General features: G+C 51.9%; 3 protein-coding genes across 5 annotated transcripts; 2 read left to right on the plus strand and 1 right to left on the minus strand.

The window, feature by feature from the left end:
• The first annotated feature begins 10,074 nt into the window (after positions 1 to 10,074).
• Positions 10,075 to 18,697, plus strand: LOC123290291 (cytochrome P450 11B1, mitochondrial-like). Of its 2 annotated transcripts, XM_070481753.1 has the most exons (9): positions 10,079 to 10,363; positions 10,756 to 10,911; positions 12,442 to 12,641; positions 12,772 to 12,975; positions 13,241 to 13,395; positions 14,992 to 15,158; positions 15,589 to 15,667; positions 15,763 to 15,960; positions 16,185 to 18,697. In XM_070481753.1, the coding sequence occupies exons 1-9, from the start codon at positions 10,125 to 10,127 to the stop codon at positions 16,296 to 16,298; spliced, it is 1,512 nt and encodes a 503-aa protein (XP_070337854.1). In that variant the 5' UTR covers positions 10,079 to 10,124; the 3' UTR covers positions 16,299 to 18,697. The 2 variants fall into 2 exon arrangements, with proteins under 2 accessions (XP_070337855.1, XP_070337854.1); XM_070481754.1 differs by lacking the exon at positions 12,772 to 12,975 and having other exon boundaries at positions 10,075 to 10,363.
• A 20,481-nt stretch (positions 18,698 to 39,178) lies between these two features.
• On the plus strand, positions 39,179 to 49,942 carry LOC106827555 (glycosyl-phosphatidylinositol-anchored molecule-like protein). Its single transcript, XM_070480950.1, has 3 exons — positions 39,179 to 39,449; positions 40,083 to 40,190; positions 49,572 to 49,942. The coding sequence occupies exons 1-3, from the start codon at positions 39,377 to 39,379 to the stop codon at positions 49,859 to 49,861; spliced, it is 471 nt and encodes a 156-aa protein (XP_070337051.1). The 5' UTR covers positions 39,179 to 39,376; the 3' UTR covers positions 49,862 to 49,942.
• Positions 49,943 to 59,558: 9,616 nt separating this feature from the next.
• Positions 59,559 to 67,393, minus strand: LOC106827552 (cytochrome P450 11B1, mitochondrial-like). Of its 2 annotated transcripts, XM_070481755.1 has the most exons (9): positions 66,953 to 67,393; positions 66,405 to 66,560; positions 64,676 to 64,875; positions 64,342 to 64,545; positions 63,922 to 64,076; positions 62,159 to 62,325; positions 61,650 to 61,728; positions 61,357 to 61,554; positions 59,559 to 61,132 (listed from the first exon to the last, which is right to left on the minus strand). In XM_070481755.1, exons 1-9 carry the CDS (start codon positions 67,189 to 67,191, stop codon positions 61,019 to 61,021), a joined length of 1,512 nt encoding a protein of 503 aa, XP_070337856.1. In that variant the 5' UTR covers positions 67,192 to 67,393; the 3' UTR covers positions 59,559 to 61,018. The 2 variants fall into 2 exon arrangements, with proteins under 2 accessions (XP_070337856.1, XP_070337857.1); XM_070481756.1 differs by lacking the exon at positions 64,342 to 64,545 and having other exon boundaries at positions 66,953 to 67,375.
• Positions 67,394 to 69,384: the final 1,991 nt, after the last annotated feature.

The raw sequence follows: 69,384 nt of genomic DNA on the forward strand, positions 1-69,384 counted from the left end.
AGAGAAAAATTGGGGGAGAAATTAAGACATTCCCTGATAACCAAAAGTTGAGTGAGTTCGTGCACCCTAGACCTTCTCTGCAAGAAATGCTCAAGGGAGTCCTGCAGGGTGTGATGAAAGGACACTAGACAGTCACTCAAAGCAGTGTGGAGAAATAAAGGTCTCAGTATAGGTAAATACACAGGAATTTATAAAAACAGGAATTACTGTAACAACGCTTTGTGACAGTACTTTTAACTTTAAACTGTACCTTAATTTTGTTTTCTACATGATTTAAGAGACTAATACATTAAAAGCTAATGCTACCGTAACTTTGGTTTTTAACTCCAAATCTTGTTTTCTATATAATTTAGGAAACTAATGCATTTGAAAGAATTATTAGTTTATGTTTGGGGGCACACAGTTTATAAAGATGTAAATTTTTTATATCAACAGCCAAAAGGGATGGGGATGGAGCTACAAAGGAGCATAGTTTTGTGTGTCACTGAGGTTAAGATGGTAGACATTTAAATTCGAGTGTCACAACTTTAGGATGTTAAAGATAATCCCTACAGTTACCACAAAGAAAATAGCTATAGAATAGACACAAAAGGAAGTGAGAAAGAAATGTAAACAGTTCACTACAAAAAATCACCTAAACACAAAAGAAGTCAGGGATGCAGGAAAGGATGGACAAATAGTACAAGGACAGCAGTAAGTCTCTCCTTATCAGTAATTACTTCAAATGTAAATGGATTAAACTCTCCAATTGAAAGACAGATTCGCAGAATGGAGAAAATACATGACACAGCTCCATGCTGTCTACAAGAGACTCACTTGGGATCCAAAGACATAAATAGGTTGAAAGTGAAAGGATGGAAAATGATATTCCATGCAAATAGTAACCACAAGAGAGCAGGGGTGGCTATACTAACACCACAAAAAATAGACTTTAAGTCAAAAAAAGTTTACAAGAGACAAAGAAAAACATTATATATTAACAAAAATTTCCAATACAGCAGAAAGATATAACAATTATAAACATTTATGCACATAATGACAGACCATCAAAATATATGAAGCAAAAACAGGCAGTATTGAAGAAAGAGATAGACAGTTCTAGAATAATAGTTGGAGACTCCAATACTCCTTGCACAATGAAGAACAGAAAAATCAGACAGAAGTAAGAAAATAGGTGACAACAAACCAACAAGATCTAATAGACATATCCCAAACGCTCCACCCAACGACAGGCTACACAATATTCTCTAGTGCACATGGGACATTTTCCAGGGTCTACCATATGGTAGGCCATTAATTAAGACTCAATAGACTTTAAAAAATAAGTAACACAGGGGCTGGCCTCGTGGCCAAGTGGTTGAGTTCGTGCACTCCACTTCGGCGGCCCGGGGTTTTGCCAGTTTGGATCCTGTGCGCGGACACGGCACCTCTCATCAGGCCATGCTGAGGTGGCATCCCACACAGAACAACCAGAAGGACCTACAACAAGAATATACAACTATGTGCTGGGGGACTTTGGGGAGAAGATGAGGAAAATAAAAATAAATAAATAAATAAATAAATAGAGATTGGTGACAGATCATAGCCCAGGTGCCAATCTTTTAAAAAAAAATAACAAACATAGATATCAGATGAAGTATCTTCTCTGACCAGAACAGGAGGAAGTTAGAAATCCAGAACAGAAGTAAAACTGGAAAATCCACAAAACTGTGGAAATTAAACGCAGCACTTTTAAACAACCAATGGATCAAATAAGAAATCACAAGGGATATTAGAAAATGTTAGGAAATTAATGAAAATAAGAACACAATATACCAAAACTTATGGGACTCAGTGAGAACAATGCTAGGGGGAAATTCATAGCTATAAATGCTTACAATAAAGCAAGGAAGATCTCACACCAACTACCTAACGCTATTACACAAGGAACTCAAAACAAAGAACACGTGAAACCCAAAGCTAGCAGAAGGAAGGATGAGAGTAGATCACAGCAAACAGAGATGAGAAAACAAATAGAGACGCTCAATGAAAGCAAAAATTGGTTCTTCGAAAAGATCAATAAAATTGACAAAAAGACAAAACTTGAGCTAGATCAACTAAGAAAAAAAGAGAAGTCTCAAACTGCTAAAATCAGAAATGAAAGTGAGGACATTGCACTGATTCTACAGAAATAAAAATGATTATCAGCGAGCACTATGAAAACAGTACACCAAAAAATTGGGTAACCTAGTTGAAATGGACAAATTCCTAGGAAAAAGGAAGTCATGAAGAGATAGAAAATATGAATACATCTATAACTAGTAAGGGGATTGAATTAGTAATCAAAAATTTCCCAACAAAGGAAAGTCCCGGACCCAGCAGCTTCGCTGGTTATTCTACCGAACATTTAAAGAACAACTAGCACCACTCCTTCTCAAACTTTTCCAGAATACAGAATAGGAAGGAACACTTCCTACCTCATTCTACGGGGCCAGCAAAACCCCGGTAACAAAGCCAGACAGGCAGTACAAGAAAACTACAGACTAATATCCCAGACGAAAATTGATACAAAAATATTCCACAAAATACTAGCAAACAGAATTCAGCAGCATAGTAAAAGGATAACACACCATAACCAAGTGGGATTTACTCCTGGGATGCAAAGAAGGATCAAAATATGAAAACTGATCAATGTAATATGCCACATCAACAAAATGAAGAATAAAAACCACACGATCATATCAATTGATGCAGAACGTCATTTGATAAAACACCCTTTCATGGTAAAAACACTCAACAAAATAAGTGGAGAAGGAAAATGCCTCAACATAATAAAGGCCATATATGAAAAACCCACAGCAAGCGTTACATTCAATGGTAAAAGACTGGAAGCTTTTCCTCTAAGATCAGGAACAGGGCGATGATGCCTACTGTCACCACTTCGACTCAATGTACTCCTGGAAGTTCTGGCCCGAGCAATTAGGCAAGAAAGAGAATAAAAGCCAGTAAATTGGAAAGGAAGAAGTAAAATGATCTCTCTCTGCAGATGATATGACCTCATATGTAGAAAACCCTAAAGATTCCGCAAAAAAGATGTTAAGACAAGTGAATTCCACAAATAAGCAGGATACAAAGTCAATACACAAAAATCAGTTGCCTTCTATACACAAACAAAGAACAATCTGAAAAGGAAATAACAAAAACGTTTCCATTTACAATAGCATCAAAGAATAAAATACTTAGGAGTTAGCTTAGCCAAGGACGTAAGAGACTTGTACGCTGAAAATTACAAGTCACTGCTGAAAGGAACTTAAAGAGACACCTAAATGGAGACACATTCAGTGTTCATGGCTGAAAGATCTAATATTGTTAAAATGTCAGTATTACCCAAAGTGACCTACAGAGCCAACAAAATCACTATCAAAATCCTAATGAGGTTTTTTGCAGAAATAGAAAACCCATCCGAAAACCCATATGGAATCTCAAGGGACCCCAAATGGCCAAAACAATCTTGAAAAAGAAGAAGGAAGCTAGAAGACTCATACTTCCTCATTTCAAAACCTACTACAAAGCTACAGTAATCAAAACAGTGTGGTACTGACATAGAGACACACGTATAGAGCCATGGATAGAATAGAGACCCTTGCATATATGCTCAAATGATTTTTGACAAGGGTGCCAAGACCATTCCATGGGGAAAGGACAGTCTTTTCAATAAATGATGCTGGGAAGATTGGATATCTACATGAAAAAGAATGAAGTTGGACCCCTAACTCACACAATGTACAAAAATTAACTCAAAATGGACCAAAGACCTAAATGTAAGCCCTAAAACAATAAAACTCTTTGAAGAAACATGGGAAGGTTTCACGACATTGGACTTGGCAATGCTTTCTTGGATATGACACCGAAGGTGCAGGGAACAAAAGAAAAAATAGACAAATTGGATTTCACAAAAACTTTAAAATTTTGTGTATCAAAAGACACCATCCACTGAATAAAAAGGCAACCCACAGAGTGAGTAAAAATATTTTCAAGTCATACATCTGAAAGGTATTAATATCCAGACTATGTAGAATACTCTTAAAACTCAACAACAACAAAAAACAAATAACCTAATTAAAAAATGAGCCAACGGTGCCGGCCCCGTAGCCGAGTGGCTAAGTTCGCGTGCTCTGCTTCGATGGCCCAGGGTTTCCCAGTTCGGATCCTGGGTGTGGACCTAGCACTGCTCATCAAGCCATGCTGAGGTAGCATCCCACATGTCACAACTAGAAGGACCCACAACTAAAAATGTACAACTATGTACCAGGGGGTGTTCGGGAGGAGGGGGAAAAATAAAATCTTAAAAAAAAAGAGAGAGAGAGAACATTTAAAATAAAAGAAAAATTGAGCAAAGGATTGGAATAGACATTTTTGCCAAAGAAGATATACAAATGGCTAATACGCACATGAAAAGATGCTCAACATCACTGATCATTAGGGAAATGCAAATCCAAAATAAAACAAGATGCCACCCCACATCAGTTAGTACGGCTACCATCAGAAAAACAGAAAACAACAAGCTTTAGTGATGACTTGGCAAAATTGGACATGTGTGTACTGTTGGCGGGAATGTAAAACGGTATAGCCACTGTGGAAAAAGTATGGTGATTCCTCAGAAAAGTTAAAAACAGAATTACCATATGACCCAGCAATTCCACTTCTGAGTGTATACACACAAAAGAATTGAAAGCAGAATCTCAAAGAGACATTGGTACACCCATGTTCACAGCAGCGTTATTCACAGTAGCCAAAATGTGGAAACAATGCCAAGTGTCCATCAGTGGACGAATGGACAAGCACAATGTGGAATATACATACAATGGAATATTATCCAGCTTTAAAAAGGAAGGAAATTCTGCAATATGCTATAACATGGATGAACCTTGAGGACACTAGACTAATTAAAATAAGACAATCACAAGAAACCAAATACTGTATGAGTCCACATATATGCCTTAGAGTAGTCAAAATCATTGATACAGAAAGCGGAATGGAGGTTGCCAGGGACTGAGGGCAAGGGAGAGTGGGGAGTTATTGTTGAATGGGGACAGAATTTCAGTCTATGATGAAAACAGATGCGGGGTTGGGTGGTTGGGATGGATCCACAACAAGCTGGCTGTGTGATGCCATTGAACTGTATCCTTAGAAGTGGTCAAGATGGTAAATTTTATCTTGTGTATTTTACTACAACAAAAAACAAGAAAAAATGGGTAACGAGGTAAACTGAAAATAGAAGATAAAGTATAAATAATCATTATACATGAGCTATCACAATATACGTAAACAGAATGAACGTGACAGTTAAAAGACAAAGACTGCGAGACTGCATAAAACAACAAGATAGGGCAATATGGTGTTTAAGGGAGTAACATCTGAAATACAAGTTACGGAAAGGTTGAAAGTCACAGGATTGAAAAGTCGATCTCAGCAAGTATTACCCAAAAGGACACAGACGCATCCATGGTGGGAGATGCACTAGTGTCTTCAGCGGACCAGATGAGGGCCCCCCAGGACAGAGAGCCAGCATGGGTCGACCTGCTCAGTAGGCTCCCTAGAGGGATGGAGGGACCAGAGCAGCTGTAGGTGGAGAGGGACACTCCGCATGAGTCTCCAGGCTTCCAGAAGCTTCTCAATTGACCACTTGGGCTAGAGATGCATGAGGGGAGGTCAGGGCACTGCAAGAGAGATCTCCACTCTAGAAGCACCCACCAGAGGAAGTGTCCGGCCTAACCACCTGCCTGGTATAGAGAGCTGAGTTCAGTCTAGGATGGCAAGATTCAGCAACCTCTCCTACCCTCTTACACTCCATCCATCTCAAACTGGCTAGCAAGCTGGATGGCATAAGGAGAAAAATAAGAGGTGGCAAGACACACACACACACACACACAGCCCTCCTGCCCACTGCTGGCTGCAGCCTGATGGAGACCCAATTGCAGTGAGCTTTGCAGTTTTAAATGTGGAGGACAACAGCTAGAACGTGAGCAGAATGACTGAAACACAGAGCCACACGGGCAGGAGGTGATCCTGGAGATGAAACGGGGAGTGCAAAGGCACAGAGGTGTAGGGATGCTCATGGTTCCTAGGAAGGCACCTGTGCTCTCCAGGGCATCAAAGAAGCCAGTGAGGAGGGGGCGCAGGGCCTGCGTGGCAGTTGGTCTCTGCACACGAGGGCTGTTTGTGGTCAGGGTGAAATGCACGCATTTGTTCATCCAAGAAACACTGACTGAGTCTTCACCCGAGTCAGCCGTGGGACCCATGAGGCCAGGCCAAGTGCTTGGTCCAGCGGGCAAGACAACGGTAGAAGGCTAGCATGCTGCACTTGGGACCCCCTTTCTTCCCTGAGAGAAAGTTTGCCCGCAGGAACTGCACAGGAGGTCTGACTCGATGCAAAAGCTGCAGAATAGCTTCTGGTGCGCTCTCTGGTTTACAGTGTGCTGGCTTGTTTCCTGAGGTTTATTACAACGCAGCACGAGCTCTATGAGGGCAAAGACTGTCAGCCTGTTCTTCTGCTGGAGCCCGGCTGCAGCTCCCCGGCTGGAAGAGCTGTAGGGACCTTCCTTGTCTTCACAGCGCTAGACCAGGTGGCCAGGGTCCCGCCCTCTGCGGGGCTACAGCTCACAGGTGGGGAGAGGCCACTGTACACGTGGCCTGTCAGCAGACTGGTGGGTCCTGGCTGCCGGAGCAGGCCCGCTGCGAAGGCACCTGTGCACCACCGGCTCAGGGCTTCAGGCCTGGAATTCCAGGGCCTTTTCCCAGACCTGATCTTTGACGTGGAATGAACACTGCACCCAACCTCCCCCCCCCGCCCCCGCGCCCTCTGCCTTTCTCAAGCCTGTGACCCTCAAGTTGACCAGTTTATTTAGTGCAGAGACTTAGTCCTCAGCTGTGCTGGAAACTCTACACAAAGTGTGTCAAGATACCGTGAACTTTGAGCGTTGTCCTTTTTCATTCAAGGTTCTCCTGCTAACGAGTCCTTCTGTTGTTGGTGATCCCTCTCGTCGTGTGTCCTGTAATAATCCCTTCCAGAGCTGTCAGAGGTGCCATGGTGCGCATGCCATAGAGCGCAGTGCCTTCCCTCATGCACGTTACACGGCTGTTCATTCTTATTACGATAAGTATGTGACTGAAAGGGGAACACTCGTCTCCATCACTCTTAAAATTCGCTTGCCCGAGGGGCTGGCCCCGTGGCCGAGTGGTTAAGTCTGTGCGCTCCGCTGCAGGCGGCCCAGTGTTTCGTTGGTTCATATCCTGGGCACGGACATGGCACTGCTCATCAAACCACGCTGAGGCAGCATCCCACATGCTACAACTAGAAGAACCCACAACGAAGAATATACAACTATGTACTGGGGGGCTTTGGGGAGAAAAAGGAAAAAATAAAATCTTAAAAAAAAAAAAAATCGCTTGCGGGAATGTACCACGTTCTAAAACCCTTCTTCCCAACAGGGCATTTCGGTGGCCTTTTCCCCATTTTTCTTTGTCTATTTCTCTTGCACACAGACTGTTATTAACAGCATGGACCTGGCAGTGGAAATTGCTGGATCCTATGGTATCCAGTACTCCAAGAAGAGGGGCCACCTGTTTCTTCAAGTCCCCACCCCTTGAGGGTCCTGGGGGCTGGGCTCAAGAGGCGCAGCTGCAGTTGACCTAACTGCCTCCAGGGGGCGACGAAGAGCTCAGACTTCTGGGCCAGAGGCTCCTGGAGCCCTGCCACGGGCCAGCGGTGGGTGCTGGTCTGGGCTGGGTTTGGGGTGGCGTCCCACAGCCCTAGCCTAGGGGAAGGAGTCTGAGGACCTTCTTGGGGGTTCAGGCTCAGTCCCTGGAGTTGGGGACAGGGAAGGACCAGGGATGAAGGGTGGAGAAGCTGGGACCCAGCTCCCAGGGGAGGAAGAAGGTCCTGCTCTGGGCAGGAAGGGGGGCTGAGCTGGATGTGCTCCAGTGGCCCACACATCTCAGCGTTTTGGCAGAGAAGGGGGAGGGGGCACAGTGTGCCCCTAGGCTGATGGCCCCTCTTCCTGACAGTGGACCTTAGGAATGTCCACCATATTCATGGATGCCTTGCCCTGTGATGCCTGTGACCTGTGTACTTCTCTATAGGACACTGGCACACCCTCAGCAGGACAAGAGGGTGTCAGGGCTGGGCATTTCCCTCTCAGGCCCTCTCTGTGCTCTCGGGATGGGTGAGCCCTGGCCCCCAGCTCCACGTTAGAGGAGACATCCCAGCTCGGCCTCGGCACAGGATCTCCTCCGCAGGAGGAAGATTCCAGGGAGGGCCTGCCAGACCGCTGGGGCAGACAGGGCAGTGCAGGGCTGACACGGGGAGCAGGCGCTCTCAGAAACCTCATGTCCTCGTCGATGGTGACGCTTTGCAGGAGGCTCTTCCCGGACCTGCTCCTTGGGTTCAGGGCTTGGGGTCTGGGAGGCACCAGGAGTTCAGTGCAAGTACAGGGGCATTTGGTGCCGGCACCTCGTGTTGCAGCCGTCTCTGCAGTTCCTCTGGGCAGGAGAGGCTGGCATTGGGCTGACCCATGTCCCCAGCTTCCTTGTGGCAGGCCATGTGGGGACATGGGAAGCTGGCACATGGCAACAGCCCCGAAAGCCCGAGAACAGACCAGGGGAGGCCGAGAGGGTGTGGGGCGGAGGCACACAGGCAGGGACGGGCAATAGGAGGAGTGTCCAGCATGGCCGTGGCTGATGACCTCCACACCAAGGGCAGGCAGTCACTCCAGCCTGCGTCTCTGTCCAAGGACAGCTCTTACACCGTTTGGGGCTGAGGCACATCATACATGTCAGATGCTTGCTGAAGGGGCCTTGGCAGTTCTGACTCACTGCCCCAGCTGAATATCGTCCAAGGAAGGCTCAGGAGGGGGGAATGGATTCAATTCAAGGAAAAATTAAAAATGCCACTCAGATCTTGCCCCTCCTCCTCAAACCCACACACACTCTCCATCTGCCTCCCCAGCCTGAGCTATGGCTCCCCAGTGTGCCCTCCCGAAATCAGAGTCAGGGCTTGTGGACACAGCTGAAGAGGGCTGAGGACCGAGCGCTCGGGGGCCCTCTGATGCACCAGAGACCTTGGGAGGTGACGGAACCCCCGCGGGTCAGTCTCCTCATCTGAAAATGGGAACAATGACAGTGACATCCACCTCATGGGCATGCCGACAGGATTTAGTGAGATGACACGAGATCCCAAACCATGGATCTACCTTCCGGGGGTCGGCTCCACTGTGTGCCTGCTGGAAAGAATGCCTGGGAGAGCGGGTAGCGCACGTCCACACCCCCACTCACAACCTTGCTCCTCCCGCCATCTGCCTGAGCTCGGAGTCTGTACCTCTGAGACAAGCCTTAGGATGAGGAAGGAGTGTGTGTGGCCAGAGCACAGGGCCCCGGGGGCAAGCACGGACCAAGGCAAGTGGCACCTGTCGTCTCTGCCTGAGGAGTGGCCTGCAGCCAGCCCTCAGCGACCCTTGTCTCCTGGGTGTTCACTTCTCCTTAGCTGGAAGTGCAAGCCCCGATAGACTCGGCCCCGGGCACATCAGTGCCCCCCCAGTTGTGTCTCTGGATCCCCTAACTGCTCTCACGGGACTGAAAGCCCTCACTGGGAGGGACCCTTGCTGGCTCATGTCTCCACTCCCTGCACCCAACACAAGGCCTGGGGACTAGCAGATAAAATGCATGTGGATTAATGAAATTAGCACAAACCCCTCCCAACTCCTCCCTGTCCTGGGCCATGTAGGAAGGAGACGAAACTACCCAAGGTCCCCTCTCATCTCTTGATAAGATAAGGGACCATCCATCTTGCTCCTTCCCCCACTGGGGAGTGGGGAGAGCCCTCTTGCCCCACCCACCCCCACTCAGCCCCCATCCAGACCCTGCGCCTGCGCTGATATCCACCCCCAGAAGGCCTTGCGAAATTGCCCCACTAGGTGCCCATCCATCTCTTTCTGCCTCTTCCCATTGGAGGCCTCCAGCCCTGACCCCTGCCCAGGTCTCCTGGCCGGGTCCAGGGCTGACTTCTTCCATGACGTGATCAAGTCGGCCAGTCCAGCCTTCAGGCGAGATAAAAGGATTGAGCTGAAAGGAGGGTCAGGAGCTCAGGGATGGCGTTCAGGGCGAAGGCAGACGTGCGTCTGGCAGGGTCCTGGCTGTCCCTGCGCTGGGCACACTCACTGGGCTCCAGAGCCACTCCCGCCCCGAAGGCGATGCTGCCCTTCGAAGCCATACCCGAGTGTCCGGGAAACAGGTGGATGAGGGTGCTGCAGATCTGGAGGGAGCAGGGCTCCGAGAACCTTCACCTGGAGATACATCAGACCTTCCAGGAGCTGGGGCCGATTTTCAGGTACGGCCCTCCCTGCCTGCGCGCTGAGAACACGCCAAGCCTCTGTCCCTACCGACTGTGAGTGCTTGCTGGGCGCCCTGAGCTGCTGCATCCCCGCCAGGCCCCTGTGCTCTGCATCCTCAGGAGGGCCGGCGGGGTGGGAAGGGGGCAGCTCTGCTGGTGGAGACAGTGGCTCTTGGTGAGGACGCAGCACTCCACGGCTCGCCGCTGAGTGCACAGAACGCAGACACTAGAGTGGGAGAGGCTTCAGTGAGACAGCGAGAGGACCGCCTGTTCTGAGCCCCAGTCCAGGAGAACGGGGAGGTCGGCAGGAGACAGTCTGGATTGCTTCTGCCCAGCGGGCCCAGGGAAGGACACGGCCCCACAGCAGGGCTTTGCGCTTTGTCCCACAGGTACCACATGGGAGGGACACAAACGGTGTTTGTGATGCTGCCCGAGGATGTGAAGAGGCTGCAGCAGGTGGAGAGCCACCACCCAAGGCGGGCGACTGTGGGGCCCTGGCTGGCCTACCGACAGCATTGTGGGCACAAATATGGTCTGTTCTTGCTGTGAGAGCCAGTTGGGATGGGAGGTGGGCATCCTGGGTGCAGAGACAAGGGAGACAGGGAGGACCCCAAAGCAAGCCTGCCCTGGGGCCTATCTGGGCGAGTGGAGAGAGGGGGACGGCCCCCGATGCATGAGTGCCCATCCCATGGGGGCATCGTGCCCTGGGGTTGGGGAGGCAGAGCAGCCACATAGGTGGGCCCCTCTCTGCAGAGTGAGAGGACTAAGGCCGGCAGCCACCATGGGGGAGCGCCCCCTCCACGCAGGCCCCAGGGGTCTTGGGGTTGAGGCAGAGTTTGCTCAGGAGGGGAGAGCCCTGGGGATGGGGAGACAGTGGACAGCAGGTTGATGGCGCCTTTGCCCAGAGGCTGAGCTCAGGGTAGGAGCCTGGGCGAGCACCGGCGTGCACATCTGCGGTGTCTGCTCGTGTGGACCTCTGTGCTTGCCTAAGAATGCGTGCCGTGTGTGCACGTGTGCTCCTGTGTGTGGATGGTGCTACATGTGTGTGAATGGACATGTGGTTGCCCATGTTGACTTTCTTGTGTTTGTACTCGTGTGTGCCTGTGTATGTGTTCGTGCCACTGCCTGTGTTGGTCATGTGTCTCCTGTGCTTGCACGTGTGTTTGTGTGTGCCTGCGTGCATGTGTGTATGTGAGTCTGCGTGTGCATGCATGTTTCGGGTGTCTGAGTAAGTGTACTGTGCACTGTGCGTGTGAGAATTGTGTGTCTGCGTTCAAGTGTGTTTTCCTGTGTGTCCTCTGTGTTAGCATAGATGCGTGTGCACACCTGTGTGCATCTTGCTGTGTGCACGTGCTTGCGCTTGTGTGTCATATGTGCATGTGTGTGCACGTGCTCGTTCTCAATACCTACAGGCAGCTGCTGCAGAAAAGCAGGCATTTGCGCTTCACCCCGGCTGAGAATGCACATCCCTCCGTCGCTCATGAGGACATCCCTGGAGCCCCTCATGTGCTCTGGGCTCTGTTTTGAGCACATTAAGGAGACGCACAATTTGGTTCCTGCCGTAGAGGAGCTGGAGCCCGTAGAGGGAGAGGAGGAGGGGCGACCGGCCAGAGGCCACATTCTCAGGAACGGGGAGGGTGGGGAGAGGAAGGTCGCGAAGGGCCTCTCCCTCTCTGGGGCATGGAGTGAGCAAGGTGGGCAAAGCTGGAGAGCAGGGCCGGCCTCCTTCCTCGGAGAAAAGGCCTCCACACCCAGGGAGGGCCGGGATGGGGCGTGTGTGGGCCGGGCACGGGCTTGCAAGTTTGCACGAGCAGACTCAGTGGCCACACAGCACGTCCTGCCAGGAGCTCTGGGCCCAGCCCCAGTGCAGACTTGAGCACCCTGGGCACAGCACTCTCAACCTCGCTGGAAGAAAGGGTTGCAGCTGGGGCCCAAAGGCAGCAGCCTGCCCCCGAGGGCCAGCAGCAGCTCCCGGCCTCGCTCGTTTCCCTTTGGGGATAAGGAAGATGGGGTTCTGGGGCTGGGGGTCAGCTGCTGACTCAGGCTGCCCTGAAGCTCTGCTCTTGGCTCAACAGAAACGGGCCCGAATGGCGCTATGACCGATTGCGGCTGAACCCAGACGTGCTGTCACCACAGGCTGTCGAGAAGTACATCCCCATGGTGGATGGGGTGGCAAGGGACTTCTCAAAGGCCCTGAAATCGAAGGTGCTGCAGAATGCCCGGGGGAGTCTGACCCTGGATGCCCGGCCCAGCATCTTCCACTACACCATAGAAGGTGTGGGGCACAAGGGGCGGTGCGGGTTCGGGGACGCTGGAGGAGGCCAGGAACTGGGGCGGGAGGGCCGGTGCGAGGCAGCTGTGAGGCCCCGGCTGCCTTAGGCTCAGCACTGGCATCCTCCCTGCAGCCAGCAACTTAGCCCTTTTTGGAGAGCGGCTGGGCCTCCTTGGCCACAGCCCGAGCCCTGCCAGCCTGCACTTTATCCGTGCTCTGGAGACCATGTTCAAATCCACCGTCCAGCTCATGTTCATGCCCAGGAGCCTGTCACGCTGGACAAGCACCAAGGCGTGGAAGGAGCACTTTGAGGCCTGGGACTACATCTTCCAGTATGGTGAGGCCCAGGGGCCGGCCAGTGCTGCGTGGTGGGGACACGAGGCTCCCCAACTTCCACTTACCACAGTCCAGGAGAACTGAGGCCACGTAAGGGGCTTGTGGCTTTTGTGTCCCCAAGAGAGCTGGCAGTGATCTGTGGGCTGATCCCTAGAACCCGGCACAGGAGCAGGGAGACTTGGGGGTGCTGAGGGCTGGCGGGTCGGAGGACAGCATGAAGTGCCTCCCAGCACCTGGCCCAGGGCCTCCGTCTCTGTGCCCCACAGCCAACAATTCCATCCAGAAAATCTATCAGGAGCTGGCCCTCGGCCACCCGCGACACTACAGTGGCATCGTGGCGGAGCTGCTGCTGCGTGCAGACATGAGCCTGGATGCCATCCGGGCCAATTCTATTGACCTCACTGCCGGGAGCATGGACACGGTCAGGACAGCAACCAGCCCTGCCCAGAGAACAGGGGGCCCTCCTAACCCCAGGCAGCACCCTCCCATGCCATCTGTCTCCTGCATATTCCCCCTCCAAACTCCGCCCTCCCACCCCAGTCACTGTGCCTCCAGACTGCTGACCTTGACCTCAGCTTCTGAACTGATGGAAGGCTGGAGGGGAGGGAACACAGGAGCCCACCCTGGAAGGGACGGAGTTTGCAGTTAGTTACGTGGGAAACTGAGCTCCAGGCAGAGTGCAGAGTGGACAGAGCCTGGGGACGTGCAGCCACACAGACCCCAGTGGGACAGTCTGGGTCCTGGGAAGAGGAGGAAGGGCAGAGAGGCAGCTGGAGGGCTGCACAGGGGACCCTTCCCAGTGACAGGTGACATCTGGCTGTCACTAAAGATCCTTGGAGGGGACAAGCTGATGACAGCACAGGCCTCCAGCTCCTGGAGGAGAGGACAGATGGCAACCCAGCACGGTGGGCAGGGCGAGCCCCAGGGTGTGGAGTGTAGCCGAAGCTTCGCGGTTCAGACCCAGCCTTCATCTGCCAGCATCTTGGAGGGCCTGCTCTGGCCCCAGCCCCGGGATTCCGAGCAGGGCACAGACTCGCAGTGAGAAACTCCCTGAGCAGAGGCTGAGACGCAGCCACCGCAAGAGAGCCCAGGGGAGGGCATGTCTCAGGGGCAGCTCTGGGAAAGCTCCCGGGAGGAGGGGGCCTTTCAGCTGAGTGTGGAAGAACCACCGAGAAGTCGGACAGGCCATGAAGAGGAGGAGGTGAGGGCAGTGCTGCAGGGCCTCCAACAGCCGACAGCGAGCGACGGAGGGAGGCTGAGTGGAGGACACAGGGCAACTGGGCAGATGAGGCAGCGAGGGTCAGGGCCCCATCAGGAAGGGTCTCGGGCACCAGGCCCATCTCCAAGGCTGGAGGAAGGCAGTGGGAGAGCATCTTGGTCAGAGCTGCTCCCTAAGTGTCCCTGTGTGCCACCAGGTAGAGCAGGGCCTGAAGCTCAGGGGCAGCGGGAGGCCACTGCTGCATGTCAGGCGAGGCCAGGGGCACACTGCCCGGGGGACTGGCATTCAGGAGATATTCAGCCCGCAGATCTCGGGCTGGCCTGGTGGGCGCCTCTCCCAACACATGGAAATGAGCCAGGAGGAAGAACTGGTTGGGGTTCCGGGGTGGCCAGTTCGTGCTATGACCATGACGGCTGGGCTGGCCTGCCTGTGGATGCCCAGAGGAGATCACCTATGGAGAGCAGATGGACCTGGACTCCTGAACCCTTTCCCTGAAATAAATGGCAAAAATGAGCCCCTCCCATCCCGCAGAAGAGTGAGAACCAGGCCCTGAGGAGGCCTGGGTCCTCACTGAGATGGGACTCCTTTCCTGAGCGAGTCAGGGAAAGGAGATGAGGTGGGTGTTAGGATCTCGAGGTCTCACATCCCCAGGCTCTGTCCTGCTCTGGGCATGCACATCACAGTGGGTCTGAGACGACCGTGCCCCCAGGGGAAGGCCGTCTTCCTGGGTTGGGTGGCCTGGGTCTGAGGTGCATGGCCTTTGCCGAGGTCTGAGCCCTGCACCTGCTGCTCCTGCAGACGGCCTACCCCTTACTAATGACCCTCTTTGAGCTGGCTCGGAACCCCAAAGTGCAGCAGGCCCTTCGCCAGGAGAGCCTGGTGGCCGAGGCCAGGATCTCTGAAAATCCCCGGAGGGCGACCACGGAGCTGCCCCTGCTGCGCGCGGCCCTCAAGGAGACCTTGAGGTAGGTGTGGCAGACGCTGGCTGCCCCCACTGCGGTGGCTCCGTCTGGAGAGCAGCCTCACTGGGGCTTGCAGAGAGGGATCCCGGGGCTGATAAGCAGCCTTGCCCAAGGCCCCATCCCCCAGCACCTCCTCTTCCTCTCCCTAAGGGGACGGGCGCTTCGTCCTCTGGGATCCCACTTCAGTGTCCTGGGTGCCATCCTCAGCGGTGTCCTCCCCGGCCCAGGGCTGCTCAGGCTGGGGGAGCTTTGGCTGATCTCAGGAGGTGCACGGAGGCAGCTCCTCATGATCTGGACCTCTTGGTGCCAGAAGCCACCTGTGAGGGCGGAGGGGGGCGCTCCCTGGCCGGTGTGTCCTGGCTAGGAAGGCTGCGGAAGGGCAGCGACGGGCCCCGTCACAGCTGAGGACCCTGTCGGGCGCCCCTATCCACAGGCTGTACCCGGTGGGTGTCTTCTTGGAGCGAGAGGTGAGCTCGGATCTGGTGCTGCAGAACTACCACATCCCGGCTGGGGTGAGTGAGGCCCCACAGCCCCTCCAGCAGCCACCAAGCCCACGTGACCTTCGCCCAGCGGGCCGCTCACCCTGCCCCTCCTCCCCTGCCTGCAGACAACAGTCAAGGTGCTGCTCTACTCCCTGGGTCGAAACCCTGCCGTGTTCGTGAGGCCCGAGCGCTATCATCCCCAGCGCTGGCTAGACAACAGGGCCTCCAGCACCAGGTTCCCCTACCTGGCCTTTGGCTTTGGCCTGCGCCAGTGCCTGGGGCGGCGCCTGGCGGAGGTGGAGATGCTGCTTCTGCTGCACCACGTGAGCGGGCCTGGGAGGGGCAGGCCGGGACTGGAGGCGGTCGGACTGGGCGTGGCCTGTAGGTGGGTGGGGCGGGAGGCCGAGGCTGTTGGGCGGCCTGGCTGGAGACCGGGGGCTTCTCCTTTAGGTGTGCCCACGTAGCGGGGCCCTGGAAGGCGGGGGAAGCCGGGCCAGGACCGTGGGGCTGATCCGCTGGTCTCGGGGAATCCGCGCCTCTGTCCTAGGTGCTGAAAAACTTCGTGGTGGAGACGCTAACGCAAGAGGATGTGAAGATGATCTACCGGTTCATATTGATGCCCTCCACACTCCCCCTCCTTACCTTCCGGGCCATCAACTAGTCACGTCTCTACTGTTGGGTCGGCCACGCCACCAGCCCCCCTCTCCCTGACCCCAGGCTACCCTTGTTTTTTCCCATGGGCCCTGCTTATGGTGTCACACACTGTCCAGCCAGCACTTTGCACAAGTGGAACAGCCCGGGCTCTCCGAGGGTCCAGGCTTGCCAGGCTATGCATCAAGGCCAGGGCAGAGCTAGGGATGAATCTTGGTTGCAGGTGCTAGCTGTGTGCCCAGTCCCACCAGCACCTTCTCCAGCAGGGGGCACCCTCTGAGGGCCTTTGGCTCACTGTCGCCCCAGCACTATCTCCAGGCTCTTCATATGTCCCTACAAGAGGCCTCAGATCCTGGCCCTTGTCTTCTGCTCCAGTGTCATATTCTTCTTCTACTTGTCTGCAAGCTCCCATGCTACATCTGTGTGGGTTCAGAGTCATTAAAAGGGTACTCAGCATCCCTGAGTCCAGGTCAAGTATCCCTTGCTGCAGCCTACCTTCCCAGTCAGCTCAAGTCAATGCACTGAGCACTGTGAAATTCTTTCTCTTGGAATGGAATCTGCAGAGTAGAGTGAAAAGGCCCTTGTAATCACTTGTCCTGACACATCTCCATTTTCAAGACAAGAAACTCTCTAGAGGGAATTGTGACCCCACAACCAACTAGTTCAGCCAGGTACCCCAGATCTCATCTCCTATGATCCAGATATTGTTCAGAAATCACCGTTTACTGTGGGCCTTGGGCATCTCCTGAGGATGTGGGAGAAGTTTGGGGGGAGAGGCTTGGATGTACCCTGGAAAGGTATCTTGGCAAGAGGATAATCATTATTGGGTCAGCAATTTTGACAGATGACTTTTGTTCATGCATCCCTCCAGTCAATGTACAAACACATGCCATATTCTGGGGCCTGAGATTGGCACTGGGAGAAACCAGTTAGCAAAGCCAATAGGCTTCCAGTGCTCATGTACTCCTAATTCAGTCAGGAAAGTAGATGCCTTGATCACTAGTCACTCTATGGTGGACCAACACAGGGAGAGGGGAAGTGCCCCCAGTTAAGAGCACACCTCACTAACCCTTCTTTATCCCAAATCTTTTTTTTTTTTAAGGTTGGCACCTGAGCTAACAACTGTGGCCAATCCTTTTTTTTTTTTTCTGCTTTATCTCCCCAAATCCCCCCTTGTACATAGTTGAATATCTTAGTTGCAGGTCCTTCTGGTTGTGGCATGTGGGATGCCACCTCAGCCTGGCCTGATGAGCAGTGCTATGTCCATGCCCCAGATCCGAACCAGCGAAACCCTGGGCTGCCGCAGCGGAGCGCACCAACTTAACCACTCAGCCACAGGGCCAGCCCCTCCCAAATCATTTTTACTGGACCTGTGTCACAGCAACCAGATAATGGTGGCTGCTGATGATTAGAGATTTTGTTTCCCATGTCTAGGGAAATCCAGAGGTAGGCAGGCCAATGGTGGTCAGTAGTTCCATGATGTTGTTGGGGTCTCAGCCTAGTGACTTTGTGGTTACAGATTGCTGCTCCACTTTGGGAAAGGGGTGCTGCATCAGACAGGAACACAGGAATTGGCCAGAGTGCTCTCAATCAAGAGTTGCCCCAGAGTACCCATCTGGGTTCATTGCTCATAACTGGGTCACATGAATCCTAAATGAGGCTAAGAAATCTCTTTAAAACTCATTATTTGTAAATTATTAGAGATTCACAGAAAATTGCAAGTAAGTGTATAAGTAGGTCCTCCACATCCTTCACAAGCTTCCCCCAAAGTTAACATCTTGTGAGTCTGTAGTACATTACTGAAACCAGGAATTTGATGTTGGTACAACCTAGTGATCTTGTTCAGATTTTACCAGTTATTTGTGTGTGTGTATGTGGATAAGTCTATAAAATTTTATTACACATATGTGTTTGCATAACCACCAACACAGTCAAGGTTCAAAACTGTTCCATCCACACAGATCTCCTTCATTCTACCACTTTACATTCATTCGAGCCACCTTAGCCCTCATCCCTATCTCAGGCACAAGTAGTCTGTTCTCCATCTCTATAACTATGTTATTTCACAACATGAGGAGAATCTTCAATAATATACGGATGGAATCACATGTATATTATGTGAATGGAATCATATGTATACATCATTTTGAGTTTTTCTTTTTTCACCATAATTTCCTTGAGGTTAATTCCCTTTATTGTGTGAATCAATAGTCCCTTCCCTTATTGCCAAGCAGTGTTACATGGTATGATTGCCACAGTTTGCATAACCATTCACCCGTTGTTGGACATTAGGTCATTTCTAGTTGGGGGAATTATCAAATAAAATTGCTGTGAACATTCTGGAATAAGTTTCTTGAAAATTAGTTTTCATTTGTAGGGGAATAAATGCCCAAGAATGCAATTCCTGGATCATATGGCAAGTCCAATTTTTTTTTTAAAAAAAGCTGCCAAGCTACTTTCCAGAAGGGCTGTGCTATTTTCTATTCCACGGTGTATGAAGGATCCAGGAGTGTTCCAGTTTTTCTGTGTCCTCACTAGTGTTTAGTGTTTTATTTATTATTATTTTTTAATTGCCATTTCAACAGAGGCATAGTGATATCTTACTGCGGTTTTAACATACATTTCCCTCATGACTAATGATGATGAACTTCTTTGAATGTGCGAATTTGCCATATGTCCACTCTCTTCATTAAAGTGTTAGACAAATGAGTTTGTCCATTTATAATTGGATTTTATTTTTAATGCTGTGTTCTGAGAATTTTTGTGTTTGTAGATGCATATCCTTTGCTAGATACCTCATTTGCAAATCTTTTCTTCCAGTGTGTAGTGTGTCTTTTCATCCTCTTAGAAGTTTTTCATAGACTAAAAGTTTTAATTTTTATAATATCCAATATACCCGTTTTTCCTTTGATGGATCATGCTTTTGGTGTCATGTACATGACGTCTTTGCCTAGTCTTATATCCAAAGATTTTCTCTTATTTTTTTCCAAAAAAATTATAGCTTTATGATTAACCTTTAATTTCAGGATCCATTTGGAGTGACTTTTTATATTAGACATGAGGTTCACATTGTGGTGCATCTTTTTACTAATGAAACTCCAATTGTTCCAACATCTTTTATTGAATTGCTCTTGCAATTTTGAAAAAAGTTAATTGGGCTATTTGTGTGGGTTTATTTCTGAGTTCTGTATTCTTCTCCATTGATTTATGTGTCTGTCACCAAAACCACACCGTTTGGATCGCTGTGATTACAGAGTAGGCCTTAACCCAGGAAAGAGTGGCTCTCCCTCTCCACTGCTTCTCACATTGTACTGGCTCTTCTGGGGCCTTTACATTTCCACCTAAATTTTAGAGTGAACTTGTCTAAGTCTAAAAAATTTGCTTTGATTTTGATAAGAATTCATTAAATCTATAAATCATTTCTAAGAGAATTGACATTTTTACTGTATTGAGATTTCCAATCCATGAACAGAGTATATATCTCCAAATATTTAGATCTTCTTTGATTTATGTCATCAGAATTTTGCAATCTCCCTAACACACATCCAGAAACATTGCCTGTAAATGGCCCTAAGAGTGGGATTTCTAGAAAGGGCCAGCAATTGAGAGTGGAACAGCCAGGACCCAGCCATCCAGGGGAGCAGACAGGGTCTACTTTGGAAAGAAGCATAGTACAGCCTTGCTCACAAGAGCCCACATGTGGGAGTGGATATTAAGGTAGTGTGATCACGGTGGAAGAAAATTGTTAGATTTTATTTTTTGATATGGGCCCATTAAGCAGAGAGATTCTGGATTCAATGTTGTAGCTTGAGAATTAGAAATGGGCTCTAACAGTTTGTTTGTGGGTTGACTGGAACATGGATCAGAAGGTGGCCTACAATGAACGAGGCTGAAACACCAGAAGTGCCTTGGTATACTGTAGGGAAATGTATCCAAAGGCTTAAGGAGATTGAACTGTTAGAGAGGTTGTACTGTATCCTGTGAGACCTGAACCAATCCATGGAGATCAGTCACCCTTAGAGGTCTATAAGACACACCTTTCACCATGATTGTGAGAAACAAATGTGTGAAGGGAGTGCCAGTATCCTAGAAGAGCTCTGTGTTTGCTCTTCTCTGTAGGCCAGAGATTACAGTGAGAACTGCTGTCACTGAACTGGAATCCTGAGATACAGGGGGAGTAACTGGATCCTGGGATGGCAGGGACCTAGCGATGGCACTTAATCACCAAAGGCAAGGTAAGCATGACTACCATAATGGACGGCAGAGTCAAAGAATAAGTGGAGACTGACGTACAAAGATCTACGGTATTGGCTATTTGATCGTGGTGTTCGCAGGAGAAAAATAGATACAAAGTCTACTAAATTCTTAGTTAATTAGTATAAGCAGAAGAGTTCTAAATAATGTGAGTTGAAGTTTAATTTGAATTATAAATATAGAGAGTCATGGTTTCTGAATCAATTCCCAGACTTTAGCCAGTTTACAGACCTGGAACCCCTTGAACGAAGGTGACGCCAGTCCCCTTTGAGGTAGGAGCCCACTACATGTCAAAAATTTGTGCTGTTAATCTTTCTGCCAGCATTCCTGAAAGGGATCCATGGCCTTTGATCAGGGTGACTGTGCACTGGGGAAAGGAACTATCTAGACTTTTTCGGTGTTGTTGGACACAGGCTCTGAACTGATGCTAATCTCGGGAGACCTAAAACATCACTGGTGGTCCAGTCAGAGTAGGAGTTTATGAAGATCAGGAGATCAACAGGGTTTTAGCTCAGGTTCATCTCACAGAGGGCCCAGTCAATTCCTGAGCCCCATCTGTCCCACCCCCCATGGTTATTTCTCAAGTTCCAGAATGCATTTTTAGAATAGACATACTCAGCTCTTGGCAGAATTCCTACAATGGTTCCATGACCTGTGAGGACTATTATTGAAGGAAAGGCCAAGTGGAAGCCACTAGATCTGCCTCTACCTAGGAAAATAGTAAACCCAAGGCAATACTGCATACCTGGATGAATTGCAGTGAGAAGTACCACCATCAAAGACTTGAAGGATGCGGGAGTGGCGTCTCTATTCAACTCACATATTTGGCATTGCAAAGACAGGTGGATCTTGGAGAATAACAGTGGATTATCCTAAGCTTAACCAGGTGGTGACCCAAATTGCAGCTGCTGTACCAGATGTAGTGTCATTGCTTGAGCACATTACTATGCCCCCTGGAACCTAGTATGCAAGTATTGATCTGGCAAATGCTTTTGTCACAAGTTCTGTTAGCAAAGGCCACCAGAGTAGTTTGCTATCAGCTGACAAGGACAGCAATACACTTTCACTGTCCTACCCAATATGATGACTAGTTTTATGTGTCAACTTGGCTAGGCCATAGCTCCCAGTTATTCAATCAGACATAATCTATATGTTGCTGTGAAGGTATTTTGTAGATGTGGTTGGCTTCTATCAGTAATTGATTTTTAAAGTAGATTAAGATTACCCTCAATAATGTGGGTGGGCTTCATCCAGTTAGTTGAAAGGTCATAAGAGCAAAGGTGAGGTTTCCTGGAGAAGAAGAAATTCTGTCTCAAGATTGCAGTATCATCTCCTGCCTAAGAGCTGCCAATCTGCTCATGTGCCCTGAAGATTTTGGACTTGCCAGCCCCCACAATCATGTGACCTAATTCCTTGAAAAATATGTATATATATAATAAACAGATACATGATATATATGTATATATGTGTGTATATATTATATCTGTATATTATATATAGAGAGAGAGAAATAGAGACAGACAGAGAGAGATCCTACTTGTCCTACTGGTTTTCTTTCTCTGAGAGATACGTCTGGGTATAGAGAAAGTCTTTTTAACAAATAGAAGGAAAGCTTGATAAATTTGACAAAATAGAACAGTTTTCTACATTGAAAAAATATCATAAACAAATCAAGAGACAAATGATAAACCAGTAGAAAATATTTGCAACATACATCACTAGAGTGTTAATGTCCTTAATATATAAATAATTCCAAATATTGAGGGAAAACATAAAAACTTGATAATATGGTAAAATGAATATGGTAAAATATAGTAAAACTGAAAATATTATAAAGTGGTAAAAATTAATGAGCAGACGACTCAAACACACGCACACAAGAACACATACGAAAATGGCCCTTAGCTGTTCTCCTCTGTGGTGGTCTTGCTCACGACCCATAATTCCAGTCTAACCAAAAGAAAACATCAGACAAACCCAAATAGAGGGGCAAGCTGTTAAACATGTCAAGGTCATGAAGAAAGAGGGAAGAAGAGAAATGGCCACAAATCAAAGACTAAGGAGGCACGTTGACAAAATGCAACATGGTGTCATGGACCAGATCCTGGAGCAAAAAAAAAAATGTACATCAGAGGAAACTCTGGTGAAATACAAATATAGGATGTGGTTTAGTTTATATTGCTATGCCAATGTTGATTTCCTAGTTTTGATAAATGCACCATGATTATGCAAAATATTAATATTAGGGGAAGCTGGGAGGAGAGGATACAGGTACTCTTCACTCTCTCAAAACTCTTGGATCGGGGCCAGCCAGGTGGCACAGCGGTTAAGTGTGCACATTCCGCTTTGGTGGCCTGAGGTTCATTGGTTTGGATCCCGGGTGCATACATGGCACCACTTGGCAAAAACCATGCTGTGGTAGGTGTCCCATGTATAAAGTAGAGGAAGATGGGCATGCATGTTAGCTCAGGGCCAGTCTTCCTCAGCAAAAAGAGGAGGATTGGCAGCAGTGAGCTCAGGGTTAATCTTCCTCAAAGAAAAACCTCTTGGGTAACTCTAGAATTATCTCAAAATAAATATGAAAATATGTATGCACAAGGCTATTCATTATAGCATTGCTAAACATTGGAAACAACTTGAATGTTCATACACAGGAGAGTGGTTGAATAATGTATGGTACATCTTCACAATAGACAAATGTGCAGCTGTGAAAAGAAGGCAGAAAACTTCTGTGACCATCATCAGAGGGATTTCCAGGACACGTTGTCAAGAGGAAAAGCAGAATGCAAAGTGTATCTATACAGCATTACCTTTTGTGTAAGAAAGAAGGAGGAAGGAAGAAACAAAGACACGTGGGAGGATAAGCCAGAGATTCCTAAGACTGGTTACCTATTGGTGTGACTGTAGGTGGGAAGGAGAGAGGGAGCATGGTGATGCCTGACACTTCCCTGACTATATCTTGGTGTAAGGTCCTATAGTGGAGGAAGACAATGCCTCTACCTTCTAGGTCATTCTGGCTAGTCTAAGAATTAAATAGACATGAGACACAATAATAGGAGAAAATCAAAGTTTAGTAATGTGTACACATGGGAGAAACTCAGGAAAGGTAAGTAACTCAGCCTGAATGGCCAAAGCTTCCACCTGAAATACCATCTTCAGCTAAAGACAAAGGTGGATATTGGGGGTAGTGGTTTGGGACTTCAAAAGGGAGGAAGGTGGGGCTGACCCCATGGCCTAGTGGTTAAGTCCAGCATGCTCTACTTCAGTGATCTGTGTTCACGGGTTTGGGTCCCAGGTGAGGAACTACACTGTTCATCAGCCATGCTGTGGTGGCAACCCACATACAAAACAGAGGAAGACTGGCACAGGTATTAGCTCAGTGAATCTTCCTTAGCAAAAATAAATAAATAAAGGGCGGGGGGGGGGGGTAGGAAGGTAATTCACATGGAGATGGAAATGCAAATGTCTGTTAAACGTGCATTTGCTGGGACGTGTGTAGTGTGTAGACAATGTTATCTTACGGCATTAGCTCCTTCCTGGAAGAGGCCTTCTATCTTAAATTCTTTTAAGCAGTTGGGGGAAGGTGAAAGTGTCTTTTAAAGACAAGTCTTGGCAAGGATGTGGAGAAAAGGGAACCCTTGTTCACTGTTGGTGGGAATGTAATTGGTACAGTCACTATAGAAAACAGCATGAAGTTTCCTCAAAAAATTAAAAATAGAACTACCACATGATCCAGCAATTCCACTTCTTGGATCTGAAGGATCTGAGGGAAATGTGGACACACTAAGAACCACTTGCAAGTCATGCTTCTGGCATCTTCTGCTTTAGCTTTCCTATTCTAGTCAATACCCCTCATCCCCCATTTGTCAAGGTGCATGTACGAGCAGGAAATACCTCAACGGACACCGTTCAAGCACTTTTCATAAGTTGCTTTTGAGGTCAGGAGTGACCAAGTAAATAAGGAGGAGCATCTGGGGGTGCAGGGACCTCCTGCTCCACGTGGAGGCAGCCCCAGGATGTGGCTGATTCAACTGCGCTCTGCCTGCCGGAGAGCAGGGAGGATGACTGTCTATGATGAAGGCGTGAGCATGGCAAAGGCTTCATGTTGGAAAAGGCCTAGTGCCCCAGTCCCTGCCCAGAGAGGCTCCCAGCCCAGAAGGGGAGGTGTGTGCAGGCGGGAAGAGTAGCGATAAATTAATGACATGCAGTAGGATATATCGGAGTATATGAGAAAGCCATTTGGTTTGAAATTTGGCTTGACCTTGTTTTTCCAAAAGGGCCTGATGTGGCCTGTTGAGTATGCGTTGTACAACTGTTTTAAACATTTACAATATCCCAAAGACAAGTACGATGCCCTTAAAGATAGAGATGTAACTTCTCCCCATATCAGCATTTATTTAAGGATAAGTATCTGTTCCTGGAAACTAAGGATTAACTACTGACTTGTTGTGCTCGCCTTATGACAACTGACCTGCTGACCACCAACCCACTTTGCCAGCTAACCATCTCGTGACAGTAAAAGAAGAGATATTTCTGTCGTATGCAATGTATGCTCTTTGTTCCAAGATGGTACATAACCACGCGGTACACCCCACTTCTTTGGTGCCCTTCCTTCCTTGGGGAAGGCCCCAGGCTATTGTCCTCAAACCTGGCTCATAATAAACTCACCCAAATTTTGATTTGTAGATTATGGATGTTTGCATTGACAGTAGCCAGAGAGTCGCTGCTGGTGAATGCTGGGAGGCCAGAAGCCCCACAAAAGGAGCTGTGCCCTTGCTGGTGTGCAGGGACAGTTTGACCTGCAACTCTTACTCTCATTGCATCCCTGGCTGGTATCAGCAAAAAGGCACGGAGGTACAGAAAACTCAGATAAATATACCAACAGAGCTTCCTTGCAGATCTTTTTATTGTGTATTTCTATTTTTATTTATTTGGATATTTGAAACATCATGGGCTTTTATACACCCAACCGTGTTTGGTATGTTTTATTGTAGACTCAGCACCAAAAAAATATTGACGTAAATAGTGGACAAAATGCATGTTACATGCTCTCATATATGTACATTCTGCTGCACTCTTGAGGGTAATTCCCCTGGATAGAGGATTCTAGGCTGCTACGTTTTTTCTTTCAACACTTTAAACACCTTACTACTCTCTCTTTGCTAACACGGTTTCTGATGTGAAGTCAACCGTAATTCTTATTCTTGTTCTGTACACAACTTGTATTGTTTTTCTCTGGGTTCCCTCAAGATTTTCTCTTTGTCTTTGATTTTTTGCAATTTGAACATCCTGGGTGTGGGTAATTTTTGTTTGTGTGTGTGTGTTTCAGTGTTTATCTTCCTTGGCGTTCTCTGAGCTTCCTGACTCTGTGGTGTGTTGTCTGTCACTAATTTTAGAAAGTTCTTAACCATGATTATTTCAAGTATTTCTTCTGCACCATTCTCTCCTTCTCCTTTTGGCATTTCAAATACTTGTGTGTTACATCTTTTAAAACTGTCCCACAGTCCTTGGATAATCTGTTCTGTTATCTCATCTTCTTTCATCTTGGCATTTCAGTTGGGGAAATTACTACTGACATGTCTTCCAGCTCACTGATTCTTTCCTTGGCCGTGTCAAGTCTGTTGTTGAGCCCATCAAAAGCATTTCTCATGTCTGGCACAGCAATTGTTATTTATAGCATTTCCTTTTGATTCTTAGAGTTTCCATCTCTATGCTCACATGTCTGTTCTTGCATGTTGTCTACTTTTTCCATTAGAACTTTTAGCATACTAATCATAGTTATTTCAAATTCCCTATCAGATGATTCTGATGTCTTTGTTGTATATGTCTGGTCCTCGTGCTTGTGTTTCCTCTTCAAACTGTTTTTATTGGCTTTTGGCATGTCCTGTAATTTTTCATTGAAACTGTACGTATTGTGTAAGTTAATAGGAACTGATGCACAGGTCTTCAGTGTGAAGATTTATGTTGTGTGGACAAGGACTTGGCTCAGTTTAACGTTTGCTGTGGTTCTAGGTGTCAGAGGTTTCACGTTTCTCGAGTGTCCTTGTTTTTGTCTCCCATTTTATCTTTGAGTCTTTCCTACGTGTTGCTCCTAGGAGAAAGTCTGTGTTTTGCAGCACTTTCAGCTATAATCCATCCAAAAGAAAACACTTGATTACAAATTGCTGGAGGCTGGACGCAGACTATCAGGAGAACATGAGACTCCTGAGAATTGCTGGTCCACACCAGCCTCCAGCACTTCTCAAAATTACACTGAAGTGCTCCTACCAGTTTACGGCTCCAGCAGCTTCTGCTCTAGGTCAACATATTTCACGGTTGCTTCTCTGGGTACACCTGTCTTGCCAGATTTGGGAGTATCAGATTACCCTGTGACCTCAGCTCTCTGATGGGTCTAAGAGATGTTAATTTTCAGTTTGTCAAGTGTTTTCTTTTGGGAATGATGGTTCCAAGCTCTTAATATGTAGGTCTGAATATTTAACTTTTCCGTTAGCTGTTCTGATGAAGCACAAATAATGGAACTAAAAATGGGAGACAAAGGGAGAAAAAAGGAGAATATGCTCATTAGTTATTAAGTAATCCATCATTAACCAAGGTAATCAGTTGGAATGAATAGATACCATTGAAAAGTCACAGACTAGGGAATAAACAGTTAAATAAGAAAACCTGGGGAAAGAAAGTCAGTTCAAAAGATATAACTGTAAAAGTAAAAACTAAAACAAAAATACAAAACTTGTAAATGCCAAAAGAACTATTAAAAGGAGAAAGACACCACATCACATAAAGAAGCAGTCAACTATGTATAACAATTAACATACACAGTAATCATAATACAGAAAGTATCTCTGAGAGAGTTGAAACCAAACACAGCAATCATATCAATAAATATGAATGATTTAACTTACCTAATAAAGAAAAATATTTTCTACTTGTCTAGCGAGCAAGCTCCAACTACATAAAGTATACAGGGGACGGACCTAAAACACTAAACTGCACACTTAAAAATGGTTAAGATGATAAAATTTATGTTCTGTGCATTTTATCACAATAAAAAATTGAAAAAAAATCCCACCAAGTTATTTTGTGGATATCGACAAATTAATTCTCGAGTTTATAGGGAGAGGCAAAAGACCCAAAATAGCCAACACGATATTGACAGAGAAGGGAAAAATGGAGGCCTGACTCTAACCGACTTCAAGACCTACTGTAAAGCTACGCTAAACAAGACAGTGCGGTATCGGTGAAGGGAAAACAGATCATTGGAGCGGAATAGAGAGCTTATAAATCGACTCCCATAAATATAGTTAACTCTTCATTGACAAAGAAGAGGCAATGCAACAGAGCAAAGACAGCCTCGCACACATGCTGGGACAAGCGGACAGCCACACGAAAAAAATATCAGTCTCGACACAGATCTCACATCCTTCACCAAAGCTAACTCAACATGCATCATGGACCTAAATGTAAAATGCAAATCTATAAAACTCCTGGAAGATAACAGGAGGGAACCTGGATGACCCTAGCATGGCGATGACCTTTTAGAAACAATATCAAAGGCACAATACACGAAAGAAAGAATTGATAAGCTGGATTTCATTAAAATAAAAAATTCCTCTACAAAAGACAATGTCAAGAGGATGAGAAATCAAGCCATAGCCTGGGAGAAAATATTTGCAAAAGACATATGATAAAGGACTGTTGTCCACAATATACAAAGGACCCTTAAAACTCCGCCATAAGAAAACGAACAACTCCCCACAAGTGGGCCAAATATCTTAACAGACACCTCACCAAAGAAGATACACAGATGGCAAATAAGCAAATGAAAAGATGCTCCACACCATCTGTCAAGACGGAAATGCAAATTAAAACAACAAGATACCACTACACTCCTATTAGAAAGGCCAAAATCCGAAACACTGACACCGCCAAACGCTGTTGAGGATGTGGAGCAGAAGTCTCATTTGCCGCTGGTGAAAATGCAAAATGGTACAGGCCCAGAGTTAGAGAACAGAGTTACAAATGTGGAAAGATAGCAGGAGAGAATGTTCCCAGTGGTGTTAGAATTGGAATTCTCAAGGTGAATGTGCCGGTTTCATTATAGAGACAGCTATACAGAGAAACCCATGTAATGTACATGGGTTTGTGTAAATACACACATAGAGGTGTGTTTGAACATACCTATATAAGTTAGCTTTGTTGCTGAACAAAACCTCCAGAACTTCGTAGCTTGAAATAGCAAACGTACTATCCTACATGTTTTCTGAGGGTCAGGAAACTGGGAGTGGCTTGGCTCAGGGTACCTTACGCGGTTTCAGTTGAGTTGTCCATATCGGCTGCTGTCCTCTGCAGGCTCCCCCCGCAGGAGGATCTGCTTCCAAGCTGTGGGCAGCATCACATTCCAAAATGAGGAATTCTAGAGAACACAGTTTATGCTTGAGCTGCCTGGGAGGGTAGGCTGCAGGAAGGGAAACTTGAGTGGGACTCTCAGATGCCGGTTCCCCTTAAACGACTCTCGAACAACCCACACACAGGCTCAAACTTGCCCTGCCGGGAAAAACGCCTTTTCCAGAATGCTGGGCCAGGAACAACAATACTTCTTCAGTATTATATTGAGAGTCGTTTCCAAGCTGTGCAAGATCGCTCCCAATCCAGGTCCTTTAGTGGGGAGGAGAGGTGATGGGGCATTAGAGGTGGGATTGGCATCCTGGGTTCAGGTGGTGCCTCTGCCACGGATGAGCTGCGACTCCTCGTGCAGCTAAATGAATTCTCTGAGCCTCGATGTCCTTGCTCATCCGTAAAGTGGGGACGGCAAGTGCTTCCCTTTCAGGGTTGCTGTGAAGATCAAGTGAACACGTGTGCCCAGCGTGGCCGAATGACACATTCACTACAGGGTAACTATATTTTAATTCCACTCCAGATGTCACACATCGCCCACTCACCACAGAGCAGGGACACAAATAGAGAGGCGGGAGGAGACATCCCATTGACTGAGCGCTTGTTGAGGCAGAGACCTGGGCACTTTCCATGCACCAGTCTTGTCCTCGCTGGGGCCTGGTGACATGGGCCTTCATCTAGAGAATTCCCGTAGGAAGAACGTGAGCCTCAGAAGGATCAAGGGCTGGGCCCCCACGGTGAGCCAGAGCTGAGCAGAGTCTGGAGCCTCCTCTCTTCTCCAAGCCCCCAGCAGAGCCTCACGGGGCAGAGAGGAGCACACCTCCTGGCAGCTGGCCTCTTCCATGGTGGAGGGGCGCGGAGGAGTGTGCAAACTCTTCTCCTCTTCTAGGGCATCTGGGGACCCAACAGGATGCCGTCGGGGAAGCCGAGGCTGGGGGGGGGGGCACGTGCAGCCAGAAGCGCGACCCCCGCTCCCTGACGGCCCTGCCGTGAACTGTGCTCGCCGGACGGCCTGGGGGTGGAGGGGGGCGCGGGCGGCGGGGGCGGGGGTCAGCGCGGCGCTCTCCCGCGCGTCCCTGTGAGGGGCAGAGGCACTTGGGACAGAGGCTCCGTTAAGCGAGCACGAAGCCACGCCTGGCAGAGGTGGCCTCGCTGCTTCTTCTAGGGTCCGCTGCGTGGTCGCCCTGCCACCAGCCCAGTGTCCTCATTCTTCCCGCTCCCAGCCCCTCCTGAGGGGGCCTCACGGGCAGGGGAACGGGGAAGCGGTGGACTCACCAGGCCCCGCCCGCCCCCACAGGACGCCCAGCCGCGCCTGCAGTCGTCTGGAACCTTCCACGCCGCCTGCCCGTGACCCCTCCCCCCAAGACCTTCTGGAACCTTCTTTAACGGTCACCCCATGAAGCGCCCGGACATTCTGGAACCTTCGGCGCTGAACGTAGCGGGCGCGCATGGGCGGGCGGGGCTCAGGCAGGGGTGAGCGCCAGGAGGACGCTCAGGGCCTGAGCACAGTTCCCGCAGCAGGAGCGGGTCCTCAGCGCTCTCCCCTGGGCCTTCCCGCTGCTTCTAGAAGGTTCGTTTGACCTGCGGACGGCCTGCGTCTCCCCAAAGGCGCTTCCGTCAGAGGCCTGGGTGAGAAGGTTCCAGACGGTTCTGGGCACTTCACTAAGCGGGGCGAGGGTGTGTGTCAGGCACTCAGAAGGTTCCAGAGGGTTCTGGGCGCTTCCTTCAGACGCGCGGGCGGCACGGAAGGTTGAAGAAGGCTCTAGGCGCTTCCCTCAGAGGTGCGGGCGGCACGGAAGGTTCCACAAAGTCAGGGCGCCTCACGGGCGGGCGTGCGCCGCGCTGAGGCTCGAACCTCAGTCCAGGTCGGTGGCGGCGGGTCATGGCGGCGACCATCCCGGGTGCCTGGGGAGGGTGCGGTCCCAGTGGTGCCGCCCCGACGTCCTGACGTGGGTGCAGGCGGACGACATAGTCCCCTGCCCGTCCCGCGCCCTCCCGCGGGCCCAGCTGCTCGCCCCGGGCCGTCTCGGCTCCTCGGCTTCGGCTCCGCTTGTCCTCACCTTGATTTCCAGGGCTGTGACAGGGCCGGAGCTCCCGCGTGGGGGCGGCCAGCCCCGAGCCGGCCCCCGGGGTCGCGGCAGACCCTCTTCGCTGGCCCTTGGCCGGGGACGTGTGTGCCCTTCGGCGGCGTCGGAGTCTGGGGGACGGTGTCGTGCTCGCGGCTGTTGTGTCGCCCAGTGTGTGTGCAGAGTGCAGCCGTCTCGGGATCGCTGCGGCCCGAAGGACCCGCCGTTCTTCCCTCTGCCGCTGGGCGGATGCTCGCGCGTTCACACCGGCTGCACGGTGGCGCCTCGCGAGCGTCTCCCTGGGCGCCTTCTGCTTCGGACCCGCTGCGCTGAACTGTGCGGGGTGAGCGCTGCTCCCCGCGGCGGCGGGGCAAGTCCGCCGTCTGCTGGGATCTCTGCAAGGACTGCGCTGTCCGTTGCCGGGTCCTCTCCTTCTGGGGCTCCAGGGACACAGCTGCTCCATAGTCCGCTCTGCTCCTCAGTCCCCTCTCTGTTCTGTTCGTTCTCCTCGTTCTCTTCCTCTGACTGCCGGTTTGGATGTTTTCTACAGACCCGTCTTCACGTTTCCTGTCGTTCCTTTTTGCTGAGCCTAGTTGGTGGTGAATTTCATCCAACGAGGGGTGTTTTTGGTTTTCTTTTTAGTGAGGAAAATTCCCCTGATTTAACATCCATTCCCAGTCCTTCTCTGTTTTGTTTTGTTTTGTTTCTTGCTTGAGGAAGATTAGCCCTGAGTTAACATCCGTGCCAGTCTTCCCCCACTTCGCGTGTGGGACGCCTCCACAGCATGGCTGCTCAGTGGAGTCGGTCTGCACCCGGGATCCGAACCCAAGAGCCCAGGCTGCCGAAGCAGGGCAAGCAGAACTTTAACCACGGGTTCTCGGGCCTGGCCCCCCAATGAGTTTTTTACTTCCGGAGATCTTGTTTTTCTGTTCTTGAATGCCTCTTCGATGCTCTTGCTGGATGTTGTTTTCCTGTTGAACGTTTTCATCTTCTGAAAAACCAATTATACCATCTCGTTCTCTTTAGTGTTCTGTTTAGAAGGATGCACGGCACTTGCGTGCTGACGTCAACCTTTGGTGACTGGGGGTGGACTTCCCTTGTTTTATCAGCGTGCAGTCCCCTTGTCCTGCCTCAGAAGGGGCGGCGCCGAGGGTGTGTGGGGGGCGAGGCTGGCGGGCCACAGGAGCACAGAGCTGGGCTCAGCATCTCAGAGGGGCAGTGGCACTGAGGTGGGTCTGATGCCGGCCTCAGGCGGGCCAGGCGCTGCAGGGACACCCATGTCGTCCTGTGCACAGGGGTCAGAAAGCACCAGGAGGGATGACCTGGCCAACAGAGGGAGAGGGAGGGGAAGGTGAAGGGGGAAAGGGTGGACGGGGGCTCCTGAGAGAGCAGGAGGCCCAGCAGTGGTTGGGGGACCGCTGGCGCAGGCTCAGGGAGAGGCAGCAGCAAAGGCTGCTGGAGAAGGTGTGCTGGGGAGGGGGAGTGAGTGAATGCACAGAGCTCTAGGGGATGGTGAGGTCCCTGGGGGCCGGGGGCCAGGGGGGCGTGGTAGTGGTGACAGGCCACCCACACCAACAGGCCACACCTGGCTCCGGCCCACGGGTGAGGAGCAGAGCAGATGGGCCGCCCCCCCGCATCCGGTGGGAAAGGGCTCTGAATGCTGGTGGGTGCACAGGCGCCGGGTGTAACCCTGCAGCCACACAGCTGAACGAGTGGCTCTGCTCCTCGTGTCCAGGGCCAGGCACCACTGGAAATGACCCTCCTCCTTGCTTTGCTCCTGGCCATGGGCCTGCCACAGGTGGAGACAAACGTCACCGGGTCTGGAAAACAAGGTAAGTCTGGGCCCCTCAGCCTCCGGGGCTGGGGGAAGGAGGCAGGCTGGAATGGCTGTGCGGACACGGGGCAGTGACCCAAGTCGGGACCTGGCAGTGAGCCCAGGTGGGTGTGGGCACAGGAATCAGGGAGCAGGAGTGCATCAGGAGGGCGACCCGCTGACCTGGACACCTAGTGGGGGAGCTTCGTGATGTGGGGCTCGCGCACCCTGGGTGGCAGGGGTGGCCAGAACCCTGGTTTATTCTCTAGCACCCTGCTCTCGCCTCAGTGGCCCTGCCTCCTTGGGAGACGTCAGGCTGGAAGGCAAGCCTGGCCTGGCCCTGGTTGGGGCTTCCAGGGCTGTCTCTGAGCAGGGGAAAAGCTGCTAGAGGGTGAGCAGTTCCTCCCCCGGAGTGAGTCCTGCCCCAGCACAGACCCAACAGTGGGCTACCACGCAGGGGTCAGGACACAGGGCCTGGGGGGCAGAGGAGGGTGGAGCCGGTGCTGGAGGAGGCTTGGTGGGCCAGGAAGGTGGGTGGGAAAGCGAGTGTGCGCACATCTGTGTGGGGGTGTCATATGTGGGTGTGTCTGTGTGAAGGTGTGGGCGTGCACGTCAGGGTGAGAGTGTCTGGCTGTAGTGGTGGGTGCCTGTGCGTGTCCGGGTCCATGTCCATGTCCACGCCGCAATGCGTGTCTGGGCGTGGGAGCGTGACTGAGACATACCCTGTGCGTGGGTGAGGGAGGCCCAGGAGAGAAGAGAAAGAACTCAGGGGACGCAGTGGGCGTGTGCGTGGGGATGATGGCACCCACTGGTTTGCGCTTCCGAGGAGGCGCGAGAGGGTGTCTGCTAGAACTGGAGAACTTCACAAACATCCCGCTTTCTTTTTCATTCCTCATTTCAGACGTACTGAGATGTCACGTTTGCGAGAGAGAGAATAATTTCAACTGCGCTGGTCCCACGAACTGTAGCGACAGAGAGACGTATTGTTCTTTTGCTGTTGTGAGTAAGTATCTCGGAGCGTTCCGGGGTCCCACAGGCAGACCACTACGCTATTTTCAGGAATTAGGGTCTGTTTTCCTCAATAGAGGATAAGTAATATCAAAGTGATCTGTTGTTTAACTTTGAAGAGCAAAGTCCTGAGAAGCCAGGAGTGCAAGCAGGCGACAGAGGTGACCAGCTCAGGCAGGAATGGTGCAGGTCCAGGGCAGCAGGCATCGCAGTTGGTCAAGACGAAATACTGGGGGTGGAAGAGATGAGTCGAGACTTAGCTTCATTTTTAAATGAAAAACCAAGCTTCAGTGACTTCAAACGTCCCACCGAGAATAGCTTTTCCAAGAGCTGTCCACACTTCGGGGTGTGGGCTTCAATGTGCTCTGAAAGGAGTGTGCGTCCTTTAGAAGGGTGGTGGAGACCGCGCTCTGCCACCCGTAATTCACCCGAGAACTTCCGGCCCCACGATGAGCTCCGTCCCGCAGTGTGTGGAAGGCCCAGCCTTACCCCAGGGCCGTTGTCAGCCCTCGAGAGTTCCGAGAGTTCTGCTTCAGTTCAGGACCATTCCGGGGCCTTCCACGTTCCAGGAAACGCGTGGGGCGCTGTGTTGAGGCTTACGCCTCTCTAGCCTCACAGGGACTTGATAACTTAGTAAACGGAAACTGATTTGCACCACAGAAGACACGTGTGTCTCAGTCACGCTCCCACGCCCAGACACGCATTGCGGCGTGGACATGGACATGGACACGGACACGCACAGGCACCCACCACTACAGCCAGACACTCTCACCCTGACGTGCACGCCCACACCTTCACACAGACACACCCACATATGACACCCCCACACAGATGTGCGCACACTCGCTTTCCCACCCACCTTCCTGGCCCACCGAGCCTCCTCCAGCACCGGCTCCACCCTCCTCTGCCCCCCAGGCCCTGTGTCCTGACCCCTGCGTGGTAGCCCACTGTTGGGTCTGTGCTGGGGCAGGACTCACTCCGGGGGAGAAACTGCTCACCCTCTAGCAGCTTTTCCCCTGCTCAGAGACAGCCCTGGAAGCCCCAACCAGGGCCAGGCCAGGCTTGCCTTCCAGCCTGACGTCTCCCAAGGAGGCAGGGCCACTGAGGCGAGAGCAGGGTGCTAGAGAATAAACCAGGGTTCTGGCCACCCCTGCCACCCAGGGTGCGCGAGCCCCACATCACGAAGCTCCCCCACTAGGTGTCCAGGTCAGCGGGTCGCCCTCCTGATGCACTCCTGCTCCCTGATTCCTGTGCCCACACCCACCTGGGCTCACTGCCAGGTCCCGACTTGGGTCACTGCCCCGTGTCCGCACAGCCATTCCAGCCTGCCTCCTTCCCCCAGCCCCGGAGGCTGAGGGGCCCAGACTTACCTTGTTTTCCAGACCCGGTGACGTTTGTCTCCACCTGTGGCAGGCCCATGGCCAGGAGCAAAGCAAGGAGGAGGGTCATTTCCAGTGGTGCCTGGCCCTGGACACGAGGAGCAGAGCCACTCGTTCAGCTGTGTGGCTGCAGGGTTACACCCGGCGCCTGTGCACCCACCAGCATTCAGAGCCCTTTCCCACCGGATGCGGGGGGGCGGCCCATCTGCTCTGCTCCTCACCCGTGGGCCGGAGCCAGGTGTGGCCTGTTGGTGTGGGTGGCCTGTCACCACTACCACGCCCCCCTGGCCCCCGGCCCCCAGGGACCTCACCATCCCCTAGAGCTCTGTGCATTCACTCACTCCCCCTCCCCAGCACACCTTCTCCAGCAGCCTTTGCTGCTGCCTCTCCCTGAGCCTGCGCCAGCGGTCCCCCAACCACTGCTGGGCCTCCTGCTCTCTCAGGAGCCCCCGTCCACCCTTTCCCCCTTCACCTTCCCCTCCCTCTCCCTCTGTTGGCCAGGTCATCCCTCCTGGTGCTTTCTGACCCCTGTGCACAGGACGACATGGGTGTCCCTGCAGCGCCTGGCCCGCCTGAGGCCGGCATCAGACCCACCTCAGTGCCACTGCCCCTCTGAGATGCTGAGCCCAGCTCTGTGCTCCTGTGGCCCGCCAGCCTCGCCCCCCACACACCCTCGGGGCCGCCCCTTCTGAGGCAGGACAAGGGGACTGCACGCTGATAAAACAAGGGAAGTCCACCCCCAGTCACCAAAGGTTGACGTCAGCACGCAAGTGCCGTGCATCCTTCTAAACAGAACACTAAAGAGAACGAGATGGTATAATTGGTTTTTCAGAAGATGAAAACGTTCAACAGGAAAACAACATCCAGCAAGAGCATCGAAGAGGCATTCAAGAACAGAAAAACAAGATCTCCGGAAGTAAAAAACTCATTGGGGGGCCAGGCCCGAGAACCCGTGGTTAAAGTTCTGCTTGCCCTGCTTCGGCAGCCTGGGCTCTTGGGTTCGGATCCCGGGTGCAGACCGACTCCACTGAGCAGCCATGCTGTGGAGGCGTCCCACACGCGAAGTGGGGGAAGACTGGCACGGATGTTAACTCAGGGCTAATCTTCCTCAAGCAAGAAACAAAACAAAACAAAACAGAGAAGGACTGGGAATGGATGTTAAATCAGGGGAATTTTCCTCACTAAAAAGAAAACCAAAAACACCCCTCGTTGGATGAAATTCACCACCAACTAGGCTCAGCAAAAAGGAACGACAGGAAACGTGAAGACGGGTCTGTAGAAAACATCCAAACCGGCAGTCAGAGGAAGAGAACGAGGAGAACGAACAGAACAGAGAGGGGACTGAGGAGCAGAGCGGACTATGGAGCAGCTGTGTCCCTGGAGCCCCAGAAGGAGAGGACCCGGCAACGGACAGCGCAGTCCTTGCAGAGATCCCAGCAGACGGCGGACTTGCCCCGCCGCCGCGGGGAGCAGCGCTCACCCCGCACAGTTCAGCGCAGCGGGTCCGAAGCAGAAGGCGCCCAGGGAGACGCTCGCGAGGCGCCACCGTGCAGCCGGTGTGAACGCGCGAGCATCCGCCCAGCGGCAGAGGGAAGAACGGCGGGTCCTTCGGGCCGCAGCGATCCCGAGACGGCTGCACTCTGCACACACACTGGGCGACACAACAGCCGCGAGCACGACACCGTCCCCCAGACTCCGACGCCGCCGAAGGGCACACACGTCCCCGGCCAAGGGCCAGCGAAGAGGGTCTGCCGCGACCCCGGGGGCCGGCTCGGGGCTGGCCGCCCCCACGCGGGAGCTCCGGCCCTGTCACAGCCCTGGAAATCAAGGTGAGGACAAGCGGAGCCGAAGCCGAGGAGCCGAGACGGCCCGGGGCGAGCAGCTGGGCCCGCGGGAGGGCGCGGACGGCCGGGCCAGAGCCGCGCGGAGACGCCGCGCGAGGGCGAGCCGGGGCCGCGAGCGCCTTCGCAGACGCCCTCCGCGGGCCTCCTCCCGCCACGGCGGCGTCTGGCAAGAAATGGGCCCGGAGCGAAACCCAGAAAATCTCGGCGTTTGCAGAGTAAGAGCACCCTTCCAAATCACAGATGCCCCTCCTCATTCCCAGGGGAAAAACGACACATCTGGGGCAGTGTAAGGATCAAGCCGGGACGGAAGGAGCCTCGAGCGACGCGGCAGGAAAAGCAGGCTCTGCAAGTGGACGCGGGACGCAGGAGGGCCGAGACCGCGCGCACCGCCACCGTCACGACCCGAGAGCGGATTCCAGGCCAACGAAGGGCCCGCCCGGAGGCCTGGCAGACGGCAGAGGCGGGAGCGGGAGGGGGTGCTGGGAGCCCGGGGGCGGGCAGCGCGGGCGCGGGAGGGCGCGGAGTGCGGAGTGCGGCGCGGCCGCACGGACGTCTGGATGGCTGGCTGGCACCAACGGGACCCAGGACCCCTGCTCGAGGGCGGCTGGGCTGACCCTGCCCGGCACCCGTGTGAGGGCCGCCCCCCGGACCCGCGGACGCTGACCTGGACCAAAGTCCAAGCTGCCCGCGCCCGCCCGCCATCCCCGCGCCCAGACCTTCCGGAGCCTGCCCGTGATCGCCCCCCCCCCAACCTTCTAGAACCTTCGGCGCTGAACGTCGCGGGCGGGTGGGGCTCAGGCGGGGGTGAGCGCCAGGAGGACGCTCAGGGTCTGAGCGCAGTTCCCGCAGCAGGAGCGGGTCCTCAGCGGTCTCCCGTGGGCCTTCGCGCTGCTTCTAGAAGGTTCGTTTGGCCTGCGGATGGGCTGCGTCTCCCCAAAGGCGCTTCCGTCAGAGGCCTGGGCGAGAAGGTTCGGGAAGGTTGTGGGTGCTTCTCTAAGGGCGCTGGGTGGTACAGAAGGTTCCAGACGGTTCTGGACACTTCCCGAAGCGGGGCGGGGTGTGTGTCAGGCACTCAGAAGGTTCCAGAGGGTTCTGGGCGCTTCCGTCAGACGCGCGGGCGGCACGGAAGGTTCCACAAGGTCGGGGCGCCTCACGGGCGGGCGTGGGCCGCGCTGAGGGTCGAAGCTCAGTCCAGGTCGGTGGCGGCGGGTCATGGCGGCGACCATCCCGGGTGCCTGGGGAGGGTGCGGTCGAGTGGTGCCGCCCCGACGTCCTGACGTGGGTACAGGCGGACGACATAGTCCCCTGCCCGTCCCGCGCCCTCCCGGCCCCGGGCGGCGCCCCTTCACCGTCCCAGGCCCTCCCGCCCCCACACAGGACCCCACCCCCCCACCGCGCCCTTCTGCGCAGGTCCCGTGGCTTCAGGTGCCCGCATAGTTGAGCCCCTCAGCCCATCCGCTGAGGGTGAGAGTCAGGGGCTGCCACCACCTGGGTGGGTCTCCTCGGGGTGACGGGCAGCCAGCAGGGGAGGCCCCTCCCCTCAGAGAGGCTTGGCACTGAGGGGTGATCCTACTCCCAAACAGGGAGATGGGGTGCCCAGGGAACCGGGCAGCTTGGGGCCAGGGCAGGCAGTTTCCGGAAGGACCACAGGCTTCTGCAGCAGTGAGGGTGCAGATGGGTCCCTGCAAGAAGATGTGTCCGGTGCAGAGACTGCCTCGTGCTGGGGAGAGGGGGGGAGGGGGTATTCCCTTGCGCACAGTGCTGCTGACACCTGGACTCAGGGTTGACGTGCCACACACTCTCCCCTGCCATTAATTCAGGGCTGCATGATACCCAGGCTGGGGAAGACAGCATTCCACGGGGGCATACTTTCCTAGTCACACTGGGGACCGCTTGCAAGTCAGGCTTCTGGCATCTTCTGCATTAGCTCCCCTATTTGAGTCACACCCCCCCACACACTTGTCAAGGTGCTTGTTCGAGCAGGAAATACCTCAACGGACAGTGTGTTCAAGCACTTTTCACAAGTTGTCCCTGAGGTCAGGAGTCACCCAGTCGATAAGGAGAAGCACTTGGGGGCGCGGGGACCTCGTGTGCTCCACGTGGAGGTGGGCCCAGGACGTGGCTGATTCGGCTGCGCTCTGCCTTCTGGAGAGCAGGGAGGATGGCTCTGTCTACGATGAAGGCGCGAGCATGGCAAAAGCTTCGTGTGCGGGAAAGGCCTAGCCCCCCAGTTCCTGGAGCCAGAGTCACTGCTGGTGGATGCTGGGAGCCATGCCCTTGCTGATGTGCACCCTGGGTCTCCTCACCTGCAGGGTCAGCTCCTGCAGGAAATGATGCTCGCCTATGCCTTGCTCCTGGCCGTGGTGTTGCCAGTGGTTGATATGAATGCAACTGGAAGCGGTTGTAAGTATGAGGCCCTCTGACGGCCTGGAGGGGCTGAGAATTCCCGGGGTCATCTGGGTCGCTGGAAGTGCGTGAGTGGAAATTTCATCACCTGGTCCAGCTGAGGTCTCCTTTGTCAGTGGGGTTGGTAGGCCCAGGGTGGATTTGGAGAGCGTCCATGAGCGAGGTCAGGTCCGTGAGCAGGTCAGAGGGATCAGGGCTTTCCCCAAACAGCAGTGACCTGCAGACCTGAGGAGGGGTCTCTAGCTGCGTCCCTTGCGCATCTGGGACAGGCAGATGTGGCCGAGTCCAGGGAAATCTGGGACGGCGCTGGCCTCTCACGATGGTCAGGCCTTCCTAAGGCTCGTGGACCCGCTGTACAGAGCGTGGGCTCCCCTCATCTGGCCGTCCGGGGGCGTTCCCTACGGTGTGTCTCTGGGGACAGGTAAAGGTCCTGGGTGTACCCGGCTTCCACCCAGGGAGCCAGTCCTGCCCAGACTCAGAGCCCACCGAGGCGGCTGGGCTGTGCAGGCCTCTGGAAGTGCTGTGAAGCCGCAGGAAGGGCCAGCTGCTGGTGGAGGGGGCGGTGGGCCCCGAACAGGAAGGAAAAGGCAAGTTGCAGCAGGATGTTGATGTGGCTCTCATTGCACGCAGGGACTTATAATGTGAGATGCCATGACTGTTGGGCCATCAACACCTTCCGTTGTGCAAACGTGAGAATATGTCCCTATCACGTCAGGCGCTGTCTGACGGTCTCTATTCGTAAGTACCTGTTTCTCTGTCTCACACCTGGTGAATTAGTGACCCCACCTGAGCAGTTTCAGGGGGCAGGGCCAATCTGTTTTTTCTCGGCACCAGCCCTTGGCCCCTGGCCCGCTCTTTTTCCCATCCTGAGACATGTTCCCAGGTGCTAGGCTCGGCCCCAGGAAAGGGCTGCGTGCCCCGTCCGGGAGAGCCACATCTCCTGCGAGGCCTCCAGGGGCTGGGAGGATTGCCGCCCCCAGGCCTCCAGCCCTCGTGGTCCCTGGTCACGTGTGTAGATGCCCAGTGCTGCCTGGGCTATTCCTCGTTGCACGTTTGATTCTGGCCCTCTAGGGAGGGCTTCCAGCTAAGCAGGCCCAACAAGTGGAGGCACCCTGCACTCCTTGGAGCAATGCCTACTCCACACTGATGCCAAGGCCAAGTGTGGGGTCAGGGCAGAGCCTGGTCTTCCAAGATACTCTCATTCTTTGAGAAAGACATCTCTCTCCCGAGGGTCCTGGCCTCTGGAACCCGTACGGCTAGGCCGGGACCCGTTTGATTAAGCTGGGAGGCCGCAGCCTGGGCATGGCCTGGCAGGGCGCTGGAGGCTTGTCTGGGGCCCAGCGCAGGCCCACTGCCTCCTGTTCTCCCAGGGACGGTGACTCTCGTTGCGTCTTCACACTCAATTTTGTGTCCAAAGCACCCCACAAACCAGCCCCCTGATTCCACCTCTTCATCGGACCAGCTGCCGTCACCCTGTGGGCATCTGCCGACTTGGGACACAGGCGGGAGCTGAGAATCTGTGCTTTGCTCCTGCAGTGGGCACCTGTCTGCTGGGGCTCTCTGCCGACCAGTATCCAGTCTTCTGGCTGACCCGGCCCCTGTGGTTCTTCTCATGACTGCGAGATGCCCTTCAGCAGTAGCCACTGGGAAACTTTGAGGAAAAAAAGGTTTATTACCTACAGCACCTGGAAAGTACACAGCCCGCCTGGGGCCACACAGCGACGTCGTGGGGAGAGAGAGTGAGCAAGCGAGGGTCTGGGGTGCTGCTTTTGTTGGGGTTGAGGGTGGGGCCAAGGGTTTTGCAGGTTCTCTCTTTGTTGGTGAATCTAAAACATAAGAGTGGGCATTTAGAGTTCAGGAAGAGAAAACAGAAGAGGCCCCGAAAGTCAGTTCTAGAAACCAACCAGGATGTGTGATACAGAGGAGCCTGGGGTGGGGGCTGGCTCTTACGGAGTCCTGTGGCTTTCACCTTCTTCTTGGGGATAGCTGCCTCAGCCGTGGATGCCCCTTTGAAGTGGGGACCTCCACAATCAAAGCTGACACTTGCAAAGCTGACACAAAGCCAGGCACTTGCATTCAAACAGAAAAGCCAGCTGTCAGGGCTGCACAGCAGCATGTCTGAGACCCGAGGGTGAGTCGTGTGTTGTCATGCTGGGATTACGGCTCCGGAGGGGTCCTGGGAGCTGTTCCCAAAAGCTTCAGCCCTGTATGGCTTGGGTTATACGAGGCCCAGGGAGAACTTGTGTGAGATTTACAAGGCAGAGGTGAAGCAGAGATGGGTACTCTGGAAGGTACCCAGTGGTGGACGCCAGGGGACCCCAGCCTGTCCTCGCTCTTACCCTGCTTCATGTCCATCCCATCATCCCCACTGCTGGGCCTTTCGTCCGAAGGCAGTTCCTAAGGCTCCCGCGGGTGCTTTGGCGCTGCCTGCATAAGCGACAGCTGCTCTGCCGCAGCACTGCAAACATCTGTGTAAGGCTTCCCGCGGAGGCCAGAACAGAGGACAGAGGCGCACGGCTTTCGATATCTTTCTGCGGCGTTCTTCTGCCCTGCCTTGGCTTCAGGTGGCCCTGGCTGGGCTGTCTGTGACCGTCAGCCCCCACACCATACACTTCCCTTTCTCAGCCCCTCCCACACGCAGGGAAGTCAGAACACCTGCATTGAATAACTTACCCCCATAGAGCTCAGAGGTTCGGTTTTCCTGAATGACCCTGATGGATTCTGGGACAGAGCATTTAGGAGAGCACTTGGCAGAGATTTGGGAGTGCTGGCGTGATCAGATAATTTCCCCTTCAGGGTATTTGCTGCTTTCTGGGGCTGTGCAGGGTGGTAAACAGAAAACCTCCATGGAGACATTTGGAATGTCGGGGACAGCTTCCAGTGACACCAGGAATCATTGACGTATTGGCGGACGGACAGACACATAGTCTGTGGGACAGAATACAGAACCGAGAAATAACCCCACACAAATATGGCCAAATGAGTTTGACAGAGATGCCAAAGCAATCAATGAGAAGGGGTAGCCTCTTCAACATCCACAGGCAAAAGTGAACCTTGACCGAAACCTCAAGCCTTCGACACAGGTCAGCTGAAATGGATCATGGGCTTAAATGTAAAAGGTAAAACTCAAGCTTTTACAAAAGGAGAACGCATGGGAGAAAGTCTTTGGCATTTAAGGCAAGCAAAGAGTTGTCGGCCTTGATGCCAAAGCACGACCAATGAAAAGTAAGTTGGTCACGCTGGACCTCCAGCAGTTAGAATACGTTTCTGTGTGAAAGCCCCTGTTCAGAGGATGAAGAGATGAGCTGCAGCGTGGGAGACAGTTCGTGCAGACCACATGTCCCACAAGGGAGTCGTATCTTGAGCGCACACAGAACTTTCAAAACCCAACAGTAAAAACGCAGCCCATCTCATCATAAAATGGACAAAGACATGAAGAGACCTACCACCGAGTGGCTTCACACAGAGTAATTAAGCACACGAATAGACTTCAACATCTTTACCCACTAGGGAAAAGGCAAGTTAAAAACACAGTTAGAGATCACTCATCAGAGTGGCCAAAATAATCAATGGTGCCCGAACCAAATGCTGGCCAGGACGTAAAGCAGCCAGGTTGTTCCTGCTTTGACAGTGACGGTGAGAATGGTGCAGGCACCGTGAAGAAGAGAGTGGCAGTTTCCTTCAAAGGTAAGCCTACAACGACCGCACGTTCCCCAAATTGCACTTCTGGGTGCCTTCCCCAGAGAAGTGCCAACTTACGTCCACACAGAAACACTCACGTGGGTGTTGACAGAAGCTTCGTTTGTGATACTCCGAACCTGCAAGCAGCCAGGATGTCCCTCACTTAGTAAAGGGTAAACAAACCACGGGCCCTCCTCAGCGTGCGACGTTACTCAGCAGGGAGAGAGAGCCAGGTGTGGATAGGCGAACCAGCTTGAATGACGAGCCAGGGAATTATGCTGAGCCGAAAAGACAATCTGCATAGGTTCCATGGCATGTAGCCCCATTTCTGTGGCGTTCTAGGAATGACAAACTCAGAAGGATGGACAGCAAGTTAGTTTTGTGGGGGTCAAGGTTTGGGGCTTTGTGCGGACAAGAGGTTAGTGGGTCCCGTGGAAGGGACAATGGGGGCGATGAAACCGTTCTCTGCCCTCGTTCTTTTGAATGCCAGTACCCTAGCTAATTGTGACATTGGGCTGCAGCTGGGCAGGATGTTACCTCTGGAAGCAACTGAGTAAGGGACACACGGGACCTTTCTGCACTTCCTGCAACTGCATTTGAATATACAGTCATCTGAAAGTGAAATGTTTGACGGAGAAGAAATTTAAAAAGTAGCATGCCATCAATTACGTGCCTACAAAATGGTTATAGTTAGGAGCCTAAGACGTTCAGAGTGAGCGAAGAGTCGTATGTTCTGTTTGTTAGAGACATGCTTTAAAAGAAGAACACAAGAAGTTTGAATATAAATAGAGAAAATGCTACACAATTTAACTACTGCCTCAAGGAGGCTCTTACACACACTGAGGCAGAGTAAACATTAAGACAAGAGCATGACTGTGTGAAGAGCCACGTTTTATGGCGATGACGGGATAAGTCTACCAGGAAGTGAGCGAGGTCTAAATTCGGACGCGCCCAATAACACGGGATGAAGGAACACACAGAGGGGCCGGCCCGGTGGCGCAGCGGTTACGTGCACACATTCCGCTTCTCGGCGGCCCGGGGCTCGCCTGTTTGGATCTTGGGTGCGGACATGTCACCGCTTGGCACACCATGCTGTGGTCGGCGTCCCACACATAAAGTAGAGGAAGACGGGCATGGCTGTGAGCTCAGGGCCGGGCTTCCTCAGCAAAAAGGAGGATTGGCAGCAGATGTTAGCTCAGGGCTAATCATCCTCAAAAAAAAAAAAAAAGAAAAAGAAAATACATGCAGAAAAACTTTGATAGAACTGAGGAACTGCAGGCAAATGCACAAGAGTGTAGTTGTCATTAACACATCTCTCCGTAGCTTCTGGAGGCTAGAGCAGGGAGGCGAGACTTATTACAGCCGTAGACCAGGGGTCGAGGAACTTCTTCTGTAAAGGACCGGATGGTGAAGGTTTTCAGTTTGGCGGGTCATCTAGTTACTGTCACAACGACTCGACACTGCCTTTGTGGGGGTGAAGCCGTCATCGAGGAGAAGTAACACGTGATCGTTGCTATGTTCCAACAAAGCTGTACTTGTAAGTACGGTTGGTGGACTGGATTTGTCCCGTGGGCTCTTGTTTGCCAACCTCTGCTATAGGAGATGTGAACACCGCCGTTATAAACAAGGAGTGATCACCACATATGACAGCACAGCCAGAGAGGATTAAATGCACACTCTGTTTACACGGTGGCGTATGATACTTATGAAATTGAGTTCATGCCATGGTGTAACGCAAGCATCAACAAATGTCAGATGATGCAATTTATTTAGAGTTCCTTCTCTAATGCAGTGCAGTGAAGCTAGAAACTGTTACTCAGCAGTGAACTAGAGAACCCCCAACAGCTTAGTAATTATGCATCTGTCAATAACCAATTACACAAAAGAGACGCCACAACAGAAATTAGGAACTATTAAGGTCTGAATGATTATGGAGATGTGACATGTCAAAACTGAGTGGGAAGCAGCTAAAGGAGTGCTTAGAGCAAAATCTATAGCATTACTGGCATCTAGTAGGAGAGAAGAAAGGGTGAAAAAGAGCTAAGCTTCCGTTCAAGAAGATAGAAAACACACACAGAATCCACGCAAAGACACGAGGAAGGGACTATGAGGAGGAGAGTAGAAACATTCACAATGGGAAAAAACCCCACACAGGTAAAATCCACAAAGCCAATAGGCGGTTCTTTGGAAGGATTCGTAGTATTGGGAAAACAGTAAGAGAAATGAAAGACAGAGAAATAAAAGTCACGTTTCTGATATCAGAAGCGAAAAGAGAGGCATCAGTCAGACCCTACAGACCCTATAAAGAAAAGACGAGGCTGTTATGAACAGCGTTCCCATGAGAAACCTGACATTCCCGAGGAAGTGAACAAAAGCTTGAAAACACAACTTAACCCTATCTGACCCACAATGAGATTGTAAAGCTGAAGTGTCCCGAATCCTTTCTGAAAAACCTACCCACCCAGAGGCTGCCCCCGGCCAACGGCTCACTAGTTTTAGGGGAGAAATCACCCCAACCCTATGCAAACTCTTCCAGATAATAAACAAGAAGGAGTCGCTGCCCAGCCCCTCCACGACGACAGCTTAACCCTAACACCAAAGCCCAGCACAGACACTGGAAGAATGGGAAATCACCGACGAGCCTCCCTTATGGCTAGAGATGCAAAAATGCCAACCAAATCTTAACCGAGCAAGTCCTCGTACATGTAAGCCAGCCCACACCCAAGGCAACGCAGTCTCCTGGATGGGATCCTGGGACAGGAAAGAACATTAAGGAAAATGAATGGAATCTGAATAAAGTGTGGAGCTGAGTGAAGAAGATTGTATCCATATTCCTTCGTTATTTGGGACGAATGTGCCATAGTGGTGTAAGGAGTGAGAGACGAGGGGACTGGGCGTGAGGTACGTAGGAGCTCTTTGTACTATCTTTGCAACGTTTCTGCAAACCTGAGACTATTTTAAACGAAGAAGTTCGCTCACTCACACACATCATAACCCCTACCTCATGGGGTTAGTCACAGAATTGCGCTGTGGGTACAGCTTGAGGCTCCCTAGTTCAATTCACCGTTTTAACAAAGAAAGTGGGAAGCGTCACATAATCACGATCGTAGATGCTGAAAACTTTTTGATAAAAAATCCAGCACTCTTTCCCAGTTAAGAAGAAAACTGAAGAAATGGAAGCAGAAAGGAAATTTTATCTCCAGGAAACTGTGAGAATTTGATGAGAACGTTAGGGAGACTTTCCCTTGAGGAGAAAGTGGGGCAGGAGGGCCGCTCTCGCCCCTCCCGCTCCCCGTGCTTCAGAGTCCTCGGTTGGCTCAGCTAGGCCACAGGAGGAGACAGAATACATGGGGGTGGAGAGACGGGAAGTGAATGGCCGCTGTTCACCAAGACAACGAACTTTCGAAACAACGAGTGATCTTAGCAAGGGCCCTGCATACGAGGTCCGGACTCACAACTCAACTTAAAAGATCAATTGTCTTTTTATACACCAACAACAAATTGAACATGAGGTATACGAAAAACCATGCCACTTTAAAAAGCACCACAGTATCGATGCCTAGGAAGAAACCCAATTCGATTTGTGCAAGATCGCCACCCTGAAACTGCATCACCACTGTTGAAGTTAAAGACCGAAGCTGCTAGAAGGATGCCCCGAGATTATGGGTCGTGAGACCCAATAGAGCCAAGATGACTGCTCTCCACAATGCATCCACAAACTCTGTGAAATTCCAATCGGAGTCCCAGCAAGTTCCTCTGCGTGTGTGTGTGCGTGTGTGTGTGTGTGTCTCTGGGACCAGTAGGTGCCAAATGTTCAAATGTTTCTGGAGATAGAAAGAGCCAGGAACAGCCAAGGAAACCTTTTCTTTTAAGGATCGGCATCAGAGCTAAAAACTGTTGCCAGTCTTCTTTTTTGATGTTTTTTTTCTTCTCCCCTAACCACCCCTCCCCCCCGCGCCCCAGTACTTGGCTGTGTATTCTCGTTGTGGGCGCCTCTGGTTGTGCCATGTGGGACACTGCCTCAGCATGGCCTGATGAGCGGTGCCTTGTCCATGCCCAGGATCCGAACCCGCGAAACCCCAGGCCACCAAAGCAGAGCACGCGAACTTAAGCACTGGGCCACGGGGCTGGCCCCCAGCGAAGGCCATCGTGTGGAAGAAAGAAGCTGGAGGACTTGCACTCTTCACCGTCAAGATTATATACATCATTTCATTAATTAAACAGCGTGGTATTGGTGTCAGGATTGAAACATAGACCAAAAGAGGAGAGAAGAGAACGCAGAAGCCACATCTATCCAGGTGCGTCCTCCTGACAAAGCTGACCCGCAGCCTGGTGGGAAAGGATGCTGTGCTGCAGTCACGAGGGGTGGACAGATGAGATGTTACAGACAATATTTACAGTGTCCGAAAGAAACAGTTTCAGGTGGTTTGTAGATCTCAATGTAAATACCAAAAGAATAAAGTTGCTTTTAAAGGGAAATCTAGAAGAATACCTTTATGTCCTGTGGATAATTAAGAATTTTGAAAAACAGAGCACAATTGTGGTACTCACATAAGAAAAAGGTGTTAAATGGGATTACACAAAAATTCGCCGTGTCTTGACTATCAGACGACTGCCCCTCAGAAGACAGTGATAAGACAGTAAAAATACAAGCCACTGAGGTCGGGAAAGCCTTCAAGACACATGTGCTAAAGGACTCATATTCAGAAGATAGAATGAGCTACTTTCTACTAATGAATAATTGAAAATGCAGTTCCTCCAATAGAAATTTGAGCAGAAAGCTTGAAAGCAATGTACCAGAAAGTGATATCTCAAGGGGTAGTTAATCTAAGAAAAGTTACTCAACATCATTCTTCTTGGTGGAAATACAGCGGAAACCACCATACAATAAACCCAAAAGGAATGACTGAGCATTCAAACACCACCTGCTATGTGTTGGCAAGACTGTGAGGAGCACACGATCCTTTGGAGTATAAATAGGTCCAAGCACTCTGGCAAACTCTTGGTGTCTGCTACAGTCGTGCGTATGCATCTCAAAGCCTCAGCATTCCCACCCCCAGGTGCACACCTAACAAAGCCTCCACGGGCTCCCCTCCAGACGAGGTCGAGATTAGGCCCTGCAGCGCCACTCGGGGCAGATAACACTCGGAAAGCACCTCAGCGTCCATCGCAAGACACTGCGGCCTAGTCGTCAATGGAACAGCACACAACTAAGGGAGTGAACGTTCTGTGACGAGGCGCCCAGCAGGGACGAAGGCCACCAACACAACGTGGGCAAAAGAAGCCAGACACAACAACAGGCAGGGTAGGATTTCCTTTTCGTAAATTTCAAAAACAGCCAAAACCAAAGGATAGGCTTAGAAATCCCCACACTTTGTAGCTTTGGCCGTGGCTGCTCATATGCCTGAACAGAGGAGCAGAGTGAGGACTTCCGGGGCTCTCATCCAGCTCTGTTGCTTGAGCCGGACGCTGGTTCCATAGTCGTGTGTACTCTGTGAAAATCCGTTAAGCTGTCGACTTAAGATCATGCAGTTTTCTGCAGCATGTTGGAGTTCCATAAACTCTTTACATAGAAAATAAAACCAGGTGACTGGAGTTTAGCCATTTGTGCCTCCTGGTGTTAGTGAGGAGGCCACCCCAGAGGCATGAAGGGATAAACGGATCGTGGCAAGTTCCAGGAGCAAGTATTTGTGTAAACACTGTGAGGCTACAAGGGGAACAGAACCGGCGAATGAGGGCTGAGGAATTTAACCCAGGCATTCTTGAAGGAGGCCTCAGATGAAGCCTTGGTCAGGTAGCACTGGTTGGCCTAGGCCACTGGGCGAGCCCACCAGCGATGGTGATCCCAGGAGCTGTGGGACCCTCCTTCGGATGGTGCATCGAGTCAGCGCTGGGGCGCAGGTTGGCATCAAGGGCGTATCAGTGTTTATATGTTGGGCCAGGAGCTGGGAATGCCAGGCTGTGCGGCCCAGGCAGGAGCCATGCCAACTAAAGGGGCCATGCCAACTGCAGAAGATCAGCTGGAGGCCACACTAACAGGGCCACTCCGCTTGAGGGTCCGTGTGATCTTTGGGACACGAGCAATACGTGTTTCCTGGTCTCCATTTTCTTTCTAGAGCCCTGGAATTCCTATGACAAAGAGTGAGTAGGACATTTCACTTGTAGAGCGACATGATGAGGTACCATAATGCTATTTAGGGAGGGCAGAGGCAGAGGTGAGGGGGCAGTGCAGATAGAAAACCATGGCCAGGAGAAGTTGTTCGTGGAGTAAGCAGACCCTCTAGCAGACCCGGATGTTCTTTCTCAGTCCAGAATTCTGGCAATGTAGTAACACGCGGGCTGTCGAATGTGGGCATGAAGCAGGGACAGGGAATGTGCTGTGATATTGGCAAGCAGAAAATGTGAAATCAGTGATTTTCATCTCTACTTCTCTTTTAGGTTTGAACTTGCGCGAACTACTCATTTACAAGAACTGTACAAACAACTGCACGTTTGTATATGCAGCCGAAATTCCTGCTGAAGCCCCAAGAAGATTTAAAACAAATAGCTTCTATTATGTTCTGTGTTGTAGTGGTATGACTTGCAATGAAGGAGGACCTAGTGATATTGAGAGGGACATCGGACCCCCAGCGACAATTGAGGAGGTGTTAGAAGGAACGGTGCGCTTGGGGGAGTCCACGTTTTTCCTGAGCTTTGCTTCCATCCTAATCAGCAATTCACTGACGTGAGAAGCCCTCCTTGGAGGGTTTCATCATCTCCCTCCATTTCTCAGAGCAAGTTCGCCCTCCTTTGCTCTCTTGTGAACCAGAGACACTGATCCACAGGTCCCCCGTTGGCCAGTTACCCATTTCAGCTTATTTCAAGAGAGAAGTAAAGAACGTTATTGGTTGGGGACTGTGTACTCAGAGATTTCTTTGTGGTTTCAGTATTTGATCTGTTTTTCCCTCTTTAGACATCACCTCAGGAGTCGAGCAAGAACATCCTGCCACTTTAGCATACAGAGGCTGAGTATTTCAGTCAGAAGCAAAGCGGTTACAGGGCACGGTCTACTTGTCAGCTGAAAGAGAGGTCCCACTATGCTCAGACCCCCGGTGCCTGAGGCCACCTGAGACTCCATCCTTCCAGTTCTCGGGTCGGGACGACAGAAGCGGGAAGGGTGCTTGGTGACGAGGCAGCCGTGGTCAGTAGGGCCTGACATTCGAGACTGTCCGGCGCCTTGTGTGGGTCAGTCACACGAGTTCTGCAGGACCTGGAGTCCTCTCTCCAAATGGCTCCTGGCTTCACACACGCGCTGGGACGTTGCCCCAGATGCTGACATCTGAGAAGGGTGAGGGGGCCTCAAGCCGGCTGGTGACTGCCTTGAAATGGCAGGGGGAGCTCCCGGCTGCTGCCATCACTCTCATGGCGCCCGGGGTCGGTATTGGAAAATGGTGTGGAGGGAACAGAAAATCAAGACCCTCTCTGCTCTCTTCCTCCCCCTCCTCCTCCTTTAAACCAAAACCTGAGTTTCAATGACTGACACAAAGTTCACTGACATAAAGATTCACCCTTTTAACAGGGTATCAATCAGTGGTTTTTAGCATATTCGCAATGTGTGCAACCATCACCACTGTCTGATTCCAGAACATTTTGTGCCCAAAGAGCAACCCCAGGTCACAGAGGCAGCTGCTCCCATTCATCCTCTCACAGGCCTTGGCCGCCGCCGCTCTGCTTGCGGTCTCTGTGGACTTGTCTATGCTGGGTCTCTGAGGCAGGGCTCTCCAGAGAAACAGAACCAACAGGGATCTAAACACACGTAGTGAGAGAGGACTGGACGGGGGTGGGATGAGGAGAGAGTGGAAGAGAAGAGGGAGGAAGGAGCCTGGTGTTCCAAGGAGTCACAGGTCTTGGCAAGTCTAAAATCTGTAGGGCGGGCTGGCAGGCTAGAAACTCAGGTAAGAGCCATGTTGCAACCTCGAGTCTGAATTCTGCAAAGCAGCGGGCTGGAAGCTCAGGCACAGTGTCTAGGTTGTAGTCCTCCAGGGAGGATCCTTCTACTTCAGGGAGCGTCAGTCTTGGCTCTTTGGGCCTTCAAATGACTGGATGAAGCCCGCTCACATTCTGGAGGAGAATCTGCTTTACACAAAGTCTGTTGATTGAAAAGCTAATCATATCTAAAAATACCTTCATAGCAACATCTAGACTGGTATTTGACCAAACAGCTGGATGGCATAGCTTAGCTACGTTGACACATGAAATTACCCGTGACACTGGACATTTCACAGAAATGGTTCATACAGTATTTGCCCTTTTGTGTCTGGCTTCTTTCACTTGGCATAATGTTTTCAAGGTTCATGCATGTTGTAACACGTATCAGTATTTCTTTTTTTATTTGTTTGTTTAAATAGTTTTATTGAGATATAATTCACATATCATGCAATTCACTCATTTTGCGTATAATTCAATAATTTTTAGTATATTCACAGGTACATCAACCATCACCATAGTCATTTTTAGAATATGTATTTCACCTCGTAAAGAAATCCCATACCCATTCGTGATTACCCCATTACCCTGTCTTGGCTCACCCCCATCACTAGGCAGCCACTCATGTCCTTTCTGTCACTATGGATTTCCCTGTTCTGGACATTTCTTGTGAATGGAATCATACCATATAGAGTCTTTCGTGACTAGCTTCTTTAACTCAGCAAACTGTCTTCAAGGTTCCTCCACATTGTAGTTTGTTTCAGTACTTCGTTTTTGTGGCTATACTATACTCCATAGTATGATTATACCACATTTTGGTTATCCATTCATCAGTTGATAGACATTTGAGTTGTTTCCACCTTTGGTTATTATGAATAATACTGCTATAAACATTCATGTAACCATTTTTATGTAGACATATGTTTTCAGTTCTCTTGGGTATATGCCTAGTAGAGGGATCATTGGGTCCTGTGGTAACTCTGTAATCATTTAGAGAACTGCCAGGCTGTCCCCAAAATGGCTGCACCATTTTCCATCCCCACTAGCAGTATATGAAGTTCCAATTTGTCCATGTTCTCACCAGCACTTGTTATTTTCTGATTTTTTTTATTCTAGCCATTCTAGTGGGTATGAAGTGACATCTCCCTGTGGTTTTGATTTGCATTTCCCTGGTGATTGATGAGGGTAAGCATCTTTTCCCCTGTGTGTTGGCCTTTTGTTTATGCATCTTCCCTGGAGAAATGTCCTTTCAAATCATTTGCCGATTTCAAAACTGGGTTGTTTTATAAGAGTTTTCCATATATTCAGGAAACAAGTATCTTATCAGCTATATAGTTTGCAAATATTTTCTTCCATTCTGTGGGTTGTCTTTTCATTTTCTTGAGTGTCCTTTGAAGCACAAACATTTTCAATTCTGAGGACGTGCAGTTTATCTACTGTTTCTTTTGCTACTCATGCCCTTTGTGTCATATTTTAAAACTCTTTTGCCAAATGCAAGATCATGAAAAATTATCTCTCTGTTTTCTTCTAATGTTTTTAAGTGTTGGCTCTTATGATTAGGTCTTTGATCCATTTGAGTCAATTTTTGTATATGGTCTGGGGTAAAGGTCTAACTTTATTCTTTTCCACGTGGCTATAAAGTTGTCCTGACACATTTTGTTGAAAAGACTATACTCTCCCCATTGGACAGTCTTGACACCTTTGTCAAAAATCAGTTCACCATAGACATATTATTTCATTTTTGAACTCTCAGTTCTATTCCATTGATCTGTCTGTCTGTTCCTGTGCCAGAGCCACACTGTTTTCATTACCGTGGCTTTGTAGTAAGTTTTGAAATAGGGAAGTGAGTCACCCTACTTTGTTCTTTTTCCGGATAACACTGGCCGTTCTAGGTTTCTTGCATTCCATATGAATTTCGGAATCAGCTTGTCAAGTTCCACAAAGAAGTCAGCTGAGATTTTCACAGGGATTGCATCAAATCTGGGGACCAAGGAGTATTGATCATCTGGGGATGTGGAGTGTTGTCTTCATAGCAATATTACATCCTCTGATCCAGGGCACAGGATGTATTTCTAATTATAGAGATCTTTCATTTCTTTCAACAATGTTTTGTGGTTTTCGGAGTCTAAATTTTGAATATCTTTTGTTAAATTAATTCCTAAATATTTTACTCTTTGTGATGCTCTCGTAAATGGAATGGTTTTCTTACTTTTATTTTCAGATTCTTCGTTACAAATGTAGAGAAATACAGTTGATTTTGTATAATGTACTTATATCTTGAAATATTGCTGAACTTCTTTATTAGATATAGTACTTTTTAAATGACTTCCTTAGGAGAGTATATCCGCAAGATCGTATGATCTGTGAATAGAGATAGTTCTACTTCTTCTTTTCCAATCGGGATGACTTCACTTGTTTTTATTGCCTAATTGCTCCAGCTAGAACCTCTAGGACTGTGTGAGTAGGAGTGGTGGGAGCAGACGTCCTTGTTCCTAATCCTAGGAAGAAAGCAGCCAGACCTTCACCACTAAGTAGGATGCTGGCCCTTGTTCAGGTTGAAGGAGTTCCCTGCTATCCCTAGCTTGTTCAGGATTTCTTACCATAAAAACCAAGTTGGATTTTGTTAAAGGCTCTTTCTGAATCTATTGAGGTAAGAGTGTGACTTTTCTTTTATATTCCACTGATGTGTTATTGTGCTATTGATATCAAACCTTAAGTGAGTTCACTCACCCGTTGCGCAGCAAGCCAATCTCTGACACCGGGTGTGGTGGAAGAAAACAGGAATTTTATTATTTCACAGTGCTGAGCAAGGAGAGAGGGCAGCTAACGCTGAAATCCCAAACTCCCCGAAAAGCTAAAAGGAAGGGTTTTTATTGGGGGTTTTAGGTAGCGGAGGCAGGAGCATATGGCTCTGCTGGTCGGAGCTTTCCCACCAGCCTGTCTTTGGCTTTGAGACACTTGCAGAGAGGAGGGAGCCCATGACCTTGCTGGTCAGCAGCTTTCCCACCAGCCTGTATCTCTTTGTAGGGAGGAGATAATGAATCTAGGTGCTTATCCTTGGTGGTGTCTGTCCCCATGGAGGAGAGTGCATTCTGGAGCCAGGAAGCCAGAGAGTAAGCAGGGAATGAGGCTTTTGGTTTTAACCCCCTATATGCTGGGTTTAATGTAGGGAAACTGATATCAGGGTTGGTATCACTATTACACCTAATTAATTTTCGGATCTTAAACAAACCATTTATTCATGGGATGAATTCTACTTGTTCAGAATGTATAATTCTTTGAACATGTTGATGGTTTGGGTTTGCTAGTAATTTGGTGAGGATTCTTGGAGCAAACCAGGGGAATAGGGAGGAGCCAGAAAGGGCCCTAGAGAAGGCAGCAGGGCAGGGAAGTGAGCTGGAGGAAATGCAAAAGGCCAGAGGAGGGACTCATGGTCCTTCTCCAGCCTCAAGGTGTCAACTAATGGGGGAGGGGGACATCCCTACAGTGGAGCTCCCCTGCAGGGGTGGAGTTGGCACCCACCAGCCACACCCTACCCTCCACTCTGTGTCTGCCCCACAGCGCCCTGCCCCACAGCCCCCTCCACCTTGCTGGCCCAGCTCCGCCTTGGCCTGCCTTCAGCCCCTTAAGTGGCCTCCCACGCCTGGTGTCAGACAGTGGAGGGGCACTTTCTCTAGTGACCAGGAGCATGACCCTGGACTCCCTCTTTGTGTGCCAGCTCCCTCAAATACTGCCTGTGGGCCGTCGGCAAGTCACTTCACTCTGTGCCCAGCTGCTGGCATAACATGCAGATGATGACGGTGCTTATGAAGGGACTAGATGAATGACTATTTGCAAAGTGCTCAGAGCTGTTTTTGGTGCAGACAAGGTGCTGTCTGTGTGTTTATTAATAAGTCGATAAGAAGCTAATTATCTGGCTAGGTGAGAGTGACGTTTCTTAGTATTTTTAGTCTCTTTTGCTGCACTAGATTCTGAGTTCCATGTCAAGGCTCCATGAGTGCCAGGTCTCTAGAACAGAGAGCTGGTCATGCTTGTTGAAACCTAACCCAACGTAGACAGAGCAGTGGCCACTGCAGGGAGGTCCCCTGAGGGCTCCCATGTAGCCTCTGCTGCCATGCCCTGACACTGGCCTCAGTTGGGACACACCCTTCTTGCCTTCCCCTAGACGTGGGTCATTTCCTGGAGAACTGTGAGGACGTCCTGTTCTCCTCCTGGACTGAGGCCAGTGCCTGATCGAGACTGTTCTGGAGCCCTGAGGCCCCTTGCACTCATCCACTTCCTGTGATTGGGGCTCACTGCTCCCCAAACAGATGGCTGATTCGTGACTGCCTTTCCCTCCTGCCACAGGACTCAGTCTTGCTCTTTCTTGGATCTTCCGTGGTGACCAGGCAAGCCCCAGGCACATCACCCCCGCAGAGACCAGGTCAATGGCTCCCCACCTCTACGTCTCCACCCCAGGATCTGAAACATGCTCCCAGCGACTTGTGTCATGGGAGGTGTGCCGGCCGGCATACTGCGGGGTGTGGGGTCTCTGCAGGCAGCTGGTGGCACAGTGCTGGCGGCTCTCCAGATCTCACCTGGAAGGAAGGTGAGGAGTCTAGGTAATCACCACGGAGCAGGGACACACAGTCTCTGAGTGAAGTAGATAAGACTTTTACTCTGGTGATCAAGTGAAGTGTCCTCAAAGGGCTGTGGGAAGGAGGGGGCTGACAATGTTGTGCGCCCGAGCACCAGGACCCCGATGAGGACCACCTGGAGGCCTAGCTGGGGTGGTAAGCCACAGGTGCACCAGAAATGTTCTTTGGGTGGAGGTCTTGAGGGGGATAGAAGTGTCTGTTACAAGGGGATCCATGTCATGCCTGGTGATCCCCATGCATCGTCAGGATGCAGCGAACTTACCCGTGAGCGTGGGCGGTGTGTGCACGGCTCTCCATGGGCAGGTGGGTACAAGTTGATGTCAGTCTATGGGGAGAGATGTTAGTCCTGTTGGCAGCTCCCCCTTTGCTGGTGACATGGGGGGCCTGGAGTTTCTTATTTCAGATGCTGAGGCGTGGAGGGATGCAGGACGCTCAGCCTCACAGACCCCGAGGAATCCAGAGTCAGTCTGGGGTCTGGGGTCCTTCAGGCTGTCTGCCTGGGGACAGCTGCCCAGTGCTGCCCCTCCTCATGCTCCCTGAGCTCCTGACCCACACGAGCACTCTCTCCCCTGCCTGGCGTCGTGGGTGAGCCCAGGTAGAGCTTGGCTCTGCAGTCACAGGGACAAGGGTTCCAATCCCCGCTCTCCCACGGATGAGCCCTGTATCCTCTGGCAAAGATCCTCATTTGCTGGGCCTCCATTTGCTAATCGATAAAATGGGATGGTGACAGTTCCTCACTCATGGCCTCGTCTGTACGGGGCCGATATAAAGTGGGGAACAGGTAACACGAACGTGCTCAGTGGTGCTAGTGGTTGACATGTTAAAGCATTATTATTATAACTGTTGTTGCTATTATTCCTTCATATTGTTTTGCAGATTAAGGAAAACTCCAGAGGACCGGAAGGAGTTAAACCACTTGTCCAAGCTCACGCAGTTGTCCCTGAAACTGCATCCAGGACACTCCCAGTTCGTGGGCAAGGCACCTCTGGGGCTACCTGAAGGAGCCTTCACCATCCAGGAGCCCCTGCACTCCCTGGTGCTGGGAGTGAGAGGCTGAGCATCAGGACGGTGCCCCTGGCACATGCTGAAGGCTAAGAGGGGCTGATTCCGAACAGTGACGAAGAATACACGTCACCACAGGGAATCACCTCTGGAATGTTCTAAGTATTTGAAATCATGTACTATTCACAGGATTTGGGCCATTGAGCCTCTCCATAGTTGGTGATTAATTGTCTCTACACAATTGAGCCAACTTTTGTGCCCACACTGGCATTCTATATCCCTCATCCTATCTCGGGTCCACTTTCCTTTTTTGGAAGCAAATTCTGAGTAGTGCTTTTGATGAGGGTCTCTGATTAGCAAATTGCTCTTTCACTCACTGTCTTTGAAAATGCTTCCTTTGGCCGGTATTCTTGAACAGACATTTAGGCGGATTTAAGTCCCTGTACGGACAGTCATTTTTCCCCATGCACTCTGAATATATCCCTCTATTGTTTTCTGACATCTAATGGTCTTGTCACGACAAACTTATTGGACATTTGTCTTTGATTTCTAAAGGCTTTTAGATTTTTCTCTTCATATTAATGTTCTGTTAAAATACAGCGGAGTCTCTGTTTATACCATGGTGTGTGTGTGTGTTGCATGTAGATGTGTATGGGGGGTGTATTTGCAAGAATGTGTGAGCCCATACATATACTGGTATTAACTTTGTCACTTGCCTTTTTAGTTAATACGTGATGAACATCATTCTATACAAATACTTACAGATGTACCTCATTCTTTTTTTGCTGATGCCTGGTGTTCTAATGAATGGACACATCAAAAATTAACAATCCTTTTAATAAAAGAAAATTACGTTGTGTCTGATGTTTTTTGCAGGGAAGATTCGTCCTGAGCTCACGTCTGTTGCCAATCTTCCTCTTTTTTTCTCCCCAAAGCCCCAGTACATGGCTGTGTATCCTAGTTGTGAGTCCTTCCAGTTCTTCTATGTGGGACGCCGCCACAGCATGGCTACTGGCAGCTGGGTGGTGTGTTTCCGTGACCACGAAGCCAACCCAGACAGTCAAAGTGGTGGGAGCACCGAACTTTAAACAGAAGACCATCAGGGCTGGCCCTATTGTGTCTATTTTTGACATTACTGAACTTATTGAAATAAATACGTCAGCATCTATTTCTATAGTTTAGACTCATAGAATATAGTTCCACTGAGAGCAAGGACTTTTCTTTCTCACTACCATATGGCACATTGCCTGACACATAGAAGGTCCCAACAAATATGTGCTAAGTGATGAATGAAAGGGGTACTTGGCAATCTTAAACTTTGGCTGGCAATCTCCCCACTGCCCAAAATTCTACCAGCACAGAAGGCCAACAAGCAGTAATTCTAGGAGCCCTCTTGCAAGCTGGGCAAATATTTCTGCAAGAAAGCTGAAAAAAAATTGGAAACAGAATGAGACTTCACATTGACAATTGTGAGGATGCTCCACACATATAGGCAACCCTGTCCTCTCTCAGGGAAGCCCCAGAGAGCTTCCAGACACCACCTGTTTACTCAAATGCCCCAGTGAATGTCCCTCAGCATCTAGCAAAATTATGGAGCTAATACTCTAAAATCTTTGCACTTCTAGCAACTATAAATGATCAAAAACTTATAAAAATGCATTTCTGGACTGGCAAAAAGGACAAGACACCTTCAGGATCCTGAAACAAAAAGGTATCTGGACTAGGGAGCAGCCAGCACAGAAGCCAGCACAGCATCCACCAGGGGAGGCCATTTTTAATAATCTGGTGGCTCCAGTTACGTGGGGGAAAAGATGCAAGCCATGGGACAGAAGTGAGATTGGAAAATTCAATTGGAGCCTCCCTGGAATGGCAGGACTTTTAAAAGACTCCAACAGTGCTGAGAATGTAGTCCAGAAATATTCTATCCAACAGTATAGGGAGATAAGAAGGAAGCTTAGCTTCTTAAGGCTGGGGTTGAGGAGCAATAAGTATTCCCCCCTAAGAACCAAGATAAATGCCCTCACATCAGTTTAAGAGTTATGTTACTCACAGCTTAGAGGAACCCCTAGGATAAGTAATTAATACACAAAAATGGCCTGGGAAAGTGATAACCTTTGGGCAACTGGAAGAAGCAGCAGAAACACTCAGATGGAACACAGCCTCAGACAGGCCTCTCTGCCCCTCTGGAACATTACAGATGTTCCAATTCTTGACATCGGGTATTTTAAAGGCAATACTATTTCCATTGAAAGAAGTGAAGAGGAATATGAATTACGACTATTAAGCAACAGAATATCATGATGACATAGAGAATTTTTACAAAGAGCCAAATGGACACTCACAGCCAAAAGGCACAGGAAACTCCAAGCAGGATAAATAAAAAAGGACTCCTACGTAGACCTGACAGAGCAAAACTGAAGAAACACAGAGAACCAGAGATGATCTTAAAAGCAGCCAGAGATACTCTAACTTGGAGGTTGTTTCCACGTTGTGCAAGATTGCTCCCAATCCAGGTCCTTTAGTGGGGAGGAGAGGTGATGGGGCATTAGAGGTGGGATTGGCATCCTGGGTTCAGGTGGTGCCTCTGCCACGGATGAGCTGCGACTCCTCGTGCAGCTAAATGAATTCTCTGAGCCTCGATGTCCTTGCTCATCCGTAAAGTGGGGACGGCAAGTGCTTCCCTTTCAGGGTTGCTGTGAAGATCAAGTGAACACGTGTGCCCAGCGTGGCCGAATGACACATTCACTACAGGGTAACTATATTTTAATTCCACTCCAGATGTCACACATCGCCCACTCACCACAGAGCAGGGACACAAATAGAGAGGCGGGAGAAGAAATCCCATTTATTGAGCGCTTGTTGAGGCAGAGACCTGGGCACTTTCCATACACCAGTCTTGTCCTCACTGGGGTCTGGTGACATGGGCCTTCATCTAGAGAATTCCCGTAGGAAGAACGTGAGCCTCAGAAGGATCAAGGGCTGGGCCCCCACGGTGAGCCAGAGCTGAGCAGAGTCTGGAGCCTCCTCTCTTCTCCAAGCCCCCAGCAGAGCCTCACGGGGCAGAGAGGAGCACACCTCCTGGCAGCAGGCCTCTTCCATGGTGGAGGGGCGTGGGAGGAGTGTGCAAACTCTTCTCCTCTTCTAGGGCATCTGGGGGCCCAAGAAGAGGCTGTAAGGTGGCTCAAGGCAGCCAGAAGCATGAACCCCTCCTCCCTGATGGCCTTGTTGTGAACTGAGCACCTGGTCCTCACCAGATGGGATGGGGATGGGAGGAGGAGGAGCTGAGTGGTCCCACCACCAGCCTTGCCTTGGCCCCCTTTCTGCTCAGCGTGGCCCCAGACCAGGCAGTGTGGGGCAGGCTGCTCACTCCTGCCAGCCAGGCCCTCACGGGTCTCGGCTGCTCAAAGCCTCTCCCCCACTGAGGTCAGTGTGGCACTATCCTGTGGGTCCCTGTGAGGGGCCGGGAGCACTTGGGACAGAGGCTCCATTAAGGGAGAGCACGGCCATGCCTTGCCGAGGTCACTTCACCCTTTCTATTAAGGGCTTATATGTGGTCACCCTGCCACATGCCAAGGGGGTCACCATCCTTCCTGCTTTCAGATGAGTACCATTGGCCCAGATGTCCGAGTTGGCAACGTGGAGCCTATTCTTCTAGTAAACACCACTCACGACTTGTCAATCTAGGCCCTAGGCCTGGGGCTTGAACCACACCCCAGAGGACTGGCACTGCCGAGAGGAGCCCTAGTGGGCTGAGTAGAAAAGGTAGAGAGCAAATCACCCAGCCTGAAGGTCACATCTAGGCAAGAGAGTTGCAGAAAAAGAGTATAACATTTGAAACAGCAATGAGCAGAACAGGGGACCCCGAAGTTGCCAGCTCTGGCACGGGGACAGGATTGAGTACAGAGAGTATACGAGACGGGACAAGTAGGCAAGTGGCAGGATCTGAAGTTCCTTCTGTGGACACTTGAAGAGTCTGGAGCTAGGGCTGGGGCAACAGGGAGTCAAAGGCCCTCAGAGGATGCTCCCTGCTGGAGAAGGTGCTGGTGGGACTGGGCACACAGCTAGCACCTGCAACCAAGATTCATCCCTAGCTCTGCCCTGGCCTTGATGCATAGCCTGGCAAGCCTGGACCCTCGGAGAGCCCGGGCTGTTCCACTTGTGCAGAGTGCTGGCTGGACAGTGTGTGACACCATAAGCAGGGCCCATGGGAAAAAACAAGGGTAGCCTGGGGTCAGGGAGAGGGGGGCTGGTGGCGTGGCCGACCCAACAGTAGAGACGTGACTAGTTGATGGCCCGGAAGGTAAGGAGGGGGAGTGTGGAGGGCATCAATATGAACCGGTAGATCATCTTCACATCCTCTTGCGTTAGCGTCTCCACCACGAAGTTTTTCAGCACCTAGGACAGAGGCGCGGATTCCCCGAGACCAGCGGATCAGCCCCACGGTCCTGGCCCGGCTTCCCCCGCCTTCCAGGGCCCCGCTACGTGGGCACACCTAAAGGAGAAGCCCCCGGTCTCCAGCCAGGCCGCCCAACAGCCTCGGCCTCCCGCCCCACCCACCTACAGGCCACGCCCAGTCCGACCGCCTCCAGTCCCGGCCTGCCCCTCCCAGGCCCGCTCACGTGGTGCAGCAGAAGCAGCATCTCCACCTCCGCCAGGCGCCGCCCCAGGCACTGGCGCAGGCCAAAGCCAAAGGCCAGGTAGGGGAACCTGGTGCTGGAGGCCCTGTTGTCTAGCCAGCGCTGGGGATGATAGCGCTCGGGCCTCACGAACACGGCAGGGTTTCGACCCAGGGAGTAGAGCAGCACCTTGACTGTTGTCTGCAGGCAGGGGAGGAGGGGCAGGGTGAGCGGCCCGCTGGGCGAAGGTCACGTGGGCTTGGTGGCTGCTGGAGGGGCTGTGGGGCCTCACTCACCCCAGCCGGGATGTGGTAGTTCTGCAGCACCAGATCCGAGCTCACCTCTCGCTCCAAGAAGACACCCACCGGGTACAGCCTGTGGATAGGGGCGCCCGACAGGGTCCTCAGCTGTGACGGGGCCCGTCGCTGCCCTTCCGCAGCCTTCCTAGCCAGGACACACCGGCCAGGGAGCGCTCCCCTCCGCCCTCACAGGTGGCTTCTGGCACCAAGAGGTCCAGATCATGAGGAGCTGCCTCCGTGCACCTCCTGAGATCAGCCAAAGCTCCCCCAGCCTGAGCAGCCCTGGGCCGGGGAGGACACCGCTGAGGATGGCACCCAGGACACTGAAGTGGGATCCCAGAGGACGAAGCGCCCGTCCCCTTAGGGAGAGGAAGAGGAGGTGCTGGGGGATGGGGCCTTGGGCAAGGCTGCTTATCAGCCCCGGGATCCCTCTCTGCAAGCCCCAGTGAGGCTGCTCTCCAGACGGAGCCACCGCAGTGGGGGCAGCCAGCGTCTGCCACACCTACCTCAAGGTCTCCTTGAGGGCCGCGCGCAGCAGGGGCAGCTCCGTGGTCGCCCTCCGGGGATTTTCAGAGATCCTGGCCTCGGCCACCAGGCTCTCCTGGCGAAGGGCCTGCTGCACTTTGGGGTTCCGAGCCAGCTCAAAGAGGGTCATTAGTAAGGGGTAGGCCGTCTGCAGGAGCAGCAGGTGCAGGGCTCAGACCTCGGCAAAGGCCATGCACCTCAGACCCAGGCCACCCAACCCAGGAAGACGGCCTTCCCCTGGGGGCACGGTCGTCTCAGACCCACTGTGATGTGCATGCCCAGAGCAGGACAGAGCCTGGGGATGTGAGACCTCGAGATCCTAACACCCACCTCATCTCCTTTCCCTGACTCGCTCAGGAAAGGAGTCCCATCTCAGTGAGGACCCAGGCCTCCTCAGGGCCTGGTTCTCACTCTTCTGCGGGATGGGAGGGGCTCACTTTTGCCATTTATTTCAGGGAAAGGGTTCAGGAGTCCAGGTCCATCTGCTCTCCATAGGTGATCTCCTCTGGGCATCCACAGGCAGGCCAGCCCAGCCGTCATGGTCATAGCACGAACTGGCCACCCCGGAACCCCAACCAGTTCTTCCTCCTGGCTCATTTCCATGTGTTGGGAGAGGCGCCCACCAGGCCAGCCCGAGATCTGCGGGCTGAATATCTCCTGAATGCCAGTCCCCCGGGCAGTGTGCCCCTGGCCTCGCCTGACATGCAGCAGTGGCCTCCCGCTGCCCCTGAGCTTCAGGCCCTGCTCTACCTGGTGGCACACAGGGACACTTAGGGAGCAGCTCTGACCAAGATGCTCTCCCACTGCCTTCCTCCAGCCTTGGAGATGGGCCTGGTGCCCGAGACCCTTCCTGATGGGGCCCTGACCCTCGCTGCCTCATCTGCCCAGTTGCCCTGTGTCCTCCACTCAGCCTCCCTCCGTCGCTCGCTGTCGGCTGTTGGAGGCCCTGCAGCACTGCCCTCACCTCCTCCTCTTCATGGCCTGTCCGACTTCTCGGTGGTTCTTCCACACTCAGCTGAAAGGCCCCCTCCTCCCGGGAGCTTTCCCAGAGCTGCCCCTGAGACATGCCCTCCCCTGGGCTCTCTTGCGGTGGCTGCGTCTCAGCCTCTGCTCAGGGAGTTTCTCACTGCGAGTCTGTGCCCTGCTCGGAATCCCGGGGCTGGGGCCAGAGCAGGCCCTCCAAGATGCTGGCAGATGAAGGCTGGGTCTGAACCGCGAAGCTTCGGCTACACTCCACACCCTGGGGCTCACCCTGCCCACCGTGCTGGGTTGCCATCTGTCCTCTCCTCCAGGAGCTGGAGGCCTGTGCTGTCATCAGCTTGTCCCCTCCAAGGATCTTTAGTGACAGCCAGATGTCACCTGTCACTGGGAAGGGTCCCCTGTGCAGCCCTCCAGCTGCCTCTCTGCCCTTCCTCCTCTTCCCAGGACCCAGACTGTCCCACTGGGGTCTGTGTGGCTGCACGTCCCCAGGCTCTGTCCACTCTGCACTCTGCCTGGAGCTCAGTTTCCCACGTAACTAACTGCAAACTCCGTCCCTTCCAGGGTGGGCTCCTGTGTTCCCTCCCCTCCAGCCTTCCATCAGTTCAGAAGCTGAGGTCAAGGTCAGCAGTCTGGAGGCACAGTGACTGGGGTGGGAGGGCGGAGTTTGGAGGGGGAATATGCAGGAGACAGATGGCATGGGAGGGTGCTGCCTGGGGTTAGGAGGGCCCCCTGTTCTCTGGGCAGGGCTGGTTGCTGTCCTGACCGTGTCCACGCTCCCGGCAGTGAGGTCAATAGAATTGGCCCGGATGGCATCCAGGCTCATGTCTGCACGCAGCAGCAGCTCCGCCACGATGCCACTGTAGTGTCGCGGGTGGCCGAGGGCCAGCTCCTGATAGATTTTCTGGATGGAATTGTTGGCTGTGGGGCACAGAGACGGAGGCCCTGGGCCAGGTGCTGGGAGGCACTTCATGCTGTCCTCCGACCCGCCAGCCCTCAGCACCCCCAAGTCTCTCTGCTCCTGTGCCGGGTTCTAGGGATCAGCCCACAGATCACTGCCAGCTCTCTTGGGGACACAAAAGCCACAAGCCCCTTATGTGGCCTCAGTTCTCCCGGACTGTGGTAAGTGGAAGTTGGGGAGCCTCGTGTCCCCACCACGCAGCACTGGCCGGCCCCTGGGCCTCACCATACTGGAAGATGTAGTCCCAGGCCTCAAAGTGCTCCTTCCACGCCTTGGTGCTTGTCCAGCGTGACAGGCTCCTGGGCATGAACATGAGCTGGACGGTGGATTTGAACATGGTCTCCAGAGCACGGATAAAGTGCAGGCTGGCAGGGCTCGGGCTGTGGCCAAGGAGGCCCAGCCGCTCTCCAAAAAGGGCTAAGTTGCTGGCTGCAGGGAGGATGCCAGTGCTGAGCCTAAGGCAGCCGGGGCCTCACAGCTGCCTCGCACCGGCCCTCCCGCCCCAGTTCCTGGCCTCCTCCAGCGTCCCCGAACCCGCACCGCCCCTTGTGCCCCACACCTTCTATGGTGTAGTGGAAGATGCTGGGCCGGGCATCCAGGGTCAGACTCCCCCGGGCATTCTGCAGCACCTTCGATTTCAGGGCCTTTGAGAAGTCCCTTGCCACCCCATCCACCATGGGGATGTACTTCTCGACAGCCTGTGGTGACAGCACGTCTGGGTTCAGCCGCAATCGGTCATAGCGCCATTCGGGCCCGTTTCTGTTGAGCCAAGAGCAGAGCTTCAGGGCAGCCTGAGTCAGCAGCTGACCCCCAGCCCCAGAACCCCATCTTCCTTATCCCCAAAGGGAAACGAGCGAGGCCGGGAGCTGCTGCTGGCCCTCGGGGGCAGGCTGCTGCCTTTGGGCCCCAGCTGCAACCCTTTCTTCCAGCGAGGTTGAGAGTGCTGTGCCCAGGGTGCTCAAGTCTGCACTGGGGCTGGGCCCAGAGCTCCTGGCAGGACGTGCTGTGTGGCCACTGAGTCTGCTCGTGCAAACTTGCAAGCCCGTGCCCGGCCCACACACGCCCCATCCCGGCCCTCCCTGGGTGTGGAGGCCTTTTCTCCGAGGAAGGAGCCGGCCCTGCTCTCCAGCTTTGCCCACCTTGCTCACTCCATGCCCCAGAGAGGGAGAGGCCCTTCGCGACCTTCCTCTCCCCACCCTCCCCGTTCCTGAGAATGTGGCCTCTGGCCGGTCGCCCCTCCTCCTCTCCCTCTACGGGCTCCAGCTCCTCTACGGCAGGAACCAAATTGTGCGTCTCCTTAATGTGCTCAAAACAGAGCCCAGAGCACATGAGGGGCTCCAGGGATGTCCTCATGAGTGACGGAGGGATGTGCATTCTCAGCCGGGGTGAAGCGCAAATGCCTGCTTTTCTGCAGCAGCTGCCTGTAGGTATTGAGAACGAGCACGTGCACACACATGCACATATGACACACAAGCGCAAGCACGTGCACACAGCAAGATGCACACAGATGTGCACACGCATCTATGCTAACACAGAGGACACACAGGAAAACACACTTGAACGCAGACACACAATTCTCACACGCACAGTGCACAGTACACTTACTCAGACACCCGAAACATGCATGCACACGCAGACTCACATACACACATGCACGCAGGCACACACAAACACACGTGCAAGCACAGGAGACACATGACCAACACAGGCAGTGGCACGAACACATACACAGGCACACACGAGTACAAACACAAGAAAGTCAACATGGGCAACCACATGTCCATTCACACACATGTAGCACCATCCACACACAGGAGCACACGTGCACACACGGCACGCATTCTTAGGCAAGCACAGAGGTCCACACGAGCAGACACCGCAGATGTGCACGCCGGTGCTCGCCCAGGCTCCTACCCTGAGCTCAGCCTCTGGGCAAAGGCGCCATCAACCTGCTGTCCACTGTCTCCCCATCCCCAGGGCTCTCCCCTCCTGAGCAAACTCTGCCTCAACCCCAAGACCCCTGGGGCCTGCGTGGAGGGGGCGCTCCCCCATGGTGGCTGCCGGCCTTAGTCCTCTCACTCTGCAGAGAGGGGCCCACCTATGTGGCTGCTCTGCCTCCCCAACCCCAGGGCACGATGCCCCCATGGGATGGGCACTCATGCATCGGGGGCCGTCCCCCTCTCTCCACCCACCTAGATAGGCCCCAGGGCAGGCTTGCTTTGGGGTCCTCCCTGTCTCCCTCGTCTCTGCACCCAGGATGCCCACCTCCCATCCCAACTGGCTCTCACAGCAAGAACACGCCGTATTTGTGCCCACAATGCTGTCGGTAGGCCAGCCAGGGCCCCACGGTCGCCCGCCTTGGGTGGTGGCTCTCCACCTGCTGCAGCCTCTTCACATCCTCGGGCAGCATCACAAACACCGTTTGTGTCCCTCCCATGTGGTACCTGTGGGACAAAGCGCAAAGCCCTGCTGTGGGGCCGTGTCCTTCCCTGGGCCCGCTGGGCAGAAGCAATCCAGACTGTCTCCTGCCGACCTCCCCGTTCTCCTGGACTGGGGCTCAGAACAGGCGGTCCTCTCGCTGTCTCACTGAAGCCTCTCCCACTCTAGTGTCTGCGTTCTGTGCACTCAGCGGCGAGCCGTGGAGTGCTGCGTCCTCACCAAGAGCCACTGTCTCCACCAGCAGAGCTGCCCCCTTCCCACCCCGCCGGCCCTCCTGAGGATGCAGAGCACAGGGGCCTGGCGGGGATGCAGCAGCTCAGGGCGCCCAGCAAGCACTCACAGTCGGTAGGGACAGAGGCTTGGCGTGTTCTCAGCGCGCAGGCAGGGAGGGCCGTACCTGAAAATCGGCCCCAGCTCCTGGAAGGTCTGATGTATCTCCAGGTGAAGGTTCTCGGAGCCCTGCTCCCTCCAGATCTGCAGCACCCTCATCCACCTGTTTCCCGGACACTCGGGTATGGCTTCGAAGGGCAGCATCGCCTTCGGGGCGGGAGTGGCTCTGGAGCCCAGTGAGTGTGCCCAGCGCAGGGACAGCCAGGACCCTGCCAGACGCACGTCTGCCTTCGCCCTGAACGCCATCCCTGAGCTCCTGACCCTCCTTTCAGCTCAATCCTTTTATCTCGCCTGGAGGCTGGACTGGCCGACTTGATCACGTCATGGAACAAGTCAGCCCTGGACCCGGCCAGGAGACCTGGGCAGGGGTCAGGGCTGGAGGCCTCCAATGGGAAGAGGCAGAAAGAGATGGATGGGCACCTAGTGGGGCAATTTCGCAAGGCCTTCTGGGGGTGGATATCAGCGCAGGCGCAGGGTCTGGATGGGGGCTGAGTGGGGGTGGGTGGGGCAGCAAAGATGGATGGTCCCTTATCTTATCAAGAGATGAGAGGGGACCTTGGGTAGTTTCGTCTCCTTCCTACATGGCCCAGGACAGGGAGGAGTTGGGAGGGGTTTGTGCTAATTTCATTAATCCACATGCATTTTATCTGCTAGTCCCCAGGCCTTGTGTTGGGTGCAGGGAGTGGAGACATGAGCCAGCAAGGGTCCCTCCCAGTGAGGGCTTTCAGTCCCATGAGAGCAGTTAGGGGATCCAGAGACACAACTGGGGGGGCACTGATGTGCCCAGGGCCCAGTCTGTTGGGGTTTGCAAGTCCAGCTAAGGAGCAGTGAAGACCCAGAGCAGGTACTAGAGGAGAAGAGGTAGAAACAGCGTATAGAGACAATTCTCTGGCATTTTCTTATGAAAGAAAGTGGAGAAATGGGAGGTAGCTGGAGAGAATATTAAAGATCAAGAAAAAAATCATTGTGGAAGAGCATGATCCCAGCATGTTGATGCTCCAGTGGCAACAATATTTTAGCAAGGGGGGCAACTGAGGTGCAGGACAGAAAGAAGACAATTCCTGGAGCCTTGTGCTTGAGCAGATGAGAAGCGATTGGTGCAGTGAGGTCTGGGGGCTGGCCTCATGGTTCATCTGGAGCGATTGGCGGCCGCCAGAGCACATGCGCAGCTGCAGGAAGATGTGGTGGGCAGAGCATGTGGCCTCCTCTGAGGATGGCTTCTGTGTTCTCAGTGAAATAAGAAGCAAGGTCATGACCTGAGAATGTGGAAAAGTGAGGCGGTAGTGGAAGTGTGGGGAGTGAGGAGCTGGGCAGTACTGATCTAGTCAAATGGGGGAGTGAGCCAACTTGAGAAGTCTTGTAGGGCCATTGAGTCATTCCACTGGTTTGCACCTGGTGCTCACTAGGACCTGGCACTGGGGTAGAGCAACATATGGATAGGGACATGGTGTCCGGTCTCATGGGACTTAGGGCCCAGTGGCTGTGATGGGGGCAGTGGCCATTGTTTTTTAGGTACCACCCTCCCTCTCCTGACACGGTGCACCCCCTGCAGCCTTGACAGCTAGGATGAGTGAGGTCAGAGACCGTCTGTAGGGGATTTGAATTGGCCACCTAAAGATATGTCTCTTTGGCATGAGGATTATTTTGGGTTGGTTACTTTGAAAAACTGCAGACATGAGAGAAACTCTGGAAAACAGAATTTACTTACCCTTTGTTAAGAGACGCTTTTGTGGGTAATCTAAACAGAATTGTTGGGAACAAATGATTTAGATATAAATGAAATAAGAATTTATAGATAAAACTTTAGCGATAATTATAGTTTATGGCATGTGTATTTAAAATAACTTCCAAAATCTCTTTGGTAACTTGAAACATTGAACTTTTGCTAAGTTAATTTAAATGATAAAATTCATTTGAGTATCTAGATAATTTCTAAATAAGATAAGATATTAGACGTTAATTACTAAATGTAACTTTATCTACTTTTGGCTTCTTATTACAGAGAAACTAATAAGTGTTTGGGTGTATTAGTAAACATGCTTTGTGTTTTATTACTGTTGACAAATAGAAATGGCAAGCAATAGGATATATTGAAGTATATGAGGAAGCCATTTGGTGTAAACCTAATTCTGCCTGACTGTTTTTTCCAAAAGGGCCTGACCATGACCGTTGAGCAGGCATTGTGTATCTGCTTTAAACATTTACTATGGCAAGAACAAATGGCCTTAAAATAAAGGTGCAACTTGCCCCCACATTGGCATTTCCTTAAGGATAAGCATCTTTCCTTAGGCTAGGAACTGATTGCTGCGCTCACCTTTGACCACCCAGCTCACCTGTGACCACCCAGCTCGAGACAACAGACCTGCCACCCTGCTGTGTCCACAGAGACAGCAGACCTACCTGCTGTGTCCATCAATCACTGTGCCAACAGAGCAGTCT

This window comes from Equus asinus, chromosome 12 (genome assembly GCF_041296235.1).
Source record: "Equus asinus isolate D_3611 breed Donkey chromosome 12, EquAss-T2T_v2, whole genome shotgun sequence".
Taxonomy (NCBI): Eukaryota; Metazoa; Chordata; class Mammalia; order Perissodactyla; family Equidae; genus Equus; species Equus asinus.

Excerpts from the sequence above, each read along its gene's own strand:
- LOC123290291 (XM_070481753.1), top strand. The coding sequence starts at position 10,125 with ATGGCGTTCAGGGCGAAGGCAGACGTGCGTCTGGCAGGGTCCTGGCTG. Across the intron at positions 10,364-10,755 it reads GAGCTGGGGCCGATTTTCAG|GTACCACATGGGAGGGACAC; the intron begins GTACGGCCCTCC and ends TTTGTCCCACAG. Across the intron at positions 12,976-13,240 it reads GGACTACATCTTCCAGTATG|CCAACAATTCCATCCAGAAA; the intron begins GTGAGGCCCAGG and ends TGTGCCCCACAG.
- LOC106827555 (XM_070480950.1), top strand. The coding sequence starts at position 39,377 with ATGATGCTCGCCTATGCCTTGCTCCTGGCCGTGGTGTTGCCAGTGGTT. Across the intron at positions 39,450-40,082 it reads GAATGCAACTGGAAGCGGTT|GGACTTATAATGTGAGATGC; the intron begins GTAAGTATGAGG and ends CATTGCACGCAG. Across the intron at positions 40,191-49,571 it reads CTGTCTGACGGTCTCTATTC|GTTTGAACTTGCGCGAACTA; the intron begins GTAAGTACCTGT and ends CTTCTCTTTTAG.
- LOC106827552 (XM_070481755.1), bottom strand. The coding sequence starts at position 67,191 with ATGGCGTTCAGGGCGAAGGCAGACGTGCGTCTGGCAGGGTCCTGGCTG. Across the intron at positions 64,876-66,404 it reads AAATACGGCGTGTTCTTGCT|AAACGGGCCCGAATGGCGCT; the intron begins GTGAGAGCCAGT and ends TTGGCTCAACAG. Across the intron at positions 64,077-64,341 it reads GGACTACATCTTCCAGTATG|CCAACAATTCCATCCAGAAA; the intron begins GTGAGGCCCAGG and ends TGTGCCCCACAG.